Source organism: Nycticebus coucang, chromosome 13, assembly GCF_027406575.1.
Source record: "Nycticebus coucang isolate mNycCou1 chromosome 13, mNycCou1.pri, whole genome shotgun sequence".
NCBI classification, from domain to species: domain Eukaryota; kingdom Metazoa; phylum Chordata; class Mammalia; order Primates; family Lorisidae; genus Nycticebus; species Nycticebus coucang.
The window spans coordinates 67,690,731-67,762,819 of record NC_069792.1 but is presented as its reverse complement, the minus strand read 5'-3'; positions in this window follow the sequence as shown (position 1 = coordinate 67,762,819).

Genomic DNA, 72,089 nt, shown 5'->3' with positions numbered 1-72,089 from the left:
GTCTATAAAACCAGTATATGGTACCCCATGATCGCATTAATGCAGCAGCTATGATTTAATAAAAAAAAAGAAAGAAAGAAAAAAACTACAAAACAAAATAAAAACACAACTGGCTTGTGATTTTAGGCTGTGGTTCTACGTTCCTTATTGGCCAGTATTTCTATTTGACAGAAATAAATGAGTATTACGATATTAGTGCCAGAGAGGGTGTGTATTTAGCTGAGGTCTAGAGAATCACATAATGAAGTAGACAGTGGAGGGATCAGAAAGATTTTGTTAATGTAGTTGGTTTTATGCCTTTGGCAAACATTACAGTAGTAATGATAGTAATGCCATTTTGCCAAAAGAAATTCATGATAGGACTCACATTAGTTTGCATTAGCATCTACAGAGGACAGGTCCCTGCCTGCCAGTTCTTGTACACTTATAAACACAGTAGCAGCAGAGAGAAACCTGCTAACTATTTGTTACTCAGCTATACTGCCTCTGGCAGGGTAGAAGCAAGTCTCTCTCTGGGGAAATTGCTGATGTTACTATTTTAATTTGCAAACCACATTTCTGTGGATGATGATGAGATTTGAAATAACCTAGACAAAGCTGACCCTAGTTTAACAAGTTGAAAAATAAAATAAAAACAAGGAAAGCAAACAAAAACATCTTAGCCTTTCTCTTCAGTTGTATAATTGAAAAATCAATTACCCTCAGGCATCTTGCAAGGGTAACATGATGGATACGGGCACTGATTTAAAATGCCATTTAACCTGAGTCTCAGTCCAGTCCATCCAGGGTTTAACCCAGTGCCACCCAGAGCTGAAAGGTAAGTATAAAAATGGATAATATTTAAGCATAATGAAAAAATATACATTTTAAAGAACACTGCAATTGTAGCAGATGTTTTATATGATATGGCTCATTTACTGTGTCTACTGACTGAAAGATGTGAGAGTGCCGAAATATTGTACGTATAGAATAATAGTTTATGCATGAACTTTTATGTACATATTATGTATTTGTGTTATATCCACAAAATGCATATTACACTGAAACCAATTAAATGTAATATGAAGTAGTCGCATTTATGAGATTAAAACATATCAGGAGACAATTAAGTCCATCGGTCTGAGCTTTACATTGAATAATCTTTGACATAATACAATAAGAAAATGTACCTGAATCAAATAAGAGAAAAAACAGTGTTGGAAATTAGTTATAGAAACAAATGTTCCTCAGATATAGTATTTGGCACAAAAACTATATTTTAATTATTATTTTTTCTTTTCTTTTCTTTTATTTTTTTGTAGAGACGGAGTCTCACTTTATGGCCCTCGGAGGAGCGCCATGGCATCACACAGCTCACAGCAACCTCCAACTCCTGGGCTTAAGCGATTCTCTTGCCTCAGCCTCCCAAGTAGCTGGGACTACAGGCGCCCGCCACAACGCCCAGCTATTTTTTGGTTGCAGTTCAGCCAGGGCCGGGTTTGAACCCACCACCCTCGGTATATGGGGCCGGCGCCTTACCAACTGAGCCACAGGCGCCGCCCTTAATTATTATTATAAGTATATAAAATTGCATAGAATGTGGCCTCCAATTTAATTATCAAAAAGTCACTCTTTGTCGTTCATTTGCAGTGAATCTAAGAAGATAGATTCAGACATGAAATAAGTGCTCAATACTGCTGGGCACGTACTTATGATCATCCTTGTAGCAAAACCACTAAATGTATCATTTTCTCAACATTTAAACCTTAACAACTTGTGGTGAAGTTTGACAGCCTGCTACTTATCCTTGAAATATGCATACGAACAATTTTGTCTGGGTAAGACATATTGTTTCCCTACTGGGAGGAAACATTTTATACAGATACCTGTACAATATTTACATGACTTATCTTAATCAAAAATGCCCTTTCCAATATGGTTCTTTCGTGGCTCTGTGCTGTGAGGAAACATTCCTTAGGTAGGAACTGCCTCTGTCTTTTTCCAGATTCAGGCATATGTTCAGGTGAAAAGGACAATTGCTTAGCTTCTGTTAGTCTCCTTAGAGTTATTCAGCTCTTCAAATGCAAACTTTCCTGTCATTTCCCCAGCCACTTAGGCCTACTAATCACTGCTTTCTAACCAGTGAGTTGAGACTTCTGGGAAGTCCCCAAATTCTCCTTTGTTTTCTCAAATGACATGGGCTTTTTCAATTTCCTCAGCTGACTTTTTACTTATGGACATGGAAGATGATATCCATGGAAGGAAAAAAGGGAATACAATTGGTATATACGAACATGTGTATGTGTGTGCCTGCTAGAACATACAAAAATGACTCAGTGAAAAATTACAAATGCTGTGAACCTTGCTTTCCTGAAATTCCCTGCCACTTTCTGGCATTTTCTAGGAACTAGGATTCTCATTCCCCTTGGCTATTTATTGGTTTTTACCATTTGGCCCTTGGATGTGGGATAGTCATTCTGAAATGACAGAATTCCAAACGTCATAGATTTCTCTGTATTAATTTGCTAACATTTCCTAACTGAAGTGAGGGAGAAAGGGAAATATTTGTACTATAAAATTTTGTCCTCCAAATGTAAAAATTGATTTGTCTGTGGTTGACTCTGTGGATATGGATATATATTGTCTGAGAGTAAAAATGTGGTTCAGAGTTTGAGTGAACTGAAAACCAAATTAGCTCCTATCGTCTCTGTTTTTTCTTGTATCAAGACAAGTTCCATTGATTAAATTTGATCTAGCTAAAACTTTTATAGAGCCTATAATTCTGTCCCCAAGGAACTCAATGTCAAAGAACTGAAAAAGATTAAAAAATATTGGTATAGGAGAAGGATGGAACTACTTAGCAGGCACTCAGAAATTGCCTTAATAGCTGGGGTTAGAAGGTGACATTAAGCTATTTCCAGATTAGGTGTGTCAGAGGAAAGGGAGCCAATCCTCTTCTTACCTCCAAAGAATTCTGGGTACATTAAGCACCCAGTCTATACAGCAACATTAAGTTGGAAAGTGCTCCTAAATGACACCAATGTTAATATGGTAGAGAAAAGAAAGCATAGGGCATAGGTAAGCATACCTACTACTCAAGGAATTTGGAAACATGATAAAGTTCCTTTTTTTTTTTCAGACAGAGTCTCATTATGTCACCCTCAGTAGAGTGCTGTGGTATCACAGCTCACAGCAACCTCAAAATCTTGGGCTTAAGTGATTCTCTTGCCTCAGCCTCCCAAGTAGCTGGGACTACAGGCATCTGCCACAACACTGGGCTATTTTTTGGTTGCAGTTGTCATTGTTTAGCAGGCCCAGGCTGGGTTTGAACCTGCCAGCCTTGGTGTATGTGGCTAGTGCCCTAACCACTGAGTGCAGGTGCTGAGCCATGATAAAGTTTCATGGACAATGAGACTCTTATAAATTTTCATATAAAACTTGGAATATAAACTTTCCATGTAAAGTAAGATACAATATTTAAAGAACTTCTCTATAAAAATACTACTTTGAAAGTGAAAACCTGAGGTTAGTTAAAGATAAAAATAGAAATAGGAATAATTGTGAAAGGCAAAATTATCTTGAGATAATTTGTAAGCATCTAAAGAAACTGAAAGTTAAAGGGAGTAGTGATGAAACAATAGTAATAAAGAAAATCAACTTACTAACACCTTGAATTTAAAAAAGAAAAAGATGTAAAATTTGAGCTAGTGAACACTAGAGTCAACTGAGAAATGTCAACATTAGAAGGAGGCCCCAGCTAATATTGTGTTGGAAAAGCCAACTCATATAACCTACTAAAACAAAACAATTTCAGTCTACAATTCTGTATCCGGCTAAATTAAGCTTCAAGATTGATGGAGAAATCAAATCTTTTACTGATATGCAAATACTGAGAAAATTCACCACAACAAGACCAGCTCTATAGGAAACACTTTGACCTATTTTCCACACTGAAGATCGCAATGGTCTACCAGATAAGTAAACACTCAGAAGCTAAAGGACAAAACCTAGCTTCCACAATGATGTTAAGGATAAAACTAAGCAATGGACTTTCACAAAATTCTCTCAATAAATGTAAATGGTTTGAATTCCCCCACTGAAAAGGCATAGCTCACTGACTGGATAAAAAAGCACAAGCCATCTATATGTAGTCTCCAGGAAACACAACTAACCTTGAACATCAAAACAAGACTCAGGGTGAAGGGATAGAAAGCAATATTTCAGGCAAACAGAAATCAGAGTAAAGGAGGGTTCATAATCTTCTATTCAGATCCAAGTGGATTTAAAGCAACTAAAATCAAGAAAGACAAAGATGGTCACTTCATACTGGTCAAGGGAACTAGACAAGAGGACATTTTAATTCTAAATATTTATGCACTCAACTTAAATGCTCCCAGATTTATCAACCTCAAACAGACCTTATATGGTCTGAGCAATAAGATATCCCATAATGCCATAATATCTTGGGACTTTAACACCCCTCTGGCAGAACTGGACATGTCCTCTAAACAGAAACTAAACAAAAATACAGGGACTTAAATGCAACCCTAGAACAAACAAGCTTAATAGACATATACAGAACATACCATCCCAAAGCTAAGGAATATACATTCTTCTCATCAGCCCATGGAACATACTCCAAAATACATCATATACTAGGACACGAATCAAACCTCAACAAAATTAAAAGAATTGAAATTATACCTTATATCTTCTCTGATCACAAGGCAATAAAAGTAGAACTCAACTCCACAAAAACTTTCATCCCCACACAAAGTCATGTAAATTATAAAACCTTATGCTGAATGACAGCTGGGTCAAGGGAGAGATAAAGGAAGACATCATTAAATTCTTTGAACATAACAGCATTGAAGCTACAGTTACCAAAACCTGTGGAATACTGACTGCAAAGTAGTCCTAAAAGGGAAATTTATCACAGTATATTCGTACATCCAAAGAGCAGAAAGAGAGCACATCAACAACCTAATGAATTATCTTAAGGAAATGGAAAAGGAAGCAATTCAATCTCAAACCTAGTAGAAGAAAAGAAATAACCAAAATTAAATTAAAAATAAAGGAAATTTAAAACAAAAGAATCATTCAGAAAATTAATAAAATAAAAAGTTCTTCAAAAACATAAATAAAATTGATAAACCTTTGGCCACATTAACTGGAAAAAGAAAAGTAAAATCTCTAATAACCTCAATCAGAAATAAAAAGGGGAAAATAACAACAATATCACAGAGTTACAAGAGATTATCTCTAACTATTACAAAAAACTCTATGCCCAGAAATTTAACAATGTGGAGGAAATGGACCAATACCTGGAATCACACAATCTCCACACCAGACTTAACCAGGAAGAAATAGATGTGTTCAACAGACCAATTTCAAGCACTGAGATCAAAGAAACAGTAAAAAGCTTCAACAAGAAGAAGCCATAGACCAGATTACTTCACACCAGAATTTTAATAAACTTTCAAAGCTAAGCTTGTACCTACACTGCAAAGCCCACTGTAAAACATTGAGAAGGAAGGAATCTTCCCCAATACGTTTTATAAAGCAAACATCACCCTGATACCAAAATCAGAAAAAGATCCAACTAAATAGGAGAACTACAGACCAATTTCACTGATGAATACTGATACAAAAATGCTCAATAAAATCTTAGCCAATAGATTATAGCTACACATTTAAAAAACTACACATCACAATCAAATAGTTTTCATTCCAGGGATGCAAGGCTGGTTTAACATACACAAATCCATAAATATAAGACACTATAGCAATAGAAGCAAAAATAAAGACCATATGGATAGATGCAATAGATGGGAAAAAATCATTTGACAAAATTCAGCATCCTTTTCTAACAAGAACATTAAGAAAATAGGCATGGATGGCACATTTCTTAAGCTGATTTAAGCCATATATGACAAACCCACAGCTAACATCATACTAAAACTGAAAGTTTTCCATGTAGAATGGGAACCAGAAAAGGATGTCCTCTATCACCACTACTATTCAACATACCCTGTTTCCCCAAAAATAAGACATCCTCTGAAAATAAAACCTACTTACAGGAAAGATAAGATGTCCCCTGAAAATAAAACCTAGCACATCTTCGGGAACACACCTTAAAATAAGACACTGTCTTATTTTCGAGAAAACAGGGTAGTTTTAGAAGTTCTAGTCAAAGTAATCAGGCAAGAGAAGGATATCAAGGGAATCCAAAAGGGAACAGAGGAGGTCAAACTCTTGCTAATTATATGATCTTATACTTAGAGGACCCCAGAGACTCAACCACAAGACTCCTATAAGTGATCAAGAAATACAGTAATGTCTCAGGGTATAAAATCAGTGTCCACAAATCAGTAGCCTTTGTATATGCCAATAACAGCCAAGTTGAGAAGTTAATCAAAGACATAATTCCCTTCACAGGAGCTTCAAAAAAAAGGAAATACTTAGGAATACGTCTAACAAAAGAGGTAAAGGACCTCTACAAAGAGAATTATAAAACCCTAAGAAAAGAAATAGCAGAAGACATTAATAAATGGAAGAACATACCATGCTCCTGGCTGGTAAGAATCAACATTGTTAAAATATTTATACTACCCAAAGCAATCTACAGATTTAATGCAATCCTTGTTAAAAATATCAACATCATGCTTTGAAGAATTGGAAAAATAGTGCTTCGTTTTGTATGGAACCAGAAAGAAAACCGTATAGCCAAAGCAATTCTTTGTAAGAAGAGTAATGCCAGAGGCATCACTCTATCAGACTTTAGATTATTTTACAAGTCCATAGTGATCAAAACAGCATGGTATTGGCATAAAAATAGAGATATAGACATGTGGAAATGAAACCAATCTCTCATAGACATCTGATCTTTGATAAACAAAGCAAAAGCATACACTGGGGAAAAGAATCCCTATTCAACAAATGTTCCTGAGAGAACTGGGTGACCACATGTGAAAGACTGTAAATTGACCTGCTCCTTTCTCCACTTACAAAAATCGACTTGAGATGGATAAAAGATCTAAATATAAGACATGAAATGATAAAGGTGTGGGAAAAGAAGAAAGTGTGGGAAAAACTCTTCAGAATGTTGGCTTGGGGAAAGATTTTATGATGAAGATGTCAGTGGCAATTGCAACAACAACAAAAATAAACAAATAGCACTTAAAGTGAAAAACTTCTGCACAGCTAAGGGCACAACAATAAAAGCAAACAGACAACCTTCAGAATGGGAAAAAAATATTTGCATGTTATGAATCTGACAAAGGCTTGATAACCAGGATCTACAGAGAAGTCAAAATAATAAAAAAAAAAAAAAAAGAAAAAAGAGTAAGTAATCCTATCTATGACTAGGTAAGAGACATGAATAGAATCTTCTCTGAGGAAGACAGAAAAATGGCTAACATATGAAAAAATGCACATCATCCCTAATCATCAGAGAAATGTAAATCAAAACCACCCTGAGATAGCACCTAACCCCAGTGAGAATAGCCCACATTACAAAGTCTCAAAGTTGCAGATACTGGCACGGATGTGGAGAGAGGGGAACACGTTTACACTATTAGTAGGACTGCAAACTAACACAGCCTCTTTAGAAAGAAGTATGGAGAATCCTCAAAGAACTCAAATTAGACCTCCCATTTGATCCCTGCAATCCCACTACTAAACAGCTACCAGGAAGAAATCATTCTATCATAAAGACATATGCACTAGATTGTTTATCACAGCTCAATTTACAGTCACCAAGATGTGGAAAAACCTAAATGCCCATCAACTCAGTAATGCATTAACAAATTGTGGTATATGATATCATGGACTACTCTTTAGCCATAAAAAAATGGAGACTTTGAGGCATTGCCTGTGGCTCAAGGAGTAGGGTGCCGGCCCCCTATACCGAGGGTGGCGGGTTCCAACCCAGCCCTGGCCAAACTGCAGCAACAACAACAACAAAAATGGAGACTTTGTATATTTGTATTAAACTGGATGGAGTTGAAACACATTCTTCTAGGTAAAGTGTCACAAGAATACAAAAGCAAATATCCAATGTACTCAATACTAACATGAAGCCAGTAGATGATCTAATACACACCTGCATAAGAGACAAACTCAATTCAATTCAAGTCGGGGGGAAGGGGAAGGAAGAACAGGGAGAGGGGATTGGTGTCCTCCCACTTAAATGGGTACAATGTAAAAGTATATGGGACCCTTTTGGGTGAAGGACACAACTACAACTACAACCACTACCTAACAAAGGCAAATATTGTAACCTAGCTGTTTGTACCCTCACATTAACCTGACATGAAAAAAAATTTTTTTAAATAAAAAAGTAAAAAGCCAACTGATACCCGTTCAGATGGGAGAGTTGGGGAAGAGAAAACACTGAGCAGAATTTGTTGCCCTAGGCTCTTCTCCTCCATCCATATGATACAGGGTCTAATAAGGAGACAGACCCACTGGGGATATTTTAATCAGGGCAAGCTTCACCGACAAGTGACCAATGTACTGGCATAGGGGCCCGTGGTCAGGAGGGCCCCACACTTGGAGGTTAGTGCTCTGTGGCCTTCGTATTAAAGTTAAAATTCTTAATCATTTTACCCTTGAATTTGTGTTTTGTAAATGACATCTTCAAATTTGTGCCAGTATCTGCAAATTTGAGACTTTGTAATGTGGGCTATTCTCACTGGGGTTAGGTGATATCTCAGAGTGGTTTTGATTTGCATTTCTCTGATGATTAGGGATGATGAGCAGTTTTTCATATGTTAGTCATTTATCTGTCTTCCCCAGAGAAGTTTCTATTCATGTCTCTTACCTAGTGATAGATAGGATTACTTACTTTTTTTTTGTTGATAGTGGGATAGTAGTGTACATTCCAAGCACATGGCCCCACATCCTTGTCACCTCCCTATATTGGGCTCTCAGCCACCCATTCCTCCACACTTTGGCTTCTCTCTCCCCATCTGTTCCCAGTGATGTCTGCCAATCCCAGCACAGGCCTGGGTATCGGGGCAGGAGGATCAGGATCAGGTGTGTGCATGCCATGGCTCCAGGGAGTGTGGCATGGTAGCAGTCCTCCTGCCCCTGGCTGGTACACCACAGCCTTTGTGTGGTGGTTATGCAGAGGCCCTGTCTGGGTAGGGCTCTCCCCGTCTATGTTACCCATTTCCATCTTGATACCTGGTGGGTCCCAGTGCTGAGGTGTAAAGATCCTTGAGTGACACCTACTTACTTTGGGTCTAGTGGCAGGCTCACAAGAAAAGGTGTCACTTGGTTTGACTTCCCCAGACTCCACCTCTGGCTGGTGTGTGCAACATCAGTTCAGCAGCCGTTAAGTGGGGGAGCCCAGTAGCCATAGGCTCAGCCTTCTGCACTGCTGGGCAGGTCCTGGGCTCCGGTGAGTATTACCAGACCTGAAATCCCTCACTTGGCCAAGCTCTGTGCCTCGAGTTACCTCCTCTTCCTCTTTTTAGCCTTACTGAGCTTCACTTAAATTTGTCCCTTTTAGCCAGCCACAGCCAGACACCTTCTTGGAATGAGCCACAAAATAAAAATTCTATAACGTTAGAGATTCCACATGTGAGTTAAATGCTGTGATACTTAAAATTAAAACTGGCAATGCACAACATAAAAATGAATGGTAAAATTCATGCTCATGTTCTAAATGTAAACTTTTATTTGGGGGATTTAAACGTTTATTTTTAAAATCTAAAATTCTATTTTTTACTTAGAATGACATTAAATATCCAATAAAGAACACCATGATAAATTGAAAGACTGCAGAAATTTTCATATGTACCTTTAATGGAGCTTTTTACCATGCTTTGGAACAAGAAAACCTATTTATGTAGCTGGCCCTGATTTTAATAGGAAGAATTTAATATAAAGAATTGTTACCTATGTATTACAGAACAGAAGAGACAAAAAAAAAGGAAAGGAAAAAAAATATTATGGTGGTAGCAACTTCAGGAAACAGCTACCATCTTGAGGGAAGGAGTAGAGGCAATTACAATCTAGCAGGTTGGAAGAGAAGCCCCAGAACTAAAATTTAGACCTCCAAGAGAAGGCTCCACCAGTGCCAGACAGCTCAATAGAACTTTCTGCAATCATGGTCATGTTCTTCTGGTGCTTAATGACCAACATACCATCTCAGAACCATTGTTGTCTATGACTCCAGAATGTTTTATTATTTTTTCCTAAAAAAAATTTACATTTCCAAATTTTTATTTGTAGTTTTTCTTTTAAAAAAATTTTTATTGAGGTAAAATATACATATATAATTTACTATTTTTAACCATGTTTAAGTGTATGGATCGGTAGTCATAAATAAATTTCTATTCTATTTCCCCTGGTTTGCCCTCTTCTTGGAATATTTTAGGTAATATTCTATTGCCTCCTCTAGAGCCTCTGTGCCAGACTCATCTCCAACTTTGCGTCTCCTATCTCAGACTGTGCTTGTCTCTAATTGCACTCTAATACCTTCCTCATTGCTTAGATTCTCTCTGTTCAGTCTCCAGGTTGTGACGAGGTGTGGAAAATAAAGAAAACAGAGCAGAAATAAGACAAAATCAAAACAACTAAAACATGGCTCGGTGCCCGTAGCTCAGTGTGGCTAGAGGGCCGGCCAATACACGGAGGCAGGCCGGTTTGAACCTGACCCAGGCCAGTGAAACAACAATGACAACTGCAACAATAACAACAACAACAACAACAAAAATTAGCCAGGCGTTGTGGCAGAGCCTGTAGTCTCAGCTACTTGCAGGGGGGACTCTCTCTGAGGTAAGGGAATCGCTTAAGCCTAAGAGTTTGAGGTTACTGTGAGCTGTGATGACACAGCACTCTATCAAGGGTGACATAGTGAGACTCTGTCTCAAAAAAAAAACAAAAAAAAAAACTAAAACATAAATGAAAGTCCTAAATGTGAAGATGAGGAAAAGTAGGAAGGGGGAGTTTAGCCGACACTGTGTAAAGTTCCTGTAGCTAACAGATTTTCCTGATTTCATACTTACAGATATAGTTTCTTTAATTTTAAATATTATAATTGCATTTTAAGGTTTGAATATTGTTACTGCTATAACCCACACAGCAAACTAGAAATTCCTTGGGAAAGTCCTTTTTTTTTTTTTAATTTCAGATTAATATAAGGGTACATGCAATTAGGTTACATTGTTTGCATTTGCAAGGTAAAGTCCAGGTTGTAGTTCTGCCCTTCACCTAGAAAGTGTGCCCTACACCTGGGAATTCTTAAGTAGTTGAAAACCTGCCCCAGATATTATACCATATGGGTCTAAGATATTGATAAGCTGTATTTCCTACAATCATGGAACTTGCAATCTGGTAAGAAATTTGAAAATACAAGTATAAAGGATTTAAATTACAGACTCAACACTCTATTTGAGACCAGAACCTTATTTTCAGTTGCTTTGCCAACTCACAGATTCCAAACTAGACACTTGGGTGGGGGGAGCATGAGGGGTTAAAAACCTGAACTGAGGATGCGCCTCAGTTTGTCCTATTGTCTTTGAAGAATAATTCATTCCAAGTTTCTTGCACCTGGCATTTTAACTTTAAACTTGAACTTCATCAGCACCTGCTTATTCAAAACCTGTGGGGTTATACTCATTTCAAGTTAATTCTTCCTTACGATGTCAGTTCTTCTCTGAAATATATATCACTTCCTACCTTTAAAAGTCAACTCTGTGGAGTCACATTACCCTCCTTTTCCAAAATGTGTCACAGCACATGCTGCATCTCAAATGGTTAAATTAAACCCTGTTTCACGTGTCAGACTGGAGAAGATAAGACAGTGCTGGGTGAGGAAAAAAATTACCCCATTGAACTGCACATGCAGCTTTTGTTGGTGTTTGTGGGGGCTGCACAAACATTAGAGATGAATCTAAGCCATGCCATTTCATGAGAAATTCGCTGTATTCTAATACAGAAATTCTACCTAGAGTCAAACATAACAATCAATTTTTCAGTGTGTTTTCTCTCAAAAGAGTTTTTGCAAAATAATATTTCATTATACCTTATTATTTCTGAAGATCTTATATAAATTAAATCTAGGGTTATAAGTGAGATATCAATTAACATAAGAATCAATTTAATGGTAATTTAAAGAGCTAACTGTTATAATTTTTGCATAATGATGTGGCCTCTGGGCTTGAAGTCCTAATCATGTCTAATTAATTTAAAGGATGTTACTTTTTATTATCATTGAAATTTCTGACAGGTGATAAAACATTTAGGGTTGCCGTTACAAACTTTTTACATCAGCTGTACTGTAAGTTGACAAGCCATAGATCATCCCTCTGAAAATGGCTATTTAGGAAGAAAAGAAACCAACTACATTTTTAAAGTTGTAGCACAGAACTGCTATTTTACCACAAAAAATCAAACAATTCCATTCACTAAAGTAATAAAAGAGTTTGACGTTTTATTTTCATGATCTCAATAGCTATAATAATTATTTCTCTTCACTGGAAATAATCAGTTTCAATGTCACAACATAATCTTCATAAACTTGAGTTTATATAGTATCTATGTTGCCAGAAACATTAATAAACTTTCCATTGTCGATTAATAAAGAAACGCTTGATCTTTTGAGGCTCAGATAGCAAATAAATCTAACTGAAAGAGAATTAGCTAAACGGCCTGTCACTTCCTTAAAATAGAACATTAAAATATCTACCATTAAGAGCATTCTCGGAAACATAAAATAATGTGAAGAAAATTATTCTTTGGAGAGTGTAGATTCTATGCCTGTTGAAAAACCAAACCCAAGCACAGAAAGCAAAATAGATGAGTCTAAGGCAGATACAGGGTAACATGCATTTCAAGCGATGATGAAACGTGGAAGACTCTCACCCTCGTGACCCTGAGATCTCTACCACAGGGCTGTTCTTTTAAAGGGAAAGAAAAGAATTATTTTAGAAATCCCAGGAGGGATTTTATGTAAGATAAGTACAGTCAGAAAATGGAGTGAGCAGTGAGTAGCTATAATCTGAAGGTCAGTCTGCTGGGCAGCATTTGTTAGGCTGGAGGGAAGGAGAGATGAGGAAGTTATACCTGGAGGCAGTGTGGCAAAGGAGTTAGAAACAGAACTTGCAGTTCTGGCTATGGGACTGTAGGCAGGTACTCCAACTGTTTGTTTCCCAGTTTCCTGCTCTTTAAGATGTGATGGATGATAGTACTTGTTTAGGTAGTTGTTGGGGGAATTAAATTAGTTAATATTCATCAGATACTTTAGAACAATTTGAGGCACATGGTGAGTGATTTACATGTTTATAATTACGTATCTTGGGTTAATCAATTTAGAATAGCCCCCAAATTTCTGGAGTTCTCTCTTAAAACCTGTATTAAGAATATGCTCTGAAACCATACAGACAACACTTCCCTAACTTTCAGGTTATATATGATGCAGGCTAAGTCTATTTGGGTACCAGAAAGACAACAGAAGCAATTTTATGATGATGAGATAGCAAAGGCCCTGGACTGGAAGTCAGAAGGCCATGGATCTCCCAGTTCTTACTATTGTAAGCTTTAAGAGATAATTAAAAAAAAAAAAGCCTAAGACCTGTGGGAGTCAGCCAAAGCTAAACTTGAATTCTGTTTTCACCACCTTTAGTTGTTTAACCTTGGACAAGATATTTCACCTTTCTGTTGTTCAGTTTCCTCATCTGTGAGTTAGAGCCAATGTTTTAGTCCATTTGCACTGCTATAACAAAATATCACAGACTGGATAATTATTAGAAAACAGGATTTGTTCCCTTACTATGCTAGAGAGTGAGAGATCACAGATAAAGGCCCTGGCAGGTTTGGTATCTGGTGAGGGCTTGGCCTTCACGTCAAAGATGGCACCTTGTTGCTATATCCATGGAGGGGAAGAACAGTCTATCTTCACATGGCGGAAGGAATGAAAGAGCAAAAAGGAATTAAATCAGTTCCCTCAAGCCTTTTTATAAGACAGTAATCCCTCATGACTTAATCAATTCCCAAAAGGCCCCACTTCTTAATACCCCTACAATGGAGATTAAGTTTCTACATAAGAATTTCGGGAAACTTTCATATCATAGCACATGACAATATCTAATTTATATAACTTTTGTGAAAAAATAAAATAAATGTACAAGGTATCACAAAAGTCACCCCTAAAGTGGCCAAACATAGGGAGAATGGGAAATTGTAGCTGAACGTACCTTTACTTAAAAAACATTCATTATAAAATTTTACAAAGTGGCCAACATGTAGAGAATATTTTGTAAATATCTTCTAAAATTTTTTACTGAATAATTTGTAAATGAAGGTACATTCAGCTACATTTTCTCATTTTCCCTATGTATGGTGACTTTAGGGGTGACTTTTGAGTCACCCTGAATTAAATACTTAGCAAAATGCCAGACCTGTCAATCATAGCATATTAATTTCACTCCTTTTCATATTTTTTAAGCCTCAGTTTTATCCTATGTAAAAATGGAAATGTTAATATCCAATGTGAGGTAATATTAACACTTAACAATTTTTCTACTTTCTCCAGTGTTTTCTAGACTTTTATTCAGATGTATTTTTTCTTTTTTTAATCATTTCCATCCCTTTGTCTAATATAGCTTTTGCAAGAAGTGCACATTTACCCCACAAAGTATGATTGAAACAGCACAAACCAGCAGGTAAACTTAGGTAATCCTAGTAGGAGAAAATTCCAGAAAGCCACTGACAGGGAAAAACAGTTGCAACCATAACAGAAAATAATGGGAAAGATTCTTTTAAGCGTTATGCATAACAGAGGATAGTAAGTTTTCTTCTTACAAAAATAATCAATGTAACCTAGTTCTTTGTGCCCTCAATGAATCCCCAACAATTAAAAAAATTTAAAAAATATTAAATTTCACAGCAGCCTCAAAAAAAAAGAACTAAAAGCCTATATAACCCCTCCTATTACAACAGAATATATTACTCGGGAAGAATATGTGAAGGAAGCCATACAGAACAGTCCTACTTAAATTACTACCAACGAGGGATTTATAAAATAGCAATTAGAAACCAAAAAATACATAACAATAGTATGTACAAGAAATCTGCTTTGGTTGCTGTATGGTAGGTCAAGGTGGCAAGTTTTTCTTTCTTTGCTTTTAGAATTCAACTTTGAAGAATTATATACAAATAAAGTCTAGGCTTGGAACATTTTATAATTAATGTTTTGCTCAGGATAGCAAATGCCTGACCTGTAGGCTCCTATAACATTTTACATCCCATAGCAGAAAGTTTCACTCAACTGAGGTCTTTCTCCTGTTGACTGATGGCTTTAGCTAAAAATAATTCTTAACACAACACCCCTGGTAGCCACAATCAACTATATTTTTCAGGCTAATCAGCTCCCCTAATGAAGGCATAACCAGACCAGAAGGGACCCAAACGGGGACTCAGTGTAGGCAGTGGGTAAGACTGAAACCACATTGGGGGCGCCATTCTCTCTCTCCTCCACTCTAGCTTTATGACATACTTGTTAGTTCCTTGATGATGTCCAGGGTTTCTGGACTGGGCAATGCACCATATAAGTGTATCGCAGAACGGGAAAGTGGGTACTTCTATCAGTCCCAGGTATATAACGATGAGTCATGTGGAGAAAGGACTCCCACTTTCTAATCCACCCAAATCTCATTGGTTCTGCATTAATTCAGAGGTGCCATGTTTCCTGTTGCAAAAGTCTCTTAAACTGGTTCTCAAAAATTACTGCATATGAAATTCATCTTGGGAACTTTAAAAAATTCTAATTCCCAAGTCATACCCTACCTAGACCAGTATTTTTCAACATTTTTCACCTCATGGCACTCTTGAACCTATGGTTAAACTTCTGGAGCACAAATAAATTAGTTTGATTCAAAAAGAAGTAAAATAAAATATATATATATATATATATACTTAATTATACTTTGAACTTCTTTTGAAAATAATACAATTAATGATCTTTAAAATTTTTCAGGGCACACTGCCATGGCACTCTGGTTGAAAATCACTGCCCTAGACTGATTAAATTGAAATTCAGTCAAGAGTAATTTTTAACACTTTCCAGGGATTCCTACATATCTACAAATCTGAAAACCAGTGTTCTAAATGGTTCCTTGCCTTCAATTTAGTTGCCTCATGATTCATTCTTCAAATTATCCAAGAATAATGAATTCACCTACAAAGTATCCTTCAAAATCTCCCCATTGCCTATAGCAATGTTCTCAAAACACAGACTACAGGCCAACAAAATAACCTGGACTATGTACAAAAAATAAAGCTTCCACTCCCCACTTCAGATTTAATGAATCAGAGTAGGGCTGAGAGAAATAATTTGCATTTTTAATAGTCATGCTAGATGATGTCAATGATTCTTAAATTTGAGAACAGCTGATCTCCAACATAAAAGTCAAATCCTCTGGCCTAGTAAAAAGATGCTTCCTGTTACAGTCCTTCATATTTTCTGAACCTTTTCTACCTTGCTTACTTTCTAACACCTTATAGTCTGACAATTCCAAATTTGCCTCTTGACTTGTTGCCCACCCATCTGGAATATCCTTTAGCAAGTCACATAACTTCTCTGAGCCTATTTTCTCATCTATAAAATGGGGATTATTTTATAGATGAGAAAATATAAAATGGGAATATGCATCCTTGGGGTTATTTGATGATTAACCTAAATAATGCATTTGAAATGTCTAGCCTGGTCCAAAGTAAATGCTTAATACTCATTCATTCACTAATTCCAGAACTCGTAAGGTAAGGAATCTGGGTAGAGCAGTGCTTTATATGCTAAAGAAGTATTGACTGCAAAGCCACTGCCTGAACCCAGGAGTGACAATCCTTCTACACTGGAGTAAGCATATTTGCAATACAAAAAAAAAAAGTGGGAGGGAGAGATTGCCCTACTCTTAGGATTTTGCAGGCCACCCATCAAATGTACTAAAAAATAAAATAATCCCTCAAAAAATGGTGTGCCTGATCTCCTTAGCTCCAAGGCAGCTTATTCAAGAGTGAAGTTTTAAGACTGAATAAATAAATGCCCATATTAAACACTAGGTTAAATTCAGTCTCTGGCCTAAAGGTCCTTGCAATCTGAAGGAAACAGCATACAAAGATGGACAGACGCACAAGGAGGAATTTATAAAGTTATTTTTAAAGCTTTGTCATTTTCTCACTGTATCCAATATTCTTGACTGATAAACAGAAGGAAGGGGGAAATAGCAAAGGGAAGTTTGTTCCTGGCCCATATACATCCCAAATACCATGTATTTATTTAGTTGTTATCTGACAATGAGTACACTAACTTAATATTAAGTCTATTGCTTTATATGCCCCAAATAAGTCACTATTGGTAATAGTTATGATGATGATGATGATGATGATAATGAGAGCTGACTGGTTTTGAGTATTACTAGGAGCTAGGAATTTAGCTCAGTGCTTTAAATATGGCATATAATCTTCAGAACATCAGTCAGAGATAAATATCTCCATTTTCTTGGATGAAAAGAAGGAAACAAAGATAGGCTGTTTAAGGTTCTTCTGTTATCCCTACAGATCAAGGATCTGAAATAATATCTCTTTAGCCCTATGGCCCAACCTCTTAACTATAGTAAAATCTATATCACTTCTAATAATAATGGTTTAATTATGTTCTTTACAACAAAACTGCTTGAAGAATAGGCAATTACTAATCACTGGAAGAAATCTACTACTCAATCACGGAGACCCAACATTTGCCAAAAGGCCATAGATCTTCTCACCAGCCTAATTTGATATAATTACCAGAATGTACCAGATGGGGATTCTTCCAATGCTAGAAGACAGCTCATCATATAGTCTGTTCAGAAGAAAAGCAGTTCTTATTATTTTTTAAGGAATATTCTTAAATAGGAATCAGACGTTGGTTTGGAACTGCTCAAGAATGGACATTAGCTAGAACTGGTGATAACTTGGCTTTTCTTTATAATAATAAACAAATAATTATATGAAATTCTCTAAATTCTATAGACCCCTTTATGGTAAGAATATGAAATTTTACTTTTTTTGCTATTGTTCTCTGAGAAATTCGTCATCATAAAAATGGCCACAGAACTGAAAAAATTTTCAGATTAATTAATTTCAAAAAATTTTGTTTTCATTTCCTCTTTATTCAAGATACTGTACTAGGAAGTACAAGGTGATATGTCACCTGAAGTAACTTAAAATTTAGTGGAGAAATAAGCACTTACACCATTAGCCATGACTAATGTGATGACTTCTACAGTGATGTTCCTTGTAACATTGCTCATAATATTACAGGGAAAATGGCAACTAATTTTTTCCAGAGAAGAAATGATTAAGATTATTTATAATAAAGGAACAATGGTAGAAGAGGCAAAGTGTTATATTATTTTTTAAAGTGCCAGTATGATTATGTCTTGTAAAGATGAGAAAAAAGCATTCTAGGCAAGGGGAACAGAACACTTTAGCTTTACTCTGATGATCCAAAAGGGTAAGACTAGTAACAATGGGTAGATGCTACAGGAGAACAGGAAATCAAAGAGAGCTGCCAACACCATTGGTAGCATTCAGGCAAAGGTTGATAGCTCGCTACTTGGTAAGAATGTTGCAGAGAAAATTCAAGTATCAGATGGGTATATGGACCAGATAAATTCATATTTGCAAACCTGACCTTTATTGCTAGATGCTACCCAGCCAAAGAAAATACAAAATCCAAGACTTCAAGGAAACACACCAATTTCAGGACTCTTTTTTTTTTCTTTTTTTTGCAGTTTTTTGCCAGGGCTGGGTTTGAACACACCACCTCTGGCATATGGGGCCAGCACCCTACTTCTTTGAGCCAGACTCATAGACTCATTATGTAACATAGTAAACTACTGCTTGGACACAACTTCCCTGGTCTCTTTATCATCCATTTCTTTGGGCAAAAAAACATAAACACTAACAGCAGAAAAAGTGAGAATTCCTCAGTGAAGAGCCATTCACATGGAAATAAAATAAGGCACAAAAACTAAAAAGAAAAAGAATGATATAATCACGTACTAAGTTCTTCCTATCTGATTCTTAAAACTTTCGCCATGAATACTTTAAGGTTCACAGTATGTGAATTTAGAGATTTTTTTTCATGATCGTGGAATACATGCCATGCTCATGAGAAAAGTCTTTCTTTTCTGTTATGCTAGTTAGTAAAATACCTACCTTCTCTTATCATTTGGATGCTTATAATAATTTAAAGAATTTAAATGCTTGGTTTATCATAGGGTTAATTACCAGGCACAATGTTTGCATCATTTTATCAAGAGAAGAATCTTAAATCAGTAAGTTTATAATCTGAACTGATGCTAGAGGGGTCTATATAGGAGAGGGACTCATTTAGAGACCACCCTGTACCCCATCCCATATCAGAATGCAAATCTTTGAGTATAGTTTGATTTATAATCTTTGAATTCTTTGTTTTCCTAGCAGCCTTTTAAACTACATATTAATAGTTCATTACATTTGGTTTTTTGCCACTTGTTCTAGAATAGTGGTTCTCAACCTTCCTAATACCACAAGCCTTTAATACAGGTCCTGTGGGTCATGAGAAACTGCTGTTCTAGAATGATTTGGTTTACTCATAGACTCATGTATTTACTTCTTCATTTATTTATTGTCATCCAAATAGGAATGATAACGTATTCATACTTTAGAAACAAATATACCCATTTTAAACCCTGTTCTAATTATTAAAATCAATGAAAATTAAAATGTCCTATTACTGTTTACCCTTGCCAATGCAGGAGTAGGGGGTCCCAACCTCACTTCCACGCAGAGTCAAAAACACATCTACTACATGTAACTTTTGACTCCTCAAAAACTTAACTACTAATAGCCTACTTTTGGAGCAGAGATCTTACTTATAGCTTAAACAGTCAATTAAGCCATATTTTATATGGTATATTTATTATATACTGTATTCTTACATAAAAGTAAGCTAGCAAAAGAAAATGTTATTAAGAAAATCATAAAGAAGAGAAATTATATTTACTAGCCATTAATGGAAAGTGAATGGTCATACAGTCTTCATCTCTGTCATCTTCATGCTTAGTAGGCTGAGGAGGAAAGGGTAGAGGAGGGATTATAATTATCATTTTATACTTCATATTCTCTCTTATAGAGTGTTATTAATGGTCCATGACCTTTACAGACTCAACTCATTCCAAACAATCATAATACATGCAATAAAAATTAGATTAGTCATTACACATCTTATTATTTTATGTTCAGATTTTTTCACAAGTTGACTTAGGAATCAATTTAAGTTAGCAATTTTGTCAGTATTTTTCTGTCATGTAAAAACTATCCTTGTTTTCATGCACTTAATTTCTTTATAAAATCCCATTTAAATGATGATAAAGGTATCAGAAGGGCAAAATCCACAAAGACAAACAGATGGGGAAAATGATGAAACATATCTACAAAATGTTTAAGGTGGAAAACAGATAAATGTACATTCTCTTAGAAGCTAAGTCTGCATTTGTGGAGGAGTGAGGTAGTGGAAAGAAATAAGGCAATTTATGCCTTAGGGCCCTGAAAAACAATGGACTTAAAGACACATGATACTCCAAAAAGATGTAGGAATAACAGGCAGACTAGTTGAAATTTACATTTAAAATAACTAGAATTCTAGATATCCTCATCTATCGAACAGAGCATTCCACCCAGCATCACTCTACCCTGCTCCAGACAGATGCTTCAAAATTTACTCTTAAACTTGAGGGGGCCTGAGCAAAAACATGGCAGCTGAAGGAGCTGTCATGAAAACAAAAGGACTAAATAAAGTTTGCATCCTGATATGTAAGAAACCCAGTCTCTTCTTCCTTTAGCCCTGGACCAGCAGCTGTGTTTACACTCCTCAGGCATACCCTTAGAGAATACCGCTGAGGAAATTGACCTGCCCAAGAGAAAAGACCTAATAATAACTGTCCTGTCACTTTGTAATGAGCTCACTTTATAAAGATTCCAACATCCCCATTTCTGGTTAATTCCTTTGTGCTTCATATTTTAATATGAATAGGCAATGACAGATCACTAAATATTCGAAAAGAGATAAAAACAAATATATAAGAGAAAAAAAGTGGAGGAAACAAAGACAAAAGAAACTGAAGATAATTTCAAAAGAAATAATTTTATAGTTTTTTTTTTTTCTGAATGCCTTGGCATTATAGCTCACAGCAACCTCATATTCTTTCCTCAAATGATCCCCTTGCCTCAGCCTCTCAAGTAGCTGGGACTACAGGCGCCTGCCATAACACCCAGCTATTTTTAGAGACAAGGTCTCACTCTGGCTCTTGCTGGTCTCAAACCTGTGAGCTCAGGCAATCCAACTGCCTTGGCCTACCAGAGTGCTAGGATTACAGGTGTGAGCCACCATGCCCAGCCAATTTTGTAGTCTTAAACAAAAGATACTACATTCCTAAAACAAGAAGAGAAAGTTCTAAAAAAGAAACATTCAGAAATTTTGAAATTTCTTTAAAATTAAAATTTCTTTAAAAGCAAAAACACATCTCAGAAATAAAAAGGTTAATAGAAGAGTGGGAAGATAAAGTTGGAAAAATCACCCAGAAAGTAAAGCAAAAATTCACAGGAAATAAAAAGAAAAAAATTAGAAAGAGTATCTGAATACTGAGAGCACAGAAAGAAAGAATAGAAAAACATGAGGGAAAAAAATTGTCAAAGAATAGAGAACCGAAGGGTATGAGTTTGCAAAATAAGAAGCCCTACTGAATGCCTACAATAACTATGAACACCGCCATGCACATAGACTTTGAGCTACATTATCATGAAATTTGAGGACGTTAATAATAAAAAGAACTTAAAAGCTTTTGCTGAAAAAAACTTAAATTAGTTTCTACTAAGAAAAAACAAATCATACTAAAAACATTAAGAATTAGTATAGCATCAAACATTTTAACAACAACACTGGCAATTAGAAGAAAATTACCTGCACAATTCTTAGGAAAAGTATTTTTTAGGAAAGTTATTTTTATAAAATTCTTCAATCAAATAAGAAAGTTGAAATAAATGTTTTTACAGAAGATTAAGTCCTAGAATATATTCTACCTGCCACTATCCTTCTTTTTTAAAAAGTCACTGGAGGAAGTGTTCCAGAGAAACAAGGGGGGAAAGACTCATTATTATATTAGAAAAAGAATGCATATATAGTATACGATATGATTAGTTGTGAAAGATACATTGATATACCTCTATGTATAATAACAGTGAATATTGCATTGACAAAAATGTAACATAACTATCATAAGAAGGGAGTAGAGAAAGTATAAATAAAGTAGTAAAAAGAGAACTAAATCCCAACTCCCCTAACAGGAGTCTAGAATAATGTCTAAAACTAAAACATAAAGCAATAGCTGTATTAGCATATTCAGAAGTATGAAAAAAATCCTAAAAGGAAGAGTTAAAAAAAAAAAAAAGTTAAAATTGGTACATCTTGGAATGGGAATCAGATTTGAGATTAGTAGTAGAAGTGAGTGCTATTTATTGTTATTATTATTAAAAGTCCTATAGTAAAATTTACTACTTATTGCCAATAAAAAAGAAAATTCAACATGAGAGGACAGAATAAAAAAGTTCCTTAATTTCATGAATTGGTTTTACTAAAGATATTTTAAATGGTTAGATACATTCTCATTGAAGTTAAGGAAATTTCCTTTACGTCTCTTTTTCAACATTGTACTAGAGTTTTCAGTCAATCCCATAAGATAAGAAAAAGAAATAAATATTATAGAGACTGGTAAGAGAATGATAATCTTTTATCATTTATAGATGACAGCATTGTCTGTGTAGAAATTCAATAGAAATGCTAATTAAATACTTGGACTAATTAAGATAGTTCACCAAGATTTCTGGATAAAATGTCAGTGCACTGAGTATTTCTCTTTCTCAGGGCCTTACCATTTGCTATTTCTTCTGTCAGGAAAGTTCTTCCCCCAGGATATTTAAGTTACATAGTAAAAACATGGAAACATCGTAGCTGTACATTTATAGGTTAACTCATTAGTCCTATAATGCTCATGTGCTAGAATATTGTTCAAAGTTCAAATAAATGTCGCTAATCAATAAAGATCTCAAACCCAAAATAGGAAAGAAAAACAAACAGCATAGTATTATGTACAGTATGATACCAATTATGTAAATAAAAGGCACATAAAAAACAGCTCAATATATTGTTGATGAATATATTTTGTTAAAGGGTAAAAATCATGGACTGAAAGAGATGGAGGAAGAAAAGGGAAGACTTAAGAGGCAATGATAAAGGGCTTAACATTATAATAGTTCCATTATCTATTTAGTTTTTAAAGATATTCTTTTTTTTATTTTATTTTATTTTATTTTTTTATTGTTGGGGATTCATTGAGGGTACAATAAGCCAGGTTACACTGATTGCAATTGTTAGGTAAAGTCCCTCTTGCAATCATGTCTTGCCCCCATAAAGTGTGACACACACCAAGGCCCCACCCACCTCCCTCCTTCCCTCTTTCTGTTCCCCCCCCATAACCATAATTGTCATTAATTGTCCTCATATCAAAATTGAGTACATAGGATTCATGCTTCTCCATTCTTGTGATGCTTTACTAAGAATAATGTCTTCCACGTCCATCCAGGTTAATACGAAGGATGTAAAGTCTCCATTTTTTTTAATGGCTGAATAGTATTCCATGGTATACATATACCACAACTTGTTAATCCATTCCTGGGTTGCTGGGCATTTAGGCTGTTTCCACATTTTGGCGATTGTAAATTGAGCTGCAATAAACAGTCTAGTACAAGTGTCCTTATGATAAAAGGATTTCTTTCCTTCTGGGTAGATGCCCAGTAACGGGATTGCAGGATCAAATGGGAGGTCTAGCTTGAGTGCTTTGAGGTTTCTCCATACTTCCTTCCACAAAGGTTGTACTAGTTTGCAGTCCCACCAGCAGTGTAAAAGTGTTCCCTTCTCTCCACATCCAGGCCAGCATCTGCAGTTTTGAGATTTTGTGATGTGGGCCATTCTCACTGGGGTTAGATGATATCTCAGGGTTGTTTTGATTTGCATTTCTCTAATATATAGAGATGATGAACATTTTTTCATGTGTTTGTTAGCCATTCGTCTGTCGTCTTTAGAGAAAGTTCTATTCATGTCTCTTGCCCATTGATATAAGGGATTGTTGGCTTTTTTCATGTGGATTAATTTGAGTTCTCTATAGATCCTAGTTATCAAGCTTTTGTCTGATTCAAAATATGCAAATATCCTTTCCCATTGTGTAGGTTGTCCCTTTGCTTTGGTTATTGTCTCCTTAGCTGTACAGAAGCTTTTCAGTTTAATGAAGTCCCATTTGTTTATTTTTGTTGTTGTTGCAATTGCCATGGCAGTCTTCTTCATGAAGTCTTTCCCCAGGCCAATATATTCCAGTGTTTTTCCTGTTCTTTCTTGGAGGATTTTTATTGTTTCATGCCTTAAGTTTAAGTCCTTTATCCAACTTGAATCAATTTTTGTGAGTGGGGAAAGGTGTGGGTCCAGTTTCAGTCTTTTACATGTAGACATCCAGTTCTCCCAACACCATTTATTGAATAGGGAATCTTTCCCCCAAGGTATGTTCTTGTTTGGTTTATCAAAGATTAGGTGGTTGTAAAATGTTAGTTTCATTTCTTGGTTTACAATTCGGTTCCAAGTGTCTATGTCTCTGTTTTTGTGCCAGTACCATGCTGTCTTGAGCACTATGGCTTTGTAGTACAGACTAAAATCTGGTATGCTGATGCCCCCAGCTTTATTTTTGTTACAGAGAACTGCCTTAGCTATACGAGGTTTTTTCCGGTTCCATACAAAACACAGAATCATTTTTTCCAAATCTTGAAAGTACGATGTTGGTAATTTGATAGGAATGGCATTGAATAGGTAGATTGCTTTGGGGAAGTATAGACATTTTAACAATGTTGATTCTTCCCATCCATGAGCATGGTATGTTCTTCCATTTGTTAATATCCTCTGCTGTTTCCTTTCTGAGGATTTCATAGTTTTCTTTATAGAGGTCCTTCACCTCCTTCGTTAGGTATATTCCTAGGTATTTCATTTTCTTTGAGACTATGGTGAAGGGAGTTGTGTCCTTAATTAGCTTCTCATCTTGACTGTTATTGGTGTACACAAAGGCTACTGACTTGTGGACATTGATTTTATATCCTGAAACATTACTGTATTTTTTGATGACTTCTAGGAGTCTTGTGGTTGAGTCTTTGGGGTTCTCTAAGTATAAGATCATGTCGTCAACAAAGAGGGAGAGTTTGACCTCCTCTGCTCCCATTTGGATTCCCTTTATTTCCTTGTCTTGCCTAATTGTATTGGCTAGAACTTCCAGCACTACGTTGAATAGTAAAGGTGACAGAGGACAACCTTGTCTGGTTCCAGTTCTAAGAGGAAAAGCTTTCAGTTTTACTCCATTCAGTAAAATATTGGCTGTGGGTTTGTCATAGATAGCTTCAATCAGTCTTAGAAATGTGCCACCTATGCCTATACTCTGCAGTGTTCTAATTAGAAAAGGATGCTGGATTTTATCAAATGCTTTTTCTGCATCTATTGAGAGGATCATGTGATCTTTATTTTTGCCTCTGTTAATATGGTGGATAATGTTTATAGAGTTGCGTATGTTAAACCAGCCTTGCATCCCTGGGATGAAGCCTACTTGATCATGATGAATGACTTTTTTGATGATAAGCTGTAATCTATTGGCTTGGATTTTGTTGAAAATTTTTGCATCTATATTCATGAGTGAGATTGGTCTGAAATTCTCCTTTTTGTTTGGGTCTTTTCCTGGTTTTGGTATCAGGGTGATGTTTGCTTCATAGAATGTGTTGGAGAAGATTCCTTCTTCCTCAATTTTTTGGAATAATTTCTGCAGTACAGGAATAAGCTCTTCCTTGAAAGTTTGATAGAATTCTGGAGTGAAGCCATCTGGACCAGGGCATTTTTTGGTTGGAAGCTTTTTTATTGTTTCTTTGATCTCAGTGCTTGAAATTGGTCTGTTCAGGAGCTCTATTTCTTCCTGGCTGAGTCTAGGGAGAGGGTGTGATTCCAAATATTGATCCATTTCTTTCACATTGTCAAATTTCTGGGCATAGAGTTTCTGGTAGTATTCAGAGATGATCTCTTGTATCTCTGTGGGATCAGTTGTTATTTCCCCTTTATCATTTCTGATTGAGGTTACTAGAGATTTTACTTTTCTATTCCTTGTTAGTCTGGCCAATGGTTTATCTATTTCATTCATTTTTTCAAAAAACCAACTCCTTGTTTCATTAATTTTCTGAATGATTCTTTTGTTTTCAATTTCATTGATCTCTGATTTGATTTTGGATATTTCTTTTCTTCTAGTGAGTTTAGGCTTAGATTGTTCTTCTTTTCCCAATTCCATAAGATCTCTTGTGAGATTGTTGATGTGCTCTCTTTCTGTTTTTCGAATGTAGGCATCTAAAGCAATGAATTTTCCTCTCAAAACTGCTTTTGCAGTATCCCACAGGTTTTGGTAGCTTGTGTCTTCATTGTTGTTATGCTCAAGGAAGTTAATGATTTCCTGTTTTATTTCTTCCTTCACCCATCTGTTATTCAACAGAAGATTGTTTAGTTTCCATGCCTTTGGGTGGGGTCAAGCATTTTTGTTAGAGTTGAGTTCCACCTTTAGTGCCTTATGGTCTGAGAAGATACAAGGTAAAATTTCAATTCTTTTGATTCTGTTGATATTTGTTTTGTGTCCCAGGATATGATCAATTTTGGAGAATGTTCCATGGGGTGATGAGAAGAATGTATATTCTTTATCTTTGGGATGGAGTGTTCTATATGCGTCTATCAAGCACAGTTGTTCTAAGGTCTCATTTAAGTCTCTTATATCCTTGTTTAATTTCTGTTTAGAGGATCTGTCTAGCTCTGTAAGAGGAGTGTTAAGGTCCCCTGTTATGATGGTATTATCAGATATCATATTGCTCAGACTGAGTAAGGTCTGTTTCAAGAATCTGGGAGCATTTAAATTGGGTGCATAGATATTTAGAATTGAAATGTCTTCTTGTTGTATTTTTCCCTTGACCAATATAAAGTGACCATCTTTGTCTTTTTTGACTTTAGTTGCTTTAAGTCCACATGTATCTGAAAATAAGATTGCAACTCCTCTTTTCTTCTGAATTCCATTTGCCTGAAAAATTGTCTTCCAACCCTTGACTCGGAGCTTTAATTTGTCTTTTGAAGCCAGGTGTGTTTCTTGCAAACAGCAAATGGATGGCTTGTGTTTTTTAATCCAGTCAACCAATCTATGTCTCTTCAGTGGGGAATTCAAGCCATTAACATTTATGGAGATAATTGATAAGTGTGGTAGTATTCTATTCGTCTTATTTTGTGAGAGTCCATTGCTTAGTTTTATCTTTTGCATCAGTGTGGAGGTTTGGTTCTGTCCTTTAATTTCTGAGTTCTTACTTTGCTGCTGATCCATTGTGGTGGTCAGTGTGCAGAACAGGTTGAAGTATTTCCTGTAGAGCTGGTCTTGTGGCGAATTTCCTCAATGTTTGTATATCCGTAAATGATTTGATTTCTCCGTCAATTTTGAAGCTTAGCTTAGCAGGGTACAGAATTCTGGGCTGGAAATTGTTCTGTTTAAGTAGATTAAAGGTAGATGACCATTGTCTTCTTGCTTGGAAAGTTTCATTAGAGAAGTCTGCGGTCACTCTGATGGATTTGCCCCTGTAGGTCAACTGGCGCTTACTCCTGGCAGCTTGCAGAATCTTTTCTTTTGTCTTGACTTTGGACAGGTTCATCACAATGTGTCTTGGAGAAGCTCGGTTAGAGTTGAGGTGACCTGGGATCCAATAGCCCTCTGAAAGCAGTGTGTCAGAATCTTTGGTGATATTTGGGAAATTTTCTTTTATAATATTCTCTAGTATGGCTTCCATTCCTCTGGGGCATTCTTCTTCCCCTTCTGGAATTCCTATAACTCGTATGTTGGAACGCTTCATAAAGTCCCATAATTCTGACAGTGAACGTTCTGCTTTCTCTCTCTTCTTTTCTGCCTCTTTTACTATCTGGGTTATCTCAAAAACTTTGTCTTCTACCTCTGAAATTCTTTCTTCTGCATGGTCTAACCTGTTGCTGATACTTTCCATTGCATCTTTAAGTTCCCTGATTGACTGTTTCATTTCCTTCAGCTCTGCTATATCCTTTTTATATTCTTCATATCGTTCATCTCTGATTTGATTCTGTTTCTGGATTTCCTTTTGGTTATTTTCCACTTTATTAGCTGTTTCCTTCATTGTTTCCCTCATTTCTTTCATTGTTTTCAAGATGTGTATTCTAAATTCCCTTTCTGTCATTCCTAACATTTCTGTATAGGTGGAATCCTCTGCAGTAGCTACCTCATGGTCCCTTGGCGGGGTTGTTCTGGACTGGTTCTTCATGTTGCCTGGAGTTTTCTGCTGATTCTTCCTCATGGGTGATTTCTTTTATCTGTTTCCTTGCCCTAATTTTCCTTTCACTTCCTCTTGCTCTTTAAGTTCTTGTGCCTGTGGACTACGGGTTACAGGACCAGAAGGGTGAGAAGGTTTAAGAGCAAAAAAGGGATGAAAGAAAGGAGGGCCGAGTGATAAGGAAAAAAAAAGAAAAATAGAGAAAGGAGAGGGGCTGGGTAAAAGGAATATTGACAAAAAGAAGAGAGGCACAGTAAGAGGGAGACAGAGCAATATAGGTGTACAGTAGGGTACTTTGATATAACCTTAAAGAAAAAAACACCTTCTGGTGGTGCCCAGTTGGGTGGTTCCCTTGAGGTCAGCAGCTCTTTGCTAACCTGATCAGGCACAGTACCCCACCTCCACCAAGTAGAGAGGAAAGACAAAAATGCTATAAATCAAACCAAAATAAGCAAACAGAAAACTTTACGAGATAAAATTGGCTGGAAAAACCAAATAGTAGCGGTAGAAACACTAACAAAAATGAAGTTCTAATTATTGAAATAGGCAGCAATGGGAAATTATAATTAAACTAGAAAAATTGAGAAAGAAAAAGGATCTGTATGGAAAAGGTTGAACTTAAAAAACAAAACAACAATCCACAACATCAAAATAAACAAAAAAAACAACCAAACCAAAAAAAAAACACAACCAAAAACAAAGCAGTATGTATATGTTATTGAATATTGTCTGGGCAACACGTGGTCTTCTGGGGTATGAGATGTTAATCACAGTTCTGATACGACTGGAGGCTGCTAGTTTCTCAAACCCCAGCATGTAGACACCCTAAATCTCTCTTCAGCCCACTTAAAAGGCACTTTGAGCTTGTTCACTTACTGAGCAGAAGCTTTCTCAGGGAAGTGCTTGTCGCTGGAATCACTGCTGAAGTGGCTATCCACTTACCCTGTGTGTCAAAACTGGTCTCCTTCTGTCCCCGAGGGTTAGGGCTGCAAGGCGGCTCAGATCCCGCCCTTAGGCTACTTGGTCACTGGGTTACCAGCTCCCACCCAATTCCAGCTCTGCGACCCTGAGGGCGGAGCTTGCCGGGGTAGATCACTCACAATGTCTGCCCGTGACCCAGAGCCAAACACTATTAGCTCCGTCTGGCTCAGCGGCTCAGACTAGGGCCCTAGACAAAGGCCAAAGTTCTCCGCACTCCCGCTCAGGCTCTCCCCAAGGCAGTTCAGCTGAGTGCCAAGTCCAAAGACACCAAAACAGTTCACAGGTAAGGCCTTTCTGGTTTGCAGTCTCGCTGCTACTGAACTTACAGTTGCAGGCGGGTTTAGACGGATTGAACACACGTGACCACTTGCTGGTTTTCCACTGTTTTAGTCCTCCTCTTGGGGTCCAGAAGTCTCTTGCTGACTCCCTGTATCCTCTCAGGGGTGATGATAGGCAGATCCCACCAGCCAGAGATGCCTGGAGTCCTATTTCCCCAGACTCACGGTGCCCAGATGCAAGGAAGCTGTTACTCGGCTGCCATCTTGCTCTGCCTCCTCAAAGATATTCTTAAAATATCTTTAAAATTCAAATATTACTAAAAGCTAATACTTATTCATTTGGAATGGCATGTACATAGGTGTTAGAAAGTATCCTTTATACTTGTTTGTTTTGCTTGGGTATAGTTTGGCTTAGGTTTTCTTTTCTTTTGGGGGGAAAAGGGGGCTTCAAAATTTAAAGTAAAGGAAAACGAGGCCGGGCACGGTGGCTCATGCCTGTAATTCTAGCACTCTGGGAGGCCGAAGTGGGTGGATTGCTTGAGCTCAGGAGTTCAAGACCAGCCTGAGCAAGAGTGCAACCCCCTCTCTAAAAATAGATGGGCATGGTGCTGGGTGCCTATAGTCCCGGCTACCTAGAGGCTGAAGCAAGAGGATTGTTCAAACCTAAGAGTTTGAGATTGCTGTGAGCTATGATGGCACAGCACTCTACCTGGGACAACAGAGTGATACTCTGTCTCCAAAAAATAAAAAAGTAAGGGAAAGGAAAAAGCAGGGCAGCAAAAACAGAATCCTATTCTGAGGAACAGGAGTAGAAAAAAAATACACACAATGCAAAGAAATGGACATTAGATAGGAGAGCTGATTCGCAGATAAAACCAGTGGAGACCTGGGCTAAGATGTGAATATTTGAGAACCATATTGAGGCAATTTTTCCTACAATTACAACTCCGTTGTAATTAGCATAATTTTGTCATCTGTGAATTTATCTCAATCCATCAAAATGTGGCATAATGGAATATTCTAGCCTTTTTGTTTCTTGGACTTGACCTTGAGATCTTGAACAGAGGGCAGGACTGAGAAAATTCAGTGCGATTACAAACTGTTTAGTGCTTAACAGCATGGGCTTTGCAGCCTCGGAAACTGCAGGACAAATCCAGCTCTGCCACTTCATGGCTGAGCAATTCTGAGATAGCTTTTGCCCCTGCTGTGCCTTCATCTCATCACATAATAATAATGTCGGTATTGGAGCTCATCATAACAATATTATTCTATGGGGATAATAGTATTTTCCGCTTTATAATATTGTTGTAAAAATTAAATTTGATTATGTTTTTAAAGCTTCTAACACAGTACCTCACTCAAAGGTGATAGCTCGATAAAATAGCAGCTATTGCTATTATTTCACTACACTTAGTGAAACTACTGTCCTTTCTTACTATAGCATGTTTGATTTCCATGTAATCTGATAACATGACCAATATTAAGCAGGCAATGTTACTGAAAATACTTCTTGGTCATTTAAATATGCCAATGATTTGCGTATGCTTTTTTGTGCATGTGTGTGGCTACGCATGGGATTGCCTTACTGGAACATCTAGTCCTAGAAATTCCTCATTTGCACAAATATGCAATCAATCTACAAGACTGTAGAAGTATTAGCTGTATAGGAACTGGGTGACTCCACCTGTGGCCATAGGTACATGGCTGATCAAAGTCAAATAAGGCAGAGTGTGGACAGAAGAGAAGACAGAAGGGGACACTCGAAGAAAAAACCCCAATTAGGTGGGTTTTGAGCCCCTGACCTCAATTTATTCCTAGGTTCAGCTGTATCCTTATGTTTGAGCTCCATGTTAGACCCCAAATTCCTGTAGAATTCATGTTTTTGCTTATACTATTTTAAGTTAAGCTGCTGTTACTGATCACCCAGAAAGTTCTGACTAATAAAATATGAATGACACAATAACAAATATAGCTACTCTACCACTTGCCATGGCTGGTGAGTAACAAAGAGACTTGGCTCACCACTCAGGAAAAGAGATAGATAAAACTATGTAATTTATTTGCAAAGAAATATTATATACATGTGTCATCAGTTTGAAAATAATCACTACGAATCTAAAGAATTAAGAGCTTTAGGAGAAGATTCAGCAAGTTCCCAACTGAGTGACTGAGGTATGTTTCTGTGGATCATCAACTCACCCAAGTCTGTTCATTTAGACATGATCAAAGCATTTATAAAGTAAGACAGAATATTTCTAGATTGAAAAAAAGGTAACAGAGAACTGACACAACTTGGCCTAAATACAGTTAAATAATACAAGGAGACAGAATGCAAATGAATATATTTTGTGTGTGGAACAGATATGCTGCTAATTGCGTTCACTTATTATCATAGAAATGACATGTTTTCAGCTTTAGTTATATGCCGCCACAGTTAATAATTGAAACACAAACACATGAACCAGTAATTTAGAGGCAGACTTTGTAATTACAAAAGTATAGTAAGGGTTTGTTTTGTAAACATATGTGAAACTCCTTTGTACATGGTGTAATTAGCATAAACATAAAATTATTGGAAAAGCTTAAAGAATAAAATCATCCATAGTTTTACTAAAGTGATGGTCACAATGAAGACATGTGACGCTCCATGGACTCAAAGGTTTTCAAAAGCTCTTGGTAGGAACATAACTTGGTGAAGTGTCTTAAAAACAGCATGTATATTGTGAAATATTTATATATTAACTTTATAAATAAAGGCTATGATTCTGCATTTTGAGTAGTCACATGAAGCAATCCCAGATTGTATTTTAGCTTCTCTGGTGGAAGTTGGTGGTACAATATGGTGGCTAATATGGGCACTGCTTTTAAATTCTTGGTCTGCCATTGACTCTGACCATGGTCAAAGTCATTACTGTCAATGAGTTTTGGTTTCCTTATTTAGAAAGTAAAAATAGGTGACTAGTAGAATTCTTCTAGATAATGCATACCCTTGAGAAAAACTATTATGTTGGATCCTACAAATACACAGGTACTCAATAAATAGTAGTTATTATCAAACATAGATGTTCCTTCTGGACACTTAAATTTATAGGCTAATTTGTAATTGTAAAACATTTTTTTATTTAAGCCAGCTGATTTTCTTTGTAATCTCAGATAATCACTAGGCATATGCCATGAAATTTAACTCTGCTAGGTGCTGTGCTAAGTATCTTACAAACTATCTCATTGAATTTTCAGAACAACTCCATCGAAGAACCATTATTTCCCTGATTTTGTAGACAAAGAAAATAAAACTCAGAAAAACTAGATGACTTATCCATAATCAAATACAGTCACTCATGGAGCCTGAACTTGAAACCAGATAATCTGAAAAACCAAACTATTATAAAAATAGATTCTATCCATTTTATGCTAGCTTTACTCATTTCAATAGGATGTTCATGTGCCAGATCATTCAAAAGCGTAAGTCTATTTTTATATAAAATAGTATGATCCGAGGTAGTGAGATATGCCCTTAAAAAATAACAAAAAGAAAAGAAAGAGAGAAAAAAAATTCAAGGGAATAATAGGAATTTGAGGATGAAAAACAGCATGATTTAGTACTTAGGATTGCCCTCCTTCTCTGTATTTCTAAAAAAACAATCTTAAGTTCTTAGTCCAATACTGACCCCCAGGTTTGTAGTGAAGAAGATAGAGAATGACATGAAATTCAATTACTCCGACAACTCACTGGTCTGCCTTTGTTGCAAAGGAAGTGCCAACGTTGGATCCTACTGTTTGTGGTCTAGGCCACTGAACTCCCAAAGAAAGCCTAATAAAAGCCACACAAAGTGGGGTAACACCAGCCTGTGAATCACATATGGATGACCTCAGCATGAGAACACAGAGACAAGGAAAACCATCAAGAAAGGTAGATAATTGTTCAGCTAATCCAAGCTCAGCACATTCTTTTCTTTTCTTTTCTTTTCTTTTTTTTTTTTTTTTTTTGGACAGAGATGAATATTTGCAAAGGAATATTTGTGGGACCTGAAAAATCCTTCATTTCTTTGGTGGGTACATGCACACATCTTAATGTGAAAAGCACAGAAATCCCTATCTCCCCGCTCTACATTTCCGAACATGTTTGACAAAGGGTGCAGTCAGATGAAACATCAGTTAGCTTTTCTTTCACTGGGAATGTGCTTATTAACTGATGTTCAAATAGTTTGTGGACATAACAGCCCTGAAAGTGAATGTGGCTTTGTATTTAGCAGGTAACCATTTGTTGTTATTTATAGTTCTTTTAATTTTCACCTTTTTATATTTAAATTTTCTTCCAAAGGTTATGATTAAAATAGGCACTACTTAAGAGAGGAAAAACTCTCTTTAATGTGCATTTTTTTAATACAGGTTTTTCAGCTTCAGGAAGAATCCAGCAGTGCCCAATTTGTTCCTTTGTCAAGTTTATGAACATCTATAATTTGTTTCCAAAAAAACAATCATAGTATCATTATGCAAGACTAAGACAGAAGCCTCTTTTAGCAGAGGTCATCATTCTGGACAGACGTTCTTCCTTTCATCTGTTGGCTAAATTGCACAAAATAAGAGGAGTAAAGGGAACTAACATATATTTAAAGTGTTAATAGTACAAGACTGCTAGTTGATAAAAGTTCGTGTTCATATGTAATTTTTAAACTAGTAATGCCAGTACTTTTACAGGGAGCTGCATAGCAGAGTGACTAAGGAATGACTTTGATGTCAAACACATTTGGGTCAGAATCAGAACTCTGCCACTGATGAGCCATATAAGTCTACACAGTTTACTTAAACTCTTTGCGTCTCAATTGCCTTATCTTAAAAATCTGTACTAGTATATGTGGTAGACACTTACTATAAAAAATTAAAGAATGTAGACAGAGCTTTGAGCATAGCATGTAATATCCTTATTATTATTATTACTTTTCACCTCTCAGAGGTCTAACTGGGGCACAACAGTCCACCCAGTCAGTAGGTAGCAGTGATATTTGAAACTGGGTCTTTTTTGCTCTGTGAACAATGTTCTTCCCTTTGTATTGCAGCAAGATGAATGGTGACCAAGTGGAATGCTGGGAAATATAATAGAGAAGAACAATTTTATTGAACTGGAGAAATAGTCATGTTCCAAATGTTTCAAATAGTCATGTTCCCAAAAGTACTTGAGTACATGCAAAAAAAGACCTAAACCCTGATGAGAAAACTTCCTAAAAGTAAGCGAGGAGTCAAGGACAAGTCCCCTCCTGTGCCCCTACTGAACACTCATTCCCATTCTTCTGGAATAGAAAGTCTCTCATCCTTTACCAACCTGGGTTCAGTCATGAAAATGGCTGGTAATGTTCAATGCCAATATGCAAAAAAAAGAGCTTAAAATGTCCAGTCTTGATGAAGAAGCCAAATCTAGTAAAAGATGGTATCCTCGCTCATGGGCTGCACACAATTCACATCATAGTAACTTTCAAATATCCCCGCCTGTTCTTTCAGCCTGTATTACAACCAAAAAGCATGCACTGAGATAAACTACAAACAGACCATTTAGAATGACTTAATTAAAAAAAAAAAAAAAGAATTAGCAGTAGGATTGTGGAAAGGCTGATGTTGCCTATGTATTGTCTAAAGATATTTTCTTTTCTTTTCTTTCTTTCCATTTTTTTTTTTTTTTTTTTAGAAATTAAATACAGACATTTAGAAACCAATCAGATTTGTAGAAAAGGATCATTTTTTTTTTTTCAAAAAAAGAACTCAACCCAGGTCAGTCATATCTCTCCCTTCACAGGACTCACCTTAGGTCCACACACACCAACAGCACCCTCTACTGGCTGGCAACAGCTCAGTTATAGGAGGGTTGGTCATATATATATATACGAGTATGTATATATATATACATATATATATATACACATACATACTCAAAATAAGAGGAGTAAAGGGAACTAACATGTATATATATTGAGTATGCACATATTCAAAATATATTTTGAGTATATATATATATACTCATATATTGAGTATATATTCAAAATGTATTTTGAATATATATATACTCAAAATGTATATATACTCAGAATATTCATGTATATATATATACTCTCTCTATATATATTTTTGTAGCTACGAATCATTTGTGCTTTTCAAATGAAAACACTTTATCAAGCTATAAATTTTGATGATATGTGTCCGTAAATGCCTGTGTGTTTGTGTGTGTATATGTGACAAATAGCAATAAAACAAAATATCTTCCAGTTGACAATCTACAATCTTTGCTGAAAGAAGAGATTTCAAAATAAAGAGGAGAGCTAAGGAGGAGGGGAGATGTGGTAGACTACTTCCAAGATGCCCTCAATAATTCCTACCTCCTGGTATTACCATTCTTATGTATGCTCCTCCCATATTGTGCCAGGGTTTGTGTGACTGATAGAATACGGCAGAAGACATAGACATTTCCAATGTCTTATAGAAGACATTGTGGCTTCTGTCTTCTTGGTGATATCTCTCTCTCTCTCTCACCTTGATTTGAAGAAAGCCATGTTGCAATCAGGCCTATGAGAAAGCCTACAGAGCAAAGCAATGAAGTCTCATACTGATAGCCACATGAGTGAACTTGGGAGCAGATCCTCCATCCCCAGTCAAGCCTTCAGATGATGGTACCTCTCACCAGCAGGTTCGATTCAACCTTGTGAGCCAAAGCTACCTCACTAAGCCCCTTCAGCTTCCTGACCCTCAGAAACTGTGAGCGATAACAAATGCTTTTTTTTTTTTAAGTCATTATGTTTTGGAATAGTTTGTCATATAATAGCAGATAACTAATGCAAGAGAGGAGAGGAAAAGGATGAAAAGAGGATGGGAAATGATTCTAGGATACTCAAATTAAGAGCAGCTATTATTGTAAGAATGATTTGCTGAAGTTTCTCTTTTTATTTTTATGATTTTTATACTGGGTTTCACCAACCACATCCCAGCCCTCAGCTTTACAATATAATCTGACCTAAATGACAGTGTTTGTACTAATTGCCTTCTGATCCAATCTTTGGTTGTGATTGTACAATCTTTGGTACAAAGAGACATGAACAATAATGATGAAAGTGTTATTGGTCACAGAGAATAAGAGCTTTAACAAGGTGTGTATGTTTGCTGTATGTACATACTCATATACCCACACATGTATGTGTGTCCTTCTCAAGACATGTACAATAAAAATGATTTCACAAAGAAACACAAAGCCTTACCAGAAATGCCTCCACAGAACCCCAGCAAATGTTACCTGAGCCCAGTTAGAAATCTCTTCTTAGACATACATTTCATCTCTGTAAAATATGAATTTCTTGAATTATTTTACTGGTAAGAAGATAAGAGAAGGTAACAAGGCATGGTAAATGTAGATGCCCAAGCAGATAGCTTCACCCTACGTCTTTAAGGAGGATGAAGAGCCCTGGGAACCCTGGCCCAGAAGTCCTGAGTCTTGGGCACCAAACCTCTTTTGATGATAATCATGACAATGTCTGGGGCTAGCAATGTCTTCATGGTTCAAATGTGACAATTAAATAAAATGTTCTTAAAGAGTTCATGTAAGTCAAAGATCTATGAATTTGTATGACTGGAGAGGAATGTGAGGTTATAATGTGGAAAATTAATAAGAAAAAAAGCATATATGCCTTCTATCTCTAAGAGAAAATTTATTATGTATTGAGGAAAGAAGCCCCTTACCCCAACCCCTGACAATGGGTTTTACATGGTATAAGTAACTCAAGGCCAAGAATACACAGAAAAATTGTGGAAATAAAGAATAGTATGGGAAGGGTAGTTCTTACTTTATATGAACTCAAGATGTACCATGTACTCAGAGTAATTAAAATGGTGTTACTAATAGTACATACCTCTATTTCATGTGATCATAAATTATTTAAATTTTATTTGTGGTCTTTTGCAAATTTCCAGTTTTCTGCAGCAAATATATACTAGTTTTGTAATGAAAACAAAGCTTAAAAGTAAATACTTTGAAAAAACGTTTTTGAAAGAAATATGAGGCTATTAATCTTTTTAATCTCATTGCGGCATTTAGTTTAGCTCTTTTCTGTGTGTTTAGCCATAGAAAGTCTCATTTTGAATATGTAAGAAATGTAAGGCAAGTTTTCTGTTCTCAAGGAAATCTCAGTCTCATCTGCAAACCATACCTCCAAGAAGGAACCAGAGAACATTACCCAACATTCTGCAATCTACTGTCTTAAAGCAATACAAAAGGAGGCTGTGATTATAAGAGATCAGTGGTGATTCCATCATAAAAAAAGATAACTCAAGTAGCCTCTGAAAAATGAGTTGCATTTTAAGAGGAAGATGAGCTGGGTGCAGTGGCTTACGCCTGTAATCCTAGCATTCTGGGAGGCCAAGTCAGGTGAATTGCCTGAGATCAGGAGTTCAGAAACCAGCCTGAGCAAGTGGGAGACCCCATCTCTCCTAAAAATAGAAACATTAGCCAGGTTTTGTGGTAGGCATCTGTAGTCCTAGCTACTTGGGAGGCTAAGGCAAGAGGATCACTTGAGTCCAAGAGTTTGAGGTTGCTATGAGATATGGCACCACGGCACTTTACCCAGGGAAACTGAGTGAGACTATCTCAATAAATAAATAAATAAAAATTTAGAGAGAGGGTATTTCAGGTTAACACAGCTTCACTCTACCTTGCATATCTGCTTTGAGAGGCTAAGTCCCTGTGGAATGATGGTCAATCTCCTCTATCATGTTACAGAGGTGTTAAGTCATCCTCTGAACTGTCAAACATTCCAGCTGATGTCTCCCATCATTCTTGCTTCATTTTGTTTCTATTGCACTCTTTTGTTGTTATTGTTACTACTACGGGTATCATCAGTTCCCGTTTATTTATAACCCAAAATACAAAATTAACCTAAGATATAGATTTTATTACATTCACTTTAGAGACAAGCACACTGAGGCACAAAAGCTTTAAATGACTTGCTCTCAAGGTACATAATTAGTAACTGCACATTTCTGTCTGTCTCCATAACTTGTGCCTCCCTCCCAGTCTCAAGCTCTGTCCATGTTCTGTCTTCTTGTTTTCTGGCTCCATTGCTAGGTCGGCAGAACACAAACAAGCAGAAACACAGACAGGAGTAGAGAGTATTTGCTCAGGGAGAGAAACTCCTGCTTGAAACTGTCCCACAGTAAACTGGCATTTAAAAAATGTCAGCCAGAAAGGAAGCTTGTTAAAGTAGAAACCAGAGGGTACCTATTTCCTGGTTTTAAGGTGGAGTTAGAAAGAGTTACCAGCCTCAGATTTCTTCTCAAGAGACAAGAACAGAAATGCAGGCAGAGCTGCCAGGGGCCCGAAGACCTTCACCTTCTTCACCCACAGGCTCCTGGCTCATCACAGAAATGAAAGTTGGGAAGAGACACTTTGGGTCAGACAGCCTGCACCGTCAGGAACTTTAGTGGTGCAGCCTTCCATAATTGGGATTTCCTTAAAAATATGGAACATTTTTCACTATTAAACACTATCTTCTAAATCCTAGGGCAAAGTTCCAAGAGCTTTGATTCACCCTAAAATGATTTGGTTCTCAAAATGTTTCAATTTCTGGATTTAGCAACTTTGAGCTGTGGTGCAGAAAAAATACATATTTTGAAAAATCCTTGAAGCTAAGGGCTCAGAAGAGCCAAGAGCCAGCTAGAAACTGCAGAAGATTCCATTTCATTTTCTGTTTCCACGTCAGGATTTCTGCATGCTAGGCATTCAAACAAATAGAGGATAAACAAAATCATACAAATTGGACATCAAGTTAAAATCTTTTTAGTATTTATAATTTTTAACAGATAACAATTCAGCTAATGATAGTTGATAATTACCAATTTCAGTATGATTTATATGATCTGCACTCCCATTGTGCATATCAGCTCACTTACAGCAGTCCCTGGCACAGAGGAAGTGCTCAACAAATACTAGTTTTTATTATTATGACTAAAATGAGAAAATAATTTTATAATCTTTCTTGGTAGCAAAGAAAACCTCCATTTGGTTCTAAGAAGTAAAGAAGAAATCCATTTCTTCTAATATTTTTGGCTGAATTTTAGTTTTATAATTGATAAATTGAGTGGACTCTACTCACTGATTCAGCTTCCTCTTTTCCACTGTCATCAGTTCATTACCATTATAATGTTGTCTCTACCACTTGACTAAAATGACCCTCTTAAAAGGCACCAAAAACTTAACCACTTATAGAATCCAACCTGTGACTCCATCATAGAATATAGGTATTAGAACATGCCCCTTCAAGCATCCCTCTCAATTCATTCACAAATAATGGTTCCCACTACTACCATCACCATCTAAGTGGTCAGAATTTCTGTTGGTTTTACCTCAATTTCCTGTCTCCAATCTATCCCTTCCTTTCAGTTCCCACTTCCCCTGCCCTAGTTGGAACACTCATTAAAAAAATGAGTTCACCCACAGGCTCCTGGCTCATCACAGAAATGAAACTGTACACAGATGTACAGTTCTCACCTAAATAATTACTGTTGTTGCTTAACTGATTTCCAGGCACTTTTCCTTCCAGGACATATAAACATTGCCACCAACACTATTTTCTAAAACATCAAACCAATGTCATTCCCTGCTGGAAAGCTTTCAGCTGGTCTCCTTCACATGTTCCATGATGTCCTACCATCTCAACCTGTCATTTAAATTTCTTAAGAAGGTGGGCTTTACTTGCATAACACTCCATCTATAGCAATTTTTCTGACTGTTCTTAGAAAATGAGCTGACTTGATTACTGTAACATCTAGGTAGCTTGCTTGTTTGTTTCATTGTTTCAGGAAGATTTTGCCATCTCTCCCTTCTTTCTTCTTTTCCACCCTTTTTCTCACCATGTTATTTTAGTTTCAATTCCAAACTATTGTCTTTCAAGAAGCTTTCCCAAATCCTTTGTATTGAGTTTCTCTTTCTCTTTCTCTCACTCTCTCACAATTATTCCCTCTTTCCTCTCTTTCTTAATTCCCATAACACTTCGCTTATTATTACAATGTCTACTACATGTTAGGAAGCTTTTAAATACATTTGAAACAAAGACTACACTGAGATTACCTGGAAGGCAGGAACCATAATGTACTATTCCCGCAGCACCCAACGCTGTATATGGCACTGGCTATGATCTCAGAGAGTAAATACCTCATAAATGAAATAACTTTACACTGTTTTAAAAGTAAAAAATTAATTATGCAGTATAGACCTCCCATAGCATATCTCTATTAGGGCAGTCCCTGAGTTACAAATATTTAACTTATATACTTACATACAACTTGCACTTACGAACAGAGGCTATTAAAATAAGTCCCCCAACTTACAAACATCCCATGGACTTATTACTCACACTTATGAATAGAGGCAATTACGGTTAATAGTAATAGGTAAATGTACCTGTTCCAACTTACATACAAATTGAACTTAAGAACAAACCGACAGAACCTATCTGGTTCATAACCTGGGGATTTCCTGTACTTGTATCCTTAGAAATGAGCCCAAAACTTGCCAAACAATAGACATTCAGGTATTTTTAAAATAAATGACTGAATGAATAAATGAATAACTAAGTAAAATGAGAGACTAAGATTAATTGTAAAATAATTTGAAGTATAAATTACTTCAATTTTACAGTTTAATGTAAACTATATATTAAATCAGGGTTTATATAATTCAGGTTCAGATCATTTTCCCTGAATCAGGATTCAATAATTTTCCCAAAAATTCTAAATAGGAAAATGCTGTGAAAAGGAGTACTGAGAATGGTTGTTTTTAAAACTTTATTCACTGGGAATTTCACTGAAAAATCCTGAGCATCTATTGGCAACATAACAAATGAAGCAAGCAGGTGTATTGTGGTCCTTCCTGGGTGGTCTCTCTGGAAACAAAGGCATGTATCTAGGGGGCCAGTTTCAGAAACCAAGGCTTGGCATCACTTTGCTGAAGGAAGAAGCAGCTCAGGCAGCTGTTCTCCTGAGAAATAAGACCTTTGAGAATAAGTGGAGAGCAAGAATAGAGTGTGCAGCCATATCAATGCACCATATATACACCTTCTGGCACCCTTCCATAAGGCACCTAGTGTAACACTCAGCACGGAGAGAGATAAAAAAATGCTGTTGATTATTTGCCTAGCCCAGTTCTGTGTGGCCAAGAAAGGTGGGCAGCCATTGGAAAGGATTCAAAAATGTCTTTCACTGCCTGAAACCATAGGACTGATTCCCTTGAGAAACACAGATGTTCAGTCCACAACTGACCAAATTTTAGCATGGGGAAGGAGAGAATCACTTTTTACGTTTCTCCTTTTTGTTTCTGTCCATTTACTAAAGCAATTTCAGTCTGCAAAAGTGTTTAGGATTGAGAAGAAGGGTGGATATTTCGAAACGTCCCTCCCTTGGTGAACAGGGGCCCGAGGGATATATATCTTTGACACACAAGTTTTAAGATGGAAAAAAAATAAAGAAAGAAAGAATATCATTGAAAAGGCAGACAGGATACAATGGATCAAGAAATAACCATTATTAAGATAACAAAATATTTTTGTCATTACTTTGCATAGGCAGTCTCCAGTATAATAAATCACTTAGTTATTAAAATTAATATTTTATCTCCTCTTATTTTCCCACTTCTTAAAAGCAGTGTATGTGTGAGGTGGGGTACCATGCCTGAGAGTGAGTCATTAAATGATCTTTCAAACACCACTTCACTTAGTTTTCCTCTAGACAACAAAGAATTTAATGTTCTCTCCTCTTCCCTCTTTTTGTTTGCCTTTTTATAACATAATAGAAGACTCAGTGAGAGGATGTTGTTAATATCCTTTCCAACCAAGGTAATATTGTAACAAGGTCAAAGTAACATAGGCAAGTGAATCTTCAGCTTAAGATACTCTGAAGTTTATTGATGATGAATAAAGTCAATGAACTTGGCTCTAAATATCCCATCTCATCCAGCAGTACTATAGACAGATTCCCAAGAACCTATCTTCTTTCTAAGCTGGTTCCCTTTCCCTTTAACTTTTCCTATAACTGTTTCCTGGGAAGATGTTTCCTTTCCTCAAATTAAAATTTCACCTTGCAGAAATAAGCAACCAAAGAACTCAGAAATATTTTAATTACATTCCTACAATTTTATATACAAACGAGAACTGAAGTGTAGAAATCTGAAGCTCTTAACGTTTGTAAATGGGATGCTAACCCCATCATATCTGCAGAGTAATATTTTTATGCTCTAATATTGTATAATTCTATAAAATTAAAGCACATGATATCATTTGGACATAAACACAGGTTAAGCTTTCACTTTGACTCAAAAAATTCTTCATGCACATTAAATAATATGTGTCTTCTAGTCCTCTTCTGAAAGGTCAGGAAATAAAGGGGGCGCACAAATGTCTACAAAATGAAGGGGACCAGAGAAGACAGGAGTTTCTGGGTTTTCAGAACAGGCCAATAAAAGCTACTTAACTGTCCATCGGAAATCCCCCACAATTCGGGAGAAGTTGCTGCCAACAACATCATCCCTGGGAGGACACAGAGGTAATGCCAGGGGGTGACTGAGATCTGGAACAAGAATAAGAACAACGACCCCAGCAGAGCCTCAGAAGACACTTCACAGTTGGGGTTCTCCAAGTACATCTAAAAAAGGCCTTCCAAGCATGCCCTGGGGAACTTGCCTATAGTCAAACAACATACCCGCCTACTTAGAAAAAGGATAGAAGAGAAGTTCCCCCCCACCATGGCTCATCCCGTGGGGAATGTTAACTAGTAAACCAATTAAATTCATATGACAGATTATTGACAACCAAATGTAAGTTATAGGCTGTGAATAAGGAGACCATGTAATGTATTTTTCACTCTGAGACACTTCTGAGAGAGAAAGGTGTCACTAGTCAGACAGGAAGCCAAGATAACAGGACAATCCGAGGCTGTCCAGAGTAAGCAAGGCACGGGACGACTGTAGCACCAGGAACACCACCATCAGAGAAGAGGCATCAACTGGGAAAACTTTATGATTTCTGAAAGACAGAAACTGGGCTAGGTCTGAAGGACAGGTAAATGGGGAGTGGAGGTCTCAGGTGATCCGGGGAGGAGTAAGACCGGGTCAGGCTGGCCTCCCCATGTGACTGTAGATGGAGCTATACAGCAAGATGCCAAGCAGGGCAGCAGGAACACAAAGATAAACCCGTTTACAACAGGAATAGCAAAATCAGTTGACACCCTCGTGTGTCAACTCAAATCAATTCAAATGGCGACTGAGAGCCAATGTCTGTTCTCAGTTAACGATGTTGGCTAGGGACATGTGAAAGGAGCCCACATCCACCTGTTACTCATGACATTGGTTATCTCTACATTAGTGTGACCTGTTGAGGTCACATGCTTTAAATTCTTGGTAAGAATGCTATAAAAAGAAAATTGAATTTGACTTCATATAAGCCATTTGTTGATTTTGTCCAATTATTATGGGCATGAATTAGCCAATGGCATATGTACTTGGGTGGATAGGAAAGAAGCCATTAGGAAAATCCTATCACAATGGCCATATAATATTAGGAAAGTTAAACTTCTGTAGAACATTCCTAGAAGGATGAAAAAGTTGTAGGGAGAGAGGGCACAGACTGGCATACTTAAAATATTAATGTTGGTAAACATTCATTTGTTTAGATTTAATATAAAGCATAGAAAATAGATTGTAGAAATAGGCAGGAAGCTGTGCCCCTAAGGTAAAATGCAGTTTTATAGTTATGAAAATTTAATTTGACTGCTTTCCCAATAATTGCTCATATTTGTAGCAGCAGCATGCCAGCCAGATAACGGTCAATCAAACGGACATCACTCCGTCCATGCGCTTAAAAAGCCTGTGCTGTATTTCTTCTCAGGAGAATGGTATTGCTTCCAATTGTTAAAAGATGCCCAGTTGAAAAGCAGAATAAGAAATTGGACAGTAGGAAATCTTTATATATTGCCATTTCCCTCCCGCTCTCAAATTAAATTCCTGTGGGGAGCTGGAACTATTTTTTTCCTTCTGAAAATGGAAAATCTGTCACATCATAGACCAAACCTTGAGTACAGAATGTCTGAGGTTGTCTTTTTAAAATTCTGTTTATGATCAGACAAAATTAGAATATGCTATTAATATGGGCTGGGCAAATATTTCTTTCGTAGGTGAGTGAAGGATACCGAGAGGTGTCTCGATGTATGAAAAATCCTTACAGAGGAGCAGGATCAGAAAGATTCCTCTGTCTCTGTCTTACTCTGAGCCTCTTCTAATTTCTCTCTTCCTTTTGTTCTTGTTCCCTATTTCCCACACTCTTCATGACCGTTGAGAAAATGCCATTAATAACTGGTACAAAGAATCGTGCTCGGTGCATGGAGATAAACTGGGATGACAAAATATCAACTTCCTGCTGCTCAATTGAAAGCCCTATCTGTACAACTGGTAATTACTTTTAATTTAATTAGGACTCCTGGTATTGTTTCTATCTCATAGATTACATTATAACGTGTAATGTGTTAAAGCAGCAAGACAAATTGAGGCAAGAAAACACAAAAAATATTACCTTTTTGTCTATAAATAATACCACGATTTAACTCTTCAAAAAGCCCTCAAGTAGTTTTACCAGGGGCTAATTATTATTTTCCATATTCCTTAGGCTTGAGTAAGCAACAAATCTTATAGAATCTAATAAAAAACTCCATGTCATGGGTCTTCAAAAAGAATTTTTTACTCTATACTTTTCTCCTGTTGTCTCTCCTGCAGAACAAATAAATGATTTGTGCTGTTGCATGCTAAAACAAAATTCACACCACTGGAAAGAACAGCCATTGGCACCAGAGAGAAATTATAATCTTGCTGCTTAAACCTGAGGATGCAACATGGCTTGGGATAGGCAATATTGTTAGGCAGAAACATACATGGAGGGAGGCCAGGAAGCCCATTGAAATATTTGCTGACTCAAAGGAATGTAAGAGATCCATTCCTTTCTCAAAGACATATACTTAATTTGAGTTTTCATATGGTATTCAGATACACTGGGAACTACTAAATAAAAATCTTCAAATTATCCTCTAAATAGTTAAATTATATAATAAAGATGTTAATTAAAATCATAAGGATTTATCTGCCCATATTGCTAAACGGGAGAAGAGAAAGAGAGAGAGAGAGAGAGAATGAATATGAATATGTGGTACCAGCACAAAGGACAAATTCCTCATTTGGAAGAAGATTTCTCACACTAAGCTGATAGCTGTTGTTCAAGTAAAAGTTTGAATGAATGGCAAGTTCAAGTATGATTGGAAACTCCTTTGATAATAATTGATCTTTTCATCTAGCGTATTAAACCTGGACATTTGTAAGAGAGATTTATTGGCTTATGAAAAACTTACCCTGAAAATTTCATAGCCCAAAGAAAACAAATCAGAAAGATTGCCTTTTTCTAAGATTAGAGGTTCATGCCTGCAGATAATTTCAGAACCAGAAGATGTTAAATATCACCTTGTACAATAGCCTCATTCTACACATGGCAAAACCAAATTCTCAAAAAGGAAATTAGAATATATATCCCATCGAGGCAGAGGAAGGAGGAAACCCCAGGTCTCATCATTGTGCAATTAAAATTGTTTTCCTTCTGTAACATCCTCATTGTCCATTGTACTAAGTAGAATTCAAACTAATGAACTTCAGTGGCCTTATTTTTCATCCTCATTTGTGTTATTCCAAGAGATAAAAACACTTAAGTTTACCTTGATGGCTGAGCTAATTATAGTGTCTGAGTTTCTAGAACAATGCCTCTTTGGCAACCTTGTAGCCACAGCTTGGTATGGAAGGGACAGCTGTTGCCCTATTTGCAGCCCAAGAAATCATCACTGGCAGCCAATTCCTGTAAGTCAGAAGACTTTTGGCGAAATGGCAGTGTTCTCTCATAAAAATAGAAAACCATCATCTGGGTAAATTCAGAAAAGCTAGAAAATATTACGAATTCTGCCAAAGTGAAATTTTGCAGAGCTGATGGTAAGTCAATACTCTGCAGGGACAGAGATCTAAAATAAAGGTCAATTCAGATTTTAAGAAGATTTGGAGGTGTTGGGTGCTACATATTTGAAATAATTCCTTAGGCAATCTATGACATTTCCTTCAAAAACATTCAAACAATTCTTAAAACACAACTGAAAAATGACGTATTTAGAAGTATAAAAGCCTTTTAGAATAAGACAATATAGCTATATACACATTTCTAGGAAAGTTGCATGCCATTTTACCAAGAGTTAGGATGAAAAGCTGAACAAAGGCTGATAGATAGGGGTGGGATTGGGGCTAGATCGTATTTAAACATTGCTTTCAGGAATACAGCATTGAGATTGCTGCCTCACAGATCTGGGGTTATAATTAATATAATACATGCTTTCCTGGAACTATCAGTCAGAAAGAAAGTTGAATAAGTTATGCTGGATGAAGTAACCGATTATTAATTTAAAAAATTGTTGTCATAATAACTGGGAAAGGAGAATTTCATAGAGTGTGATTCTAATAAAGTTCCACAATATCTTATGGAGCTGGAACATGACTTTGAAATATGTCCTAATTTGTTCAAGCAAGATTGTATACAAATTATGTAAAGCATAAAAATGAAAATACCTGCATGTTTCTTGTTACAACTTGGAAATTCAGTGATGTTTTCACTTCCTATGTATTAGGAAAGGAAAACAAGATTTCCCATGGAGAAATCAAGATTAATATCACCCTACAATGGACCATAGCAGAGATGTTCAAAGTCACTCAAAGAAAAAAAACATGAGTTCTAAATCAGCAAGACTGGACCATGCTCTGTTTGAGTAAACAAACATATCTGGAAAAGAAAATATCAACTAATAGAGAGTCAGCCTGCAAAGAAAGCATACAAAAGGCGATTCGCACAGACAAACATTGGCAGTGCCTACTTAAGCACTGTCCAAAAGAAAGAGAGATTTTGGATGTCAGTCTGTCCTCTCCAGATGGAATAGAAGGCCATCTCTTGCATGGAGATGAATACATAAAATGAAAAATCAAAGAATTTAGCAGATTTCTGCTCCCATCCTCTCTATCTTCAGATGGAGCCATCTGAATTCTTTATGTTTTATGTTAATTTGTTTAAAAATTCAGTTTATCCACCTGACATCTTTCTCTTGTTTCTCTGTCCTCGCCACATAATCTCTGATACACAGTAAAGCTATCGGGATGGACGAAATATACTGACATATCATATCAGGTTTTCCTGCTTGGGAACCTATTGTTTTTCTTCCACTCTCACTTTGTTCTTTATAGATCTGCTTTCTCTATACAAATAGAAATTATGGAAATGTAGGGTCTGTGATGGAAAAGTTTGATCTGCTAAAAACTGTGTTTGGCAGAAGAATAGCCCAATCTTGCTCATCTATCTTTACAATAATTTATATTATTCAAGAAACCTACTGTGATTCCCTATCACTTCACAATTAAGCTCACAAACTCATCCTAGAAAAAGTGCTACATCCCTCAGTGCTGAATATCACTGCACTCCTGGTGGGAAGTACTCCTGGTGGGAAGCTGTGCACTGACACAGTGACTTGTCTACCCTTCAGAACAATTTTGGAACTTTTTTTCTGGAATGGCTATGAGAGTTGTTGTTATATTACCCTTCATGTCCTAAATGTCATCCAAGTGTATTCTTTTCATTATTTCCTTTCTCTTTGGGTAAAGAAAAATGTCACTGTGAGGAGGAAGGCTGTTCCAATACAGTTTGTTGTTCACTGGCTGAAAATTCCCTCATGGACACTGCCATGTAAGCTGGTGCATTGTCATGATGCAAGAGCCATGCCTTTCTCTTGACAGGATTTTCAGTTAAGATTTTCCTGTTTCTCTATCAATGTTTACTTGGTCTGCTATGCTTCTCAAAATCAGCCAATATTTTTGACACACAATTAGATGAATTTTTGCAATGTTTTCATCAGTTCTGCTCATTACTGGTTGCCCTGACCTCCCTTCATCAGTGGTGCCTCCTATTCCCTCAGAAAAACATTTAATCCATTTGTACACTGCCATTTTCTTCATGGAATTATCCCACAGTCCAATCAAATTGGACTAACATGTCCCTGATTTCACTTCCACTCTTGCCAAGTCCAATAGGAAATTTAATGTTTGTTCATTGCTGTAATTCAAACTCCAACATTCTCATGACAGCATACAAAAACACGCAACAATAATAATGAACACTACTCAGCAAGACACTGCCACACGTGGACATGAACACAACTGTGAGACACAGCTGATAAAGTGGAGCCATAAACTCATGAGCTGTAATAAGTGCTTACTTTTGTAAGCCTGTTAGTTTGGGGGGTGGATTGATACACAGCATTAGAATAGTAAAGGAGAGTAAATATAGTATCCCCTAAGTATAACCCCATCACTGTCTTTAGAACCAATTGACCATGGTGTTGAGGAGACTGCTATCTAATCACCCTTTAGTAGTTTAGCACCAACCTGGGTCCCACTTATTCCTGTGCTTCTCCCTGTGTTTAAGTATCTTTATGAACTTCCTAGCAAATATGTCACTCAAGGGCTAGGAACCAGATTTGCTGTTTTCTACAGCTCAGGACCAGACTCTGGCCTGGTCATGGGAGCCATAGAATTACAGACTAAAGCCATTAATCTCAATGTACTATCTGCCCTCTTGGATTTCAGTCTATCCCCTTCCTCTGAACTCCCTGCAGTGAATTTTCCCCACGTCACTAGCCATGTGACCTAGTGGAAGCCACCTGCTTTGCTGACTTGGTTGTTGCCTTTATCTTTGTTCTGCAGACACTACATTCCAGAGCCACTACAGGAGGAGAGATGACTTCCTACAGCAGGTACCTACCTGTGTCACCTCGCTAGGATCATTCTCAATTCCGTCCCAAACATTTTAAAAAGGTATTTAATTCTACCCAGGAAAGATAATCCTGGGTAAGAAATAAGCCCTTGGGACCAAGGAAAGATGTGGCACCAGGGGGACAAATGGCCTATTTTACAATATTCTGAAACTTTGATAACCTTGTCTTATTCATCTCTATATCTACTTAACATAATGTCTTATGCATGTATTATAGTCAAAAAGTATTTAAAAATAAAACTGGCCAATAACAGCATCTTTTATGAAGGAGAATATATTTTCTCCCAAAGCGTATGTTATAATATTTTCCTTTATTGTAAAAAAAAAAAAAATAGACTTCTATCTGGTAGCTTGAAAAAATCTACAATCATATCTTTGTATTTTTTAAATATTACATCACGTGTGGAATCTAAAAAAGTCAAAATCATAAATTCAAAGTGTAGAATGGAGGCTGAGGGAAGAGATGGTGAGGGAAGGGGAGGCCTCAATCAGAGGACACAAAATTCCAGTTAGGTGAAATAAGTACAAGAGATCTATTGTAGACGTGCAACCTGGTGATTATAGTTAATAATAATGTATTCCCTTCTTGAAAATTGCTGAGAATATTGCTTAAATATTCTCACATTAAAAAATAAATATATGAGGGTATGTGTATATTAATGAGCTTAATTTAATCATTTCACAGTGTATATCTATATCTTAACATATTATACACCTAAATATATACAATTTTTAATGTCAACTATATGCTAATAAAATAAGATAAATGTCTTAGAGTCTTTTGATTATTTGTTTTCAATAATTTTTGCTTCTATTTAATTTTCAATGAATATTAAAAGCAAAACAAAATCAAAGTGGGAAGGGATCTTTAAGTCATTTGTAAAATGCACATTTCTTTTACTCTTTCAATGCAAAGATGAATAGGGCATTATTCCTGCCCTTCGGAAACTCACAATCTAATAATGAAAGAGAGGGAGATTAAAAGCAACCATAAAATTAAATATTTTTTACTTTAATCAAGTTGCCCATCATCTCTCACCAGCCAAATATGAATAATGAAGACTGTTGTACCTGTGGTTGCCAAGATTAAAAGAAATTGCATATTCGAAAATGCACCTGCCAGGCGTTTTACCATACCTTAGTAGGCACTCAAAGACTCGGTGTTAAATGTGTTTGTAAAGGTCAAGTGTTAACTACAATGTGATTTAGTAGGGGGAAATAAGAAAGAAGTAGGCAAATTTCCACATATATTTCAGAAATTTAACTTGGACCTTTCCTTGAATATTCATTTTGTACCTTGTTTATTATAGCTCTCACTAGTCATGAAATAGTCATGAGGTTAGAAATGCACTGCCTTGTCTTAATTCTCTGGAGCAGGTTTTATAAATGTAGAGACATATAACTTGGATAATTCTGCAACCTCACATTTCTATAAGTACATTTATAAAATTTAATTAGAAATAATATATACAGTTTGGCAGGTAGTTACTGAAACAGCTCTATAGTTTTATGAAATATATTAGATTTGGTACACAAATAATGTAATCATTTAATGGGTCAATTTCAATTACACTTTTCTACCTGGCACCCTGGAAATCGATTTCTTCAACATAGAGACATTAGTCTTTTTCATATTCCTACATATATTTCAGTTTCATGAATAGAATTGAAGCTGAATTTAATAAATCTTTTCTTCATTTTCAGCCAAATGTCCTCCATTTGATGGATATTAATGACAAAGCAGCTTATAACTATCACAAATGTTAAAAAACTTAGGACAAAATACTTTGTTGCATGTTCACAATATTTTGAAATGACTTTGAGACCCTTTAGAAGGCAGTTTGGAGTATGAATCAACTGTCAACTTATTAAATACTGTGATTAACATACTATGTATCTCAAAGAAGGCCCATGTAGGACCTTAAGCATTGCTTATATTGACTAATAAAATGAGAGCTGTACATGCTATGGCCGGCAATTTTTCATAATCCCCTTTGATGTGGGTGCACCAAAGTATTTGTGATGGATAAGTATACAAATGACACATAGGATCTTAGGTAAATAAACAATGATAACTGGAAAAAAAAAGGTAGAGTATTTTTCCCATTTAATTTCAACCTTTTCAAAACCAAGGCATTATTCCGTCTTTCTTATAGTTTGGGGTGGACATTTGGAAACAGAGGTAATAGATTAAGAACAGGCTACTTCATGTGCTAAATACGTACTTATTTTGTAAGTTCTACCAAAAGACCAAGGTCCCAGTTGGCCTTTTTCAAAACACACAGGGAAAGATGCATTACTCAAGGTTCCATGTCCAAACAAAAAGGAAGAAAGGAAAAGAGAGAGAGAGAAAGAAAGAGAGCGAGAGAGAGAAAGGAAAAGAAAGAAAGAAAGAAAGGAGGGAGGGAGGGAAGGAAGAAAGGAAGGAAGGAAGGGAGGGAGGGAGGGAGGGAGAAAGGAAAGAAGCAAAAATGTTTACTTTGGCTTTTCCTTTATTTTTCATCTTTATGAGTGCATGTGTATAAAAAAAGAGACTGTTTTTACTCTTACTCACACTCTGACATTTGAAGTAAATGTTCATAAAAGAGGCTACGTCCAACCCCAGGAAATCATTTGGGGGTAATTACCACTTGGCACGAAAGTGACATTTAACAAGCTTGCCTTTTTCTACTGAGAGATGAAATAGTCAAGCATGACTTTCATTGAATGCCAAACCGGATTTTCCTTATTCATGCAGGTTTTTACCTTGGTCTAGATTCAGATTAGTTGGGTTGGCAACTCAGGATGTAAGAAAGGAGCCTTGATAATTTACTAAAGTAGAGAATTTTAATTCAGCTGTTGTTTTGCAACCGTTGTTGTGTTTGTCATAGTACAAGAATGCCGGCCTTCTCTGAAGAGGTAAGCACACAAATAAAAGAAAGACAATTAACACGTATCAGCTAATTAACCACATGTATTGATGTTTACGTATGTCATACACACATGCACATGCATGCATCTCTTTTCTTACGTGTACATGGTTTACTAATTAGGAATGTATACATGTTTAGACAACTATCTTCCCCCAAAGAAGCCTTTCTGGATATTTTTTTGGTTGTTTGTGATTATAGCTCTTAGGCTAGTACAAGAATTAAAGTTGAGCTGAGTATATGTAAAGAAGAAGGGTACCCTGAAAAGTAGCAGAGAAAACAAGGTGGAGTCAAAAAGTAAGAACTGCAAGAAAGGAATAAAAACCTGCAAAATAGAAAAGGCAATGGGGGATTGCTAGGGGGAAAGTCAGCTAAATTTATATATGTTTCAAATGGATACAAATCCCCCCAAAATCCTGGGACTGTGCTTTTCAGCAAGTGCAATCATGAGGATGGTGAAGGCAGAATCTCTGACAACTCACGTAATGCAAATCAGATGTAGTTGAACTAAGATAACACAGTCCTTTGCTTGATATTTACTAGGGAAAGAGCTTTATGAAAACTGTAACCAGTGTGTAACACAGGAAGATACATGCTTATGTAAGCTCACATGCCTGTGTCTAGGAGGAAATTGTTGCATCCTAGAAATTTCCTTCTTTGTATCCACAGTACCGCTCCCTTCCTATCCACCACACCCCCCATCCAGATATGTGCCTTTCCCTTTTCCTGCTCATTGAAAAATGATGTTTGGGGAAGCTAGTCAGTAACCGTTAATGGGTTAAGAGGGTTGGAAACTCATTTGATTTCATAGTTGACTGTTTGCATGACTACAGGTTAAGCTGTGATTAGATTTCCATTTACAGCTCCCTCATTTTCAGGCATTTAAAAATAACTCAGCCCTAAAAGTTCTTTCTAAATTGATTGAACTAGAGCTTTCCAATGAGTCATAGATAACCCTCAACCTCAAAATTCACAAACAAAAAAGCAACACCAAATTTGGGGGAGGGAAGTGTAGTGACCCATAAGCAATTTTTATAAAGCTTTTTTTTATTCTGAAAAAAAATCATTTTGAGAATGTAAACCAATACATTTTTGTCACATAGGTATAGCCCTTTTAAATCATTTTGCAAGGACCCCAAATAAGCTAAATACATCTAACTCCTGTATTTGAGAAAGAATTACCCCACCACCCCAACACACTCTCACACATACACCCACACACATCACACATTTGTCTGCATGTAAATAGATAAGAATTCAATGGCTTCCTGAAGGTTGTGTAAGACACATTCAATGTCAAAATGGGTGTTTTGTGACGGTTTGGTCTCTGAGGAAAACTAAATAAGTTTACAAGACCTGATAAAATATCCTTTTTTCCTCCTTTTTCAGCCTTAAATTCTAGGCTATTTAGGACTCTGGCCAATTTGCCAATTCATGCCTGCAGAATTACCTAAAAGTATAGTTTTTTCTCAAAGCATTCAGCAGGTTACATGGGAGTTCAGCAGGAGAGCCCCTGGTGGTGATGTCTCATTAGACCTCCAGCACAATGCTGCTATTTTTCTTTCTACACAGACTCCTCAGAGGAGGAACTGGTCTCTTGACCTATTCCCTGACTTCCAGATTCCAATTTCCTAAAGCACTACAGCCTCTTATTATCGCATTTAAGAAATTTAAAGTATTACTTTTCCTCATGCCAAGGAACACAATGATGCTTTCAATAAAGTTAAGATCAACGTGAACTATTACTATTTACAGGCATATTCTTTATGTACACTGTTATTTCTGTCATGTTGGAAGGTCATTTGTTAACTAATCTTCTTTTGTTATGGAAGTATAAATACTCACCAAAATAAAACTAATAAATCTAGGAACGATAGAAAAAAATAAGACAGGAATTTGACACAGTAAAACTTTATTACTTTGGCTTCCATCAATGCAGAATTCACGATATTAGGTCCTGAGAAAATGCTATTTTTTATTATTAATTAAGAAAAAGCTTGCTACGTAAATTAAAAGAAAATAAGACTAGATTGGGGGTGGAGTGTTAGCAGAATGGGGAGGTATATTAAGCCTATATGCAAAACTTATGAAAATGTGAAACTTCTGAAAATCAGTATGCTTCCAAACACTTTTCACATGCTCCACACTCTGACACTTTAGAGCCTGCCTTTAGGGTTCTTTTACATTAGAATCATTTTATAATTTTGGATAAGAACAGTCACTGATTTCATACTTTGTCCTTCCACATTTCATGGCTCAGGAAACTTACTAATAAGCCATTGACTATCTAAAAAGTAAATAGCATGAAAGAAGGAGATTGATAAGAGACATGAATAACTGAGAAATTGGAAAACAGATCCTGGATAATTGAAATCTGATGGAGAACAATAAGCTATGATGTCAATTCATTTGCTCCTCAGCACCCCGCACAGGAAAAGAAGTGGAAGTGATTCGGACTGTCACGATACAAAGAATGTGGACTCTGGAGTGATGTGCACCTGAGCTGCAACACTGGATTCGCCAATTACTAGTTAGTGGAGGTAAATAATATTTTAAGTTTTCTGAGCTGCAGCATCCTAACCTACAAAATGTGCATAGAAATAGGGTGAGTTTATGTCAGTTATTTGTAATGGTGTTGGCACACCATAGTTAAAGAGATTGTAGCTGTTACTCTTAATTACAGTGAGATTCTAACCCAGTGAGATCTGTAGATCAAATAAGATATTTTTTAAAAGGGAATGTGCTACATGTTTTTTAACCTTTTAGAATCAGAGAACTAAGACATGCTGAGAGTGGGCAGGGCATTCAAGTTCACATCAAAGTGTCCCCTGTGCCCACTTCCTCACTGTCCCTTCCGGCACTTAAGATGTAAATCTGGGTTGTAACAGGTCTTCTCGTGCAAAATTCCAGATTTTCCTTGGTTCTCCATTAGGAGCTATGTCACCTGTGTTAACAGCACAAGGGCCAGAAATCATATGTTACTTTGGTGAAGGGGATCAAAGGATGACCGAGCAGACCTCCTGCTGCTGGTGTGGTGCTGGCCACAGCTAAGAAATGCAAACCAGAGCTCAGAACCAAGGTACATCAACAGGGGTAATTTGACAGCAAAAGTTACACTGGAGAAAAGATGGCTTTTTTAAATTTTAAAGGTAACACAGGGGTCATAGTAAACAATAAAGATGAGATGAAAGGTTTTGCCATCACAGGACCAGGTGCAAAAGAGTGTGCTGACTTGGGGCTCAGGATTACATCCAGTGCTGATAGCATCCTCCAGTGTATTACAATTCTAACGTAAAAGAAGTCTATAGAAAGATCTAAAGTGAACTCTGGGTGTTTCCTGTGGATTTCTGTTTTTGGTTCCTTTATCTTAGTTAAAGAAAAAGGACTTATTTCAGACTTTGGTGTGCCATATTCATTTTATTTAGCCCCCCAAAACACATACACACATGTATTCGCTATATGAGACACATTATTCTAATAGCTTTATAAATTTGACTTATTTAATCCTCGTAATAACCCCCTATATTACATACTATTATTATCTTCATTTTACAGATGACAGAAAACTAAAACTCAGAATAGCTGGCTTGCCCAGCATTACACAATCATCAACTAGAATTGCTAAAATTTAAATGGAGGTATTAGGGTTCCAAAGTCAGACTCGCTCTTAATTTAGGCAGAAAGTTGCTGGTTGGAAATTCACTGACAAATCTTCTTCTCTGGGTATGTAAATTCCTGACTTTCTTGGATTTTTAATGAGAGTCCATGGTGTGGTATTTTTACCATCAGGTAACATGCTTAAGTAAAATATTTACCTCTCATCCACTGTTTTTAGAAAATGGAAAATATACTAATGACATTGTCATTTACTCAGGTGTACTATTGCCTTTTTAAAGATATATTGCATAAAAGAAAGAGAAATATGCCTGACATCAACTTCACCACATTTTCTCTGGCTTTAGCATTCCTCAATCGTGCTCATGACAATTCAGACACATATCTTCATCACTGGATGAGAAGTCTGCCTTATTTTTCTTTTTATTTCTAGAAGATAGCACAGTTCTTGGTTCATATTAGAAGATCACTAAATATTGATTTGAAATATTGAATGGAATTAGGTGAAAACAAAAGAAAGGTTGTCATTCTTAAACCTACCCTTCTGGTTTTTCTTATGAAATGAATTAATACCTCTCAGTTATTCACCAGAAACTACATTTTGTAATGTTTAATGAATCAGAAAGTATAGTGTATCCTGCCAAACTCCTGTACCATTTCTCCCTGTCTCTGAATTTTCCTGGTTATTGTTGACATTTTATCTATTATAATATTCTCAAGAAAGAAAACAGAATAGCCAATCTGCTGTTAATAGCTTTTAAAGTGAATCAATTTATTGTCATAGTAACCAAAATTTACAAAACAGATCAATTAAAAAAAGATTTAAATTCAAGCTAGGAAGTGAATGTTCCTAGAAAAAATAAGATAAACTATTCCATTGTTTAAAATATAAAAAGGACAAGCCTCTTTCTGGCTCAGGCAAGTTTTCCAATGTAAAAAATACAACCTCTGCAGAGTCCAAAGGGATATAAGAATAAAATAAAGCTAAAGAGACACTGATACCCAAGTAGCCAGCAAATGTGTAACTGAAGTCCCTGCTCTGCCCCTATGTCTGATTGCCTTCCACTCATCCTTCAGTGATCAAATCATCCTTCAGATTCCAAAACGCCCTGCCTTAGTCTGAAACAGTCCCTTGTCAAAGCACCCATGCTGTGTATGTCTTTTCTTCATACCAATTATTAATGTGTAATCATACATCTAATTTTGTGATTACTTGATTAATGTGTGTGTGCCTTTTTCTAGAGTGTGAGTTCCATGAGTTCAGCAACTGGGTCTTTCTTCATGCTCATTGTGTACTCAGAGGTTATTACAGGATCTGAAACACAGAAGGTACTCAAAAATATTTGTTGAAAACATGGCAAGCAATGTCCTTGGCAATATTTTACAGCACATGCACTAAAAATTCAGTCCTTTTTTCTCATGTGTCAAAAAAAAAAAAAAAAATGGAGGGCAAATGTTAAAATGTCAGTAGAGGTGATTCTTTTTTTTTTTTTGTAGAGACAGAGTTTCACTCCATTGCCCTCGGTAGAGTGCCGTGGAGTCTCACAGCTCACAGCAACCTCCAACTCCTGGGCTTAGGTGATTCTCCTGCCTCAGCCTCCCAAGTAGCTGGGACTACAGACGCCTGCCACAACGCCCGGCTAAGTAGAGGTGATTCTATAACAAGCTAAATTACAATGGTCCAGTTATACAGCCATAAGCTTAGGCCAGCAAGCATTATTCCAAGATGGAAATTAGATTCCTAAAGGTAATGTTACTCACCTCTCACTGGGCCTTTTAATAAGAACTAATAGGAAAAATTTGAAGATTGCCTAACAGAGACACTAGCTTCCAGATCATCTCAGAAAAAAAGAAAAGTTTTAGATAAAATGAACAAACAAATAATCATAGATTGAGTGTAATGCTGAGGAAAAAATGCCAGCGATTCCATGGGAAAAAGTTGTAGGACAGAACAAGGAGGAGCAAGATACTGCAAAGGTCAATCCCTGAGAGCCTTGGAGTTTAGCAAAAATGGTGGGTGGAATGATCTGTTTCTCTGTCTCTCACATCTCTGGCAGTAAGCATACTCCTAGACAGCTGAAAAGGTTTTCTACCTTCACAAAATGAAAAGCTACAGCCACCAGTGAACTGGAAGCTTCTTAGAGACAAAGCACCAGGTTTGCCAGCCCCATCACCACAGACCCAAATTGAGATGGCAGATGCCATATTGCCTCTCCACCCACCATGTGCCTTTGTCCTCTCCACAGGGATTCAGAGCCCCAGTTTTTATCTTACTTGTCTCCAAACATTTCCCAATTGTGGCCACATTGTGGGAGCCACAGGGAGCTTGTGGGTCTTGGGGGATCTGTGTGACCCCAGAGCCTGGACCTTCCAAGTGAGCTGCCTTTCGGAAAAAGACACAGAAATAAGTAGAGTGCTAGCTTTCCACTATTCAGACTCTATTTATCTCCTTTCCTTTCCTATCTGCAGCTGCCAAGAGAGACACTTGAGCTATGCCTCTCAGGAGCTGCTGCTTCCCTTCTGCTGAGGCTTTCCTGTTGACCTTTGAAGTCCTCTTAAAGACTTTCAGAGGAATAAAGGGTGCTCAAACTGTGAACTCCCTGCTCACCAGCCTTCCTCAGGGCTGCTTGCACAGCCATCAGAGCAGGGCACACCCCAAAGTGGAGGTGATGAAACTGCTCAAGTACCCCATAGGCAACTCAGGACCAGCACACTTCTCCCTGGCACTATCATGGAATGATCTTTGGGGACCCAGGGACAGGCCCACAGATCAGATCTCATACCCCTCTAACTTGGTCATATTGCTTGGGAACACAGAGAAGAGATTTATGAATTAATCTCAGGAGGCAAGGGAGCCTTTATGAGAAGCACTTAAAAGAGAATTCAGTGTAGGTCCCAGCCACAGATACTTGCAGAACACTCCTTCCCCCACAAGAAAGCTGCAGTATCAACCCAGAGCAGAATCCTGGACAGAGAAGCTCCCAGACCACAGCACCATTGTGTGGGGGGAGATCAATGAGTTTGAGTTCCTGCCTGCAGGCAGATGCTAAAAGGAAACCATAGAGTGGGGAATGAGGAGAAGTGTGAAACCTGATCCCAATAGCCAGATCTCAGATGGCCCCTGCTTTCACACACATACTTTCTGGCTAGTAGGACCCTCTCAGCACCTCCCTGGTGACTTTTCCTGGAAGACTGAGAAAGGATTTTGACTCCCACTAAAAACCAGCTATCTTACCAGTTCTTATGGAGCCTGACAAAGGTTCACCCAATCCAGACCCACTGAGCTTCACTGCTCCACCCACCTCTAGTATGGTGGAGAATAAAGACTCGCCAGAAAGTTCCAGGACCCCACCTCCACCTGGGGCATGAAAGTGATTCTCTTGAAAGGCTAGAGCTGGTAACAGGTTCAAAAACAACACTGCAGCTAGTTCCTTCTGGCAAGTGCCATCTACTGACAGGGAAGCCAAATTTCACAGCCCTTAACAGCATTTACTAAATCATACAGCATGTGATTGATTCTTACCCACAAGCCCTTACCTATGGTCTCAGAGATGAAACTGGACATGCTAATACAATTCACACTGTTAAGATCATGGGGCTGAGGAAAGGGAAAGGATCTCAAATACCTCCATGCTCCCTCAACAAATAGACAGGGAATCTGCCCACACACATAGCTCACCACTGCCACAGCTTACAAACAATCAGCCCCTGAGAAAAACACCACACTGAGGATATCAGTAACCAAGGCATCCATGCAGAACTTAGGCCCACATAAAAGCAACCACAGGCAAAGCCAAAGATTTTACCCAACATATGCAATAGACACTGTCTTAAGAGTGAGGGGGAAAGAAAAAATAGCCCCATCTATCTTATTTTTCTTATTAAAAACTAAGGGGTGACAGCTGCCCCAGGCGAGAAGGAATCAGTGAAAGAACTCTAGAAGTGTGAAAAATCAGAGCAAAAGGATACTCTAAAAAAGAGAACTCCAGCTCTCTAGTAGTGCATAGCAACCAAAATGAAAATTTTAAAATGACAGAGGAAGAATTCCAATCATGGTTTATAAGGAATCTCAATGAAATCCAAGAGAAAATGGAAAAACAACTAAAAGAAACCAGATAAACAATTCAGGAAATGAATGAAAAATTCACTAAAGAGATCGACATATTATTGAAAAACAAAATAGGACTTCTAGCAATGAAAGTTTTATTTAAGGAAATATAAAACATAGTGGGAAAATTTTAAAAATAGAATGAACCAGGCAGAAGAAAGAATCTCAGAGCTTTAAGACAACTCTTGAATTAACTCAGTCAGTAAAAAATAAAGCACAAGGAATTAAGGGGAAAAAGCAAAGCTTACAAGAAACATGAGGTTATGTAAAATAGCCAAATATAAGAATCATAGGCATCCCCAAGGGCGGAGAAGAAAATGCAAAAGAGCTGAACAACCTACTTAAGGGAATAACTCAATAATTTCTCTAGTCTTGCTAGAAATTTAGATGTCCAGGTGTAAGAAGCTCAACAAACACTTAAGAGATTCTCTTTAAACAATAAGTCACCAAGACACCTAGCCATTAGACTGGCCAAAGTCAACATGAAGGAGATGCTCCTATTAGTTGCAAGGTGAAAACATCAGGTAATTTAATGTGCATAATGTAAGGGTATACAGCACACCCCGGTGTGAAGGTCTCAACTACAACTTCAAATTTATCATAGAAAAAAGAATAATGTAATCTAAACACTTGTAAACTTATATAAATCTGAAATTTAAAAAATAATAATAAATATATATACACTAATCTCTAATAAGAAAGAGAGCTTGACATTTTTCTCATGAGTCCTTGTAATCTGTAAGGCATTTTATGACAAATCCCTTGTTAGCCACCATTTCAGCATGAGAAATATATTACAAATGATTCTGTAAGAAAAAGAAAGGCAGAAAGAAAACATCAGGTAACTTAAAAAGAAAAATGCATCAGGCTAATTACAGACTTCTCAACTGAGACCATACAAGCTAGAAGGGAATGAGACCCCATCTTTAATCTTCTTAAACACAACAACTGCCAGCTTAGAATTTTGTATCCTGCAAACCTAAGTTTCATATATGAAGGAGAAATAAGATGTTTCCAAGAAAACACTAAGGGAATTTGTCAAGATTAGACTGGTCTTGCAGACAATACTCAGAATCTCATTATACTGGATCAGCACAATGATCACCACCCCACAGAGTAAAACCACCCAAATTTTAAAGCTCAAAGCTCATATAAAAAATAGTGCAAGAGGTAAAACAGAGCAATAAGGTACTGCCAAACAGGATGAACAGAACAGCATCCCACATACCAGTTCTACCAATCAACATGAACAGTTTGGATGCCTTACTCAAGAGACATGGGTTTGCTCAATGGATTAAAAAATATATATATATAACCCAAGTATCTATTGTCTCCAGAAAACATATCTAACCCACAAGAACTCATACAGACTCAACATGAAGAGATGGAAAAAAAAATATTTCATCAAATGGAAACCAAGAGAAAGTAGGTGTCATTCTTATACTAGATAAATTGACTTTAAATCAACAAGCTTTAAAAGAAAGGCAAAATTAGTGATTAGAGAATGGTAAAGATAGCAATTCAACAAGAATACATAACAATTCTAAATATTTATGTGCCTAACACAGAAGCACCCAGATTCATAAAGCAAACCCTACTAGATCTAAGCAAACCCTACTAAATAAACATTAACATCATAATTGCCAGGAACTTCAACACCCCACTGACAGACCTGAACAGATTTTCCAAGCAAAAAAATAAACACTGGACTTAAACAGGACTTTAGAATAAATGGGCCTAACAGATACTTACAGAACACTGTACCCCAAAACTACTGAATATGCATTCTTCTCATCAGCACATGGAATATTCTCCAAGATAGATCATATTGTAGGCCACAAAACATGTCAATATGATTTAAAAAATAGAAATCATAATATGTATCTTCTCAGACCACAGTGGAATAAAACTGGAAATCAACTCAGAGAAAAACATTAAATTATATACAAAATCATAAAAATTAAACCAGCTGCAGGATTATTTGGTCAACAATAGTATTAAGATGGAAATCAAAATATTCCTCAAACTAAATGATGAAGGGGACACAGCTACCACAATCTATGGAAATCAGCAAAATCAGTATTAAGGGGAAAATTCATAGTCTTAACTACACACATCAAAAACACTGAAAGATTACAAATTAATAATCCATGACACGTCTCAAGAAACTAGAAAAGCAATCCCAAAGCCAGCAGAAGAAAAGAAGTAACAAGAGTGAGAGAAGAACTAAATGAAATGGAAAACAAACCAAAAAGCATAAAACAACAATATAACACAAAGGATTAATGAAACAAAAACTCGGTTCTTTAAAAAGATAAACAAAATTGATAGACCTTTTGCTATATTAACCAGGGACAGAAGAGAAAGGATCCAAATAAGCACAATCAGAAATGAAAAAGGAAGTTTTGGGAGAACTGAATAACCACACGTAAAAGACTAAAACTGGACCTATACCTTTAACCACTTACAAAAATTGACTCGAGATGGATAAAAGATTTAAATCTAAGGCACAAAACAATAAAAATCTTAGAAAAAAAGTGTGGAGAAAAACTCTTGATAATGTTGGACGGGGGAATGATTTTATGACAAAGATTTCAGTGGCCATTGCAACAACAACAAAAATGAACAAATGGGACTTAAACTAAAAAGATTCTGCATAGCTAAAGACACAACAAGTAAAGCCAAAAGACAACCTTCAGAATAAGAAAAGATATTTGCAGGGTAGAAATCTGACAAAGGGTTGATAAATAGAATCTACAGATAGCTCAAATTAATCCACAAAAAAAGAGCAAACAATCCCATTTTCCCATGGGCAAGAGATATGAACAGAACCTTCTCTGATGAAGACAGACAAATGGATAACAAACATTTGAAAAAATGCTTATTGTTTTTTTTTCCATTTTTTATTAAGTCTTTTGTACATAGATCATAAATACATTTATGCCATTTTTAATGTGTTGATTATTTGTACAAATTGGAGTGCTTACATCATACTAATCAACATAGCTTTCACCTCATTTACCCAATTATAGCATTAGGACATTTGTGTTCTACACATGATAGATCCAACTTGTACTTACAATGTGCTCCATAGGTGTGGTCCCCCTACTATCCCTCCCACCCCCTTACCTCTCCTCTCCCTCCCCTTCCCTCCTTCATCCTAGGCTAAAGTTGTGTTTCATTTTTCATATGCAAATGTGAGTGATTATAAATTGGTTTCACAGTAGTACTGAGTACATTCATCACAGAAATGCAAATCAAACCTGAGATATCACTTTATGCCAGTGAGAATAGCCCACAGCACAAAATCTCAAAGCTTACATGCTGGTGTGGATGTGGAGAGAAGAGAAACTGAAACTAATGCAATCTTTTTGGAAGGAAGCATGGGGGAATCCCCAAAGAGCTCAAATTGGACATTCCCATTTGATTCTGCAATTCCATTACTAGGCATCTACCTAGAAGAAAAAAAATCATTTTATCATAAGGACATTTGCACTAGACTACTTATTGCAGCTCAATTTACAATTTCCAAAATGTGGAAACAACCTAAATATCCACCAACCCAGGAATGGATTAACAGGCTGTGGTATATGACTACCATGGAATACTATTCAGCCATTAAAAAAGAGGAGACTTTACATGCTTTGTATTAACCTGGATAGGAATTGGAACACATTCTTCTTAGTAAACTATCACAAGAATGAAGAAGCAAGAATCCAATGTACTCAATTCTAATATGAAGCCAGTAGATGATCTAACACATACCCATATAAGAGAAAAACTCAAGGTGGGGAATGAGGGAGAAAGGAGAGGGAAGGATGGAGTTATGGTGTATGGCACACCTCTTGGAGGTGAGACACAGTTATAAGAGAGACTTGACCTAACAAATGCAAACAGTGTACCCTCAGTGAACCTAAAACAATAACAAAAATTAAATAAGTAAAAAAAATGAAAAAGGAGATTTAACAACTGATACCACAGAAATACAAAACTCAACTGTGAATACTATGAAAATATCTACTCATATAAATTCAAAAACATAGAGGAAATGAACAAATTCTTGGAGACACACAATCTTCCAGACTTAGTCAGGAAGAAATAGAACTCCTAAATAGACCAATAATGAGCAGAAATAATAATCTTCTGAAAAAATAGAAAAACCCAGACCAGATAGATTCATAGCCAAATTTTTCCAAACCCACAGAGAAGAGCTGGTACCCATACTGCAGAAATTATTCCCTAACATTAAAAAGGAGGGAATCTTCTGAACTCATTCTACAAAGCCAGTATTATCTTGATATCAAAGACAGGAAAGGATACAAAAAGAAAAGAAAACTACTGACCAATATTCCTTATGAGTACAGATGTAAAAATTCTCAGTGAAATACTAGCAAACTGAATTCAACAGCACTTCAAAAATATAATCCACCATGCAAAATGGGTTTCATCAGGATTACAAAGATGGTTCAACATACATAAATCAATAAATGTGATTCATCATATAACCAGAAACAAAAAATAAAATAACCAAATTATCATCTCAATCAATACAGAAAAAGCATTCAACAAAATTCAGCACCCTTTCATAATAAAAACCCTCAACAAATAGGTATAGAAGGAACATATCTCAAGATTATATAAGCCATATTTGTCAAACCTGCAGCCAACATCATACTGAATGGGAAAAAGTTGAAAGATCCCCACTAAGACCTGGAACAAGACAAGGGTACCCACTGTCATCACTTCTATTCAACATAGTAGTGGAAGCCTTAGCCAGAGTTATCAGTCTAGAGAAAGAAATAAAGGGTGTCCATATTGGGGAAGAGGAGGTCAAACTATTGCTTTTTGCTGAGGATAAAATCTTATATCTAGAAAAATCCAAAAACTCCACCAAGAAACCCCTGGAATTGATAAATTTAGCAAAGGCTCAGGTTACAAAAGCAGTGTACACAAATCAGTAATATTCCTGTACACCAATAACAGTCAAACCAAGAGTTGAATAAAAGACTCAATATTATTCATAGTAGCTACAAAGAAAATCAAATACCTAGGAATATCCTTAACTGAGGAATTAAAATAACTCTACAAAGAGAACAATGAAATTTCAGGAAAGAAATCACAGAGAACACGTATGAAATGGAAAACATACCATGCTCATGGATTGGCAGAACCAACATTATTAAAATGTCTATACTACCCAAAGTGATCTACAGATTCAATGCAATCCCCATCAAAACACCAATGTCATATTTCAGAGATCTAGAAAAAATAATTCTACCCTTAATTTGGAACCAGAAAAGAGCCCAAATAGCCAAGGAAATCTTAAGCAAAATGAATAAATCTGAAGTCATCACAGACTTTATATCAGACTTTATACTACATGGCTATAGTAACCAAAACAGCAAGGTATTGGCACAAAAATAAAGATGTAGACCAATGGAACAGAACAGAGAACCCAGATATAAAACTATCCACCTACAGCCAACTGATCATTAACAAACGAGCCAACAATATATGTTGGGGAAAAGAAGCCCTATTGACTAAATGGTGCTGGGAAAATGGGATAGCCATATGCAGAAGTTTAAAACAGAATCCAATCTCTCACCCCTCACAAAAATTAATTCAAGATGGATAAAAAACCTAAATGTAAGGTATGCAACTATAAGAATTCTAGAAGAAAATGTTGGAAAAATCTTCTAGATATCAGCCTATGTGAAGAATTTATAAAAAAAGATCCCAAAGGCAATTGTGGAAGCAGCAAAAATAAATAGTTTGGATTTGATTAAATAAAATAGCTTCTACACAGCCAAAGAAATAGCACAGAATGGGATATAATATTTGCAAGCTGTACAATTGATAAAGGGCTAATAACTATAATATACAAACAACTCAAGCAAATTAGCAAGGAAAAAGAACCATTAAAAAGTGGGAAAGAGAAAAAATGGGCAAAAGACATGAACAGAAAACTTTCAAAAGAAGATAGACGAACGGGCAATAAATATAAAAAAATTTTCAACATCACTAATTATCAGGGAAATGCAAATTAAAACCACAATGAAATATCACCTTACCCCCATTGGAATGGCTTTTATTTCGAAGTCCAAAAACAATAGATTCTGGCATAGATGCAGGGTGAAAGGAACATTGGTGGGACTGCAGATCAAGTACAGTTTCTATAGAAAACAGTATGGAGATTCCTCAAAGAACTAAAAGTAGACCTACCATTTATTCCAGTAATTTCACTACTGGGTATTTACCCACTGGGAAAGAAGTCATTTTATCAAAAAGACACCTGAACTCAAATGTTTAGTGCAGCACAATTTATAACTGCAAAGATGTGGAATCAACCCAAATGCCCATCAATTCACGAGTGGATTAACAATATGTGGTACAGGCAGTCTCTGAGTTACAAGTATCTGATTTGGTTACAACTCACACTTATGAATGGAGGCTATTACAGTAAGTCTCTGAGTTGCAAACATTCAACTGACATATGACTAACATTTTTGAACAGAAGCTATTACAGGAGAAAGGTAAATGTTCCTGTTCCAACTTACATACAAATTCAACTTAAGAACAAACCGACAGAACCTATTTCGTTCATTACCCAGGGCCTGTACATGTATGCTATGGCATACTCTCAGCCATAAACAATGATGAATGAAGCCTTTTTGCAACAATGTGGATGGAACTAGAGACCATTATCCTCAGTGCAGTATCTAAAGAATGGAAAAACAAACACCACATGTACTTGCTATTAAACTTAAATTAATCAGAGTGTACACGTTACTGGAAATCAAAGAGTAGAGAGGAGAGGAGGGATGAAAACCCACCTGTCACTCTATTCTTTAGCGTTCAACTGTACCTTCTCTCGAAATTCTTAGAATGGATTTATTAAATCAAGGAGACAAAAACTTTTTAAAAATCTTGGTATTCTTTTTACCTGCGCTGTTAATGCTTTCTTAACTAGGATTGTTCTATTATGCCATATAATATAAACAGCACTGTTCTTCACAGAAAAGGTAAAACAAAAACAGATTTATGTAGTTCTCTGTCTACTTCATCAGTTGTCATAACACACAATGTCCTACAGAGAAGACCTGCCCCTTCTCACTGTATTTCCTCTGAATGTTCAGTAGAAACTCCACAATTAATGTGATCGAGCTACATTTGTTGATAGATCGTTTTAGTGTGTGAACCAAAGACCATTTAGATATTTACATGTAAATGGTTTTTGGTTCACCATTCCTTTGATGCTAAGTGAAGGCCTGTGCTTTGAGTATGAATTCCACATTTGAAGTCTTGAAGTACTTTGCTGCCTATATCATATTTCTGAAACATAGGTCACAATCTTACTCTTTTGGTTCCTTAAAGTGAGATAAAAACTTAGAACATCAGAAGATAATATGAGTGCAGAAATTTATATTTTTATAATTTTTCCCAGTCTTTTCTGGTTATAATGTGACGGAATTTCTTTCATTGTTTATTATTTTCATTTTTATTATTTCTTTTCTTTTATTATTTTTAGCAACTCGTCTTTACAGAGTCTTTCTAAAACATCCAAGCTAGAATTAATTTATTCAAAACTCCTTTTCCAGAGGTTCATAATATTTAACTACTGTGACATACAACACCAGCATAAAATGGGAAGAAATAAAGTGAAATCTTGAGTGGTATGCAGCTCCAATTGCAGGCTTGCCTAGTTATACAGGTATGCCAGAAAGAGCCTATGATTCGATCACAAGCCTTCATTGGGCTGAAATCTTTAGCCAGGATACTTGAAAAACAGAATAAAGAGTATCAGTTAATCTGATGTGTCATTAGGGAGAGGTCAGTTAGGGGAGCTTATTCTATGACTTTTTAAAACTCCTTTTTATGATTCTTCACAGTTTTTACAAACCTCAGCATCTTAGGGCTTTGGGGTATTATACAATGAAATTCTGATGGAGCTGTTCTATCCTATCATTTTCTTGTGGGTTATGGGTACCCCCTTCACTTTTTTCTATGAATGCTTAAACACAGAACATTCCTGCAGCCATAACCTCATCATCCTTAAAAGTGTCCTGTCCATGAATCACCAGATTTCCAGTATTAGTACATTTTAATTTAACTCCATTCAATTAAGCCACTTTTGATTGCATGTTGATGACATGCAGCCTGCCTCTTTTCTTTGAGCAGCTTTCTTTTTTGATCTTTGGCTATGGAAACACGCTAAAGTTTTCTTGATTAACTAATTTTTCTAACTTACCATTCTTAAATATGATACACATCTAGCCATTCTCTTATTTTTTTTCTTGAAAGTTTTAATAAAGAATTTTTGGGGTTTCAAGTGTTAGAATTCTCTGAGCTAATAAGAAAATATCTGAGTATGTGGTGGGGTGAGAAGAGGGGACTTCTTTTCTGCTGTAGCTGAAAGTCAAGAGATAGGATTCTCAGAAGGGATTTAAACCAGATTTTCATAGTGCCACCAGTCCCCCAACACCGCTTCCCTCAGTTCCCTTGGCTTTGATCTCATCTGTGGGTCACCTTTGTCCTTAAGGCTGGTTCCCCTTATGTAACTAAAAATTAACTGATAATCACTATTAATCAAGGTAAGCTCCTTGAGTACAGGGGCTTGTTTTGTTTATGGCTTAGCATGCTCAAAATCTAACATGAAGTTAGCATGGGGTAAGTACTCAATAAACATTTTTTTTGGACAGATAAATGAATGCTGCCATAAGCCTTAAACTAGGTACTTTCTAGATCTCTCCTCCAAAACATGGATGAATTTAAGACTAAAACATCAGAGTTTAAAATGGTCACTTTTAAAAAACTGTTCTGAATCAAACTGTATCTCTTCTTAGCCTTCAGTCTTTTGATTGATGAGAATTTCAATGAGTCATTGGGGCGCCCCTCATCCCTCTATTTTGTACCACACAAAAGTGCCAGACTCATGAATGCCAGACAACCTGGTGAGAAGCAGCTTCTTTCCCCAGTGGTTGCTGCAGTCCTCATGTCTTGGCCCACTGCACACAGGTGAGCATGGCCAATGCTGTCTGTCTCAGTCACCATCATTCTAGCTAAACTCCCAGAGATCCGCCCTCTGCGGGACCACTAACTCCATATCTGACACCCTTATTCCATCTGAGAGTCTTCCTGAGGTCTCACAACTTCTACCTCCACCATTCAAAGTTCTTCCTGAATCTCTGCAGAAAACTCTAATTCCTATCAATGACCCATTCCTGAGGTGAAAGTGGGCAAAAAAGTACGTTAATGCAATTTACTCTGTTTCAAATGAATAACTCATTCTTAATATTTCATGGGTCTGTATTTTATATAAGATGGTCTTCAAAATGAGCAATAACAAAAAGTAAAGGCAGCCACTCTGGCCCCAGTTCAGCAAGTTCATGGCCAATTTTGTTCTGTATCCATCAGTTTCTTAAACATTCTCACATTCTAGGTCAAAACAAAATGTGAAATGGTCTCCTGCCCCATTTGTCTTTATACCTTTTTCTTTCACTCACTAGTGGGAGCAATATTAAGCACATCCATCCAATTAGATTGAGGGAAAAAAATTAGTCCAGTGGTGCCTTCACCCAAAATGCATACCGACACTAACACACTTCTTCAACCCAACACTATAAGGCAATAATTTAACCAGTAACTTGACTGCTCCATGTTGTATTTTTCTCCTAGTTAAGTAGCTATTGGAATCTACCAACCAGTTTTGTTATAACCCTCCTATCATATATGAATATCATCTCTCAGTATGATATGACCACAGACAACAAAAGAATCCCATGTGCTCAATCCCAAGTTTTAGGTATAAAGGGACTAAACCTTTCTTTTCTGGGAAAGAAATTAATATACTCATTTCTGATAACAAAGATTCCTCAAATCCAATAAAAAATTCATCTTGTATAACTAGAAGCCAAAATATATAGTATTTGACTAATGTCATTAAATGTATTTTAAACATAAAATTTAAAAGATCCAGAGTCTTGATTATTGGTTTTTAAGCTCTTCATGGTTTGTTGAAGCAAAAGTGACAAGTGGTAATGTTCAATAATCTAGCTCAGAGAACTTGTACTCAAACCCTTATGCTATCTAAGTAAGCTGGATAATCTATGGAAACCCAGGTCCAATTAGGTACAGTCTTGGCTGACATACACCCTGGAAACTAAAAAGGAAGAGAAAAAATAATAATGCTGAGTTTACAAAATTGGTTTGGAATACTCAGGAACATTCTCTGAGGGGAAAATTTGGCAATCTCTCTTTCCTTTTATGCTGGAAAAGCTGGTGCTTATAAAATGGCCGAGAAAAAAAGTGCAGAGGAAGACAAAAATGGATAAATAACACTTTTAAATTCATTCAAATTTCAGAATTTTATATCAACCTACTTTGGTGCTGAAGAAATATCTGTTCACTCATTTGATTCATTATTATTTCCTCAGCTACAGTTGTCAGTACATTAGTATGTTTATATTTTTAAACACACAGAAATTCTCTGGGTGTGAATACCAGCAACTTCAGTAATACTTTGCATCCGAAGTTTCTATTAAAGATTGTCTAGCACCATTTCAAAAGAAAGAGCATTCCCTGAGTACTGCTAAGACATACAGTCTTCTTAGATAAGATGCCCTCCATCATTAGCTTCATTCTTCCACTTCTAGGTTTAGAAAAGTCTGAATAGTCTTCAGCTTCACTTTAAAATCCATCCAAAATTGCCTTACTTTATGTAAGGCATAAAGTAAATTCAACTAAATTTGAAGTTTAAAATAAGACAATCCTTGCAGGGAAAATCAGTCACTTATCAGTAGAGTTCCATGCAGCTCATTGGAAATTCAGAGTTTGGAACACAAATTTAGAATATTGAACATGGCATTATTCATTGCCTGGCACGGAGTCATGCAAGGCAGTTAGCCAAAGAAGCTATCTCTCTACTTACAGGTGAAACAACGGTTTGGAGAATCTTAAAAATTTGAAAACATTCATAAATCAAAATAGGAGGTTTTCTAAGGGGGAAGTTAACACTCTGCCAAGTTAAGCAAAGCAAAGAAGAAAACAATTCGGCCGTTAAAATGGTTTTCATGACAGACACTTACACTTCTTCAAACAATATCAATTAGTGTCTTTAAAACAGACTTCCCAAAGATGATATTTCAATCAGTATATTTTCTGGATGTAAAGAGCTTTCTTCTATTGTTTCAGGCTGCAGGAATTAGGAGAATGGGTAACGTGGCTGACAGTGGTAGAGCTGGACGGTCTGATGTATCTGCACGCTGGAGCTGATACAAGAATTACAGCACTTGTAGAACTCCTAGTGGAAACTTGTTCCTTTGTAACAACAGTATTTATTAGCACATGAATTTTCTCAGATTACGTGTATACTTCTCTCTTTACCAAAAATAATGTTGTTTTTTAGGGATCAGCTAAATTCCCTCGTGTTCTCAAGTATGTTCTGTCTTCACCACCTTCTTATGAGGCTCTAACAAGAAAACAAATTAAAACATATGGAATCCTAAAGGAGAGAAGGAAAAACAAATGATTCTTCCATGCAAAGTCAGTTCTGAGTTCCCCTTTGTTATAGAAAACCCAGGCAAGGAATTAAGTCAAGAGAATTAAGCTGGTCTACAGTTTAAAGAGTTGAGGGAAAAGAGTAACCAGGAGTTGACACAGAGAAGCCTCCTGAGCTGGGTTCTGGGAAAGATTTTAGAGGTATGGTATTTGAAAACCTCCAGAGCTGCATTTAGGGGGAAGAGAAGAGACAGTTGAGATGTGTGTTATGAGTTATGAATTGAGTTTCTTCCACGTTTGAAAGTCGCAAGTAAAAATTCAAATCTTT